Source organism: Bacillus rossius, chromosome 10 (assembly GCF_032445375.1).
Source record: "Bacillus rossius redtenbacheri isolate Brsri chromosome 10, Brsri_v3, whole genome shotgun sequence".
In the NCBI taxonomy this organism is placed as follows: domain Eukaryota; kingdom Metazoa; phylum Arthropoda; class Insecta; order Phasmatodea; family Bacillidae; genus Bacillus; species Bacillus rossius.
In genome coordinates, this window is record NC_086337.1 from 20,846,735 (window position 1) to 20,918,823 (window position 72,089).

A 72,089-nucleotide genomic window follows, 5' to 3' on the forward strand; every position below is an offset into this window, starting at 1 on the left:
GTACAGGGGTATGTGCAGTCTATCCTGAAGGCCATCGAAACCGCGAATTTTGCAGGTGTCTACCTATTATATACTACTTTATTCTCGCAAGTACAGCATAAAAAATAGAACACGATCTAGTACGGTTTCGGCTAAGACTGCGGGTATGAAAACTTTTATGCCCATCAGAGACATACCCCTTGGAATAGTGCTGGAATGTTACCTGCACGAGAGCAGGCGCGCTAACAGAACTTGGGTATGAAAACTGCTAAGGGAATGGGTATCGTGCGGAACTGGCTTTTAACAACCTATTGCCTGAATTCCCGAAGGACATCCGGGAGAACTGGTAAAAAAAAAAAAATCTTACAATAAACTTGTTCTTGCCCATGACAGAAAAAATACGTGTATGACAAACAACCTTTCAGGGTGCAAGGCAGATCTCCAGTATAACGTCATTCACAAATGTCTAGCAAACTTATATTTTTAATGAATTGGTCCCTAGCCGAATCTGTGTTTCTTAATACAAGCTAGCGTTGGACTAGCGAACCTAATTACAGATGAAAATGTGACCTCAGCGCACATCTCCCATTGAAATAAATCACACCATAACATATTTTGAGCTGTGTATCCTCCGCTCCTTCTTACAGGAGACGTTACCAACGAACATTTTCATTGGCATATCTGAGAATCTATCAGATGCTTTTAAAAATCCTAGATCGCAGTTAACGTCCCAAAAATTCAATATTATTAAGTTCTAAGTAGTGCCAACAATGTTCAAATGTATATTTATGGAGTGTTAAGTTTTTAACATATTATGTTGTTATTTTTTTAGTTAGTTTACGTACCTTTCCTGTAGTTTGAGGTACCGCGGGCAAGTTTTTCGATAACAAAGATTTAAAGACAGTTGTATGTAAACATTTATTTCGATAACACGATTTCGCCCGACGACAGCATCGCGGCAGTGACGGACTCGTGGCTGGTTGCTGGAGGGGGGGGGGGGGGGGGTTTGTCCTGAGGCTAGGCGCTCAGCCACTGCCTGAGGTACCCGCGGATCTGAGCGCGCGCCGCAGTCAGCTGAGGCAGGTCTGTGGAGGAGGTGCCTAACATGTCTGCGCAGTGCGACGTATCTGCAACAGAAGAAACAAGAATGGGTGCGCGTTACATGTTATACTTACTTTGCGTGATGAAAAAAACTAACTTTATTTTTGCATGGAAATAATTAATAGAAATAAAACGATAAAAGAATTTGAGTGATATAAATACGGCTTGAAAAGTATAAATTCAATAAAATTAAAAGTTTAAAAAATACTCAGCATTTTATATTGATATAAACATGTACATATTACTATTTAATTTAGTAAAATAATCAAGATGAATTTTAATTAATAATATAAATACATTAATATTATTATTATAAATTCTAATTTTTAAATTTAAATTTTAAATATTTATAATTTATAATGAAAATAAATTATAAATACGGGAAAATAACCTCACTTATATAAGCACACTTGAAAAGGTTTAAAAACACAATTTATATCATTATTCATAATAAATAAATGGTTTTAATTGTATGTAAGAGTTTTCAATGTCAATTACTAACGTATATGATTTAAAAGCACATATATAATTTTTTTATTTTTATGTAGATTTTTGTATGTAGCATTTTTTTTTTTCATGATGTAAAAATTTCGTTGAATGTTGCGCGCACATCGTGAAAATTCACTCCCATCATTGTCATAACGCGCCTTTTTCTGTTTCTAGTCTTATCTTCAAAATTAAGCTCTAAAAATGATTTGGCTCATACTTGTACCTCAGTCAGTGCTAGCGGTGGGTGCGCATGTTACCTTTTATGAATATGGCAGGACTTGAATTTGAATTGCTGTGAGTAATTCCTAGTGTGTGCCATGGATCGATGGATCCTTGAACAAACACGACATTGGAAACTTGGATGGACCGTCCCCCGTAGATCTTGTTGGTACGCTTCACTCCCGCGTTCAGTGAAGTGGCGTTGAACCTTCAAAACAAATAATGCCATTAACATGAGGACAACGAATAAATTAAATCTCTTGAACCAAAAATATTACAAAAAATTCGCTACTTTGAATTACTGATAACAATATACTATTGAAAACAAAATGCATGATAGTTTTTCATCATTATTTTACAATAAAAAGTGTATACTGAGTTATATCACGAAAGTACCTCAGATAATTTGGTTGTCATTAAGTTAAAGACAATACATATAGATCAATAGCTAGCTTTAGTAACCAAATTGCTGAAACTATATCACATGAAAATTTTCGTTAAAGGAAAAATTACATTATATTATACATTATAAAATTATATTTAAAACTACAGCATTAAGGGTATGTGGGTGCAAAAAATCATACTCTTGAATATAGTGCTAACTAAATATAATTACTTAACTTTGTGAACACATGAACATATTAATAAACACATTGTTAACAATGGAAAAAGAAAATAAATATAATTTTCAGGATAAGAAATCATAGCCATAGTATATATTAAATTTCCTGTTTAATTTATTTTAACAATTATGGACTAAATATGTGATTTAAAATAAAAATTAAGAAGAAAGAATCCCTCATGTGAGCTAAATTAAGCTTTCGATTTGTCATTTCTCAAAAAATGTTTTTTGTGAGCCAAAAAATAAATTAAGTTTAGGGTATGTGGCTAAATAAATATCGGCTAGAATAACTGATACAACAAATTGTTTTGGCTTTAAAAAAAAATATATATATTTTTTTGTTTTCAGTAAAATATACATTTGTGTTTAAGAAATCCATATTCGACTTAAAAGTTTATTTGCTTACGAATTAATTATCCCTTTATCAATAATTAAAAGGTTGTTTTTGCAGTTATTCCGTTATGCTTGGCTTTATGTATCGTCATCCAAGGTGTTGGCAATATCTATAAAGCACGCTTAACATCTGGCACCAAGTGTTTGGTAAGTGTGGCTTACCTGGAGCCGAACACGTCTGAGCACTGCTGGACGAAGTACTCCAAAGGAAATTTGTCGCCAAAAACATGTGGCGCCAGAGAAGACGTCCCGAAGAAGCCGAACTCGGTGCACGTCTGGTACATCCACTGGCGGTCTGCGCCAAAAACACACGAGACAAAACAGTCGCTGCAGTTCTGTCCATGTGTGGTATTTTTGTATTATCCGAACCCACCTACCCTGCAGTAGAACTTATTGGCACTATAGTCTGCTTAATATATTCTACCATTTTCCTAGTTCTTACCTTCCCAAAATTGATGAATAATCTAACTCTTGGTGATTTGTAATATATCAAACCAGGTTACAATTTTCTTTCGTCAAATATCAACGCAAAAAAAATCGCTTGCAATGGGCTAATATCAAACATTTATTCATGCAGTTCTTACTGTAAATTTTATGAGGAAATCTACGATAGCGAATGATGCATTTGAAATAAAACATTCGAGACATTTTGGCTGCATGGGATACGCGAAAATGTTCGATCGATCCTTTCAGAATATTCTAGAATCTAGAACATTGTTACGTTGTGGCAGTGTAGGTAAATAAGATTAAATACATAAATACTATCATTGACATTACACACTGCTGTAACAGTGGACCTTTTAGTTTCACAAGAACATTAGGAATGAACAGAAGCAAGGTGTGATTCCGCCTGAATATAATTACTCTATATTTATTTAAATGATGAAACTTATAACAGTCGAATGAGAGACAAATTAATAAGAGGTATTAAAATGCGTTAAAACATAATTTCAATTACATAATTAAAAAAGCTCTTGGATATGTTAAAAATATATGGGCCGGCCCTAATTATATTAAAGGTTTCATGTAATATAAATCAACAAAATCAATTTTAAAAAAATACAAAGAGGCAGAAACAATCCCAATGTAAGTTCTTAAAGTCCAGAACGAAAGTTTTATAAAGTTCTTATCTCTTCAAACATAATAATTTAAATGTTATTCCAAAGGTTCATAAATACTGTCGGGCCGGAGGTCTGATGCTCGCTGGCCGGAGTCCAGCAGTCAACATGGCGTCAGGGCGCCTGTTTGTTGGAGAGGGAGTGTGCGAAAATGCGGCTAGGTCCGCATCCGGCTCTTGGACCTGTCTGTGAACAGTCCGAATCAAACATGATCAGAACTGGTACACAGACAGTTAGCAAACTGGGCAGAAAATGCCTGCAAAAAGATAAGGGGAGGTCGGGGAATAAAACTAATAGGAGCTCACCAGACAGGGAAGGTAGCTTCTAGATCCCGAAGCGTAGCACGTCCGGATCTGAAGATCGCGGGATCGCGGGAGTCGTGGGAGTCGCAAGCGTTTCCATAATTAAAAAAAAAAAAAATATTTAAAAATATAAATACTATGTTGTGTACAGACGGACTAAACTACTAAAAATAATTTATAGGGATGGCATCCCTTGTATAACTGACTACATCTTCGGTTACGGCCGGACAGAAGTCTAGCTGTGCGTCTCGCCGATCCGCCGATAATCTAATGAAGTCCGTCTGGAATCGCGACGCGAAGTGTCCCCGGAGGGGCCGCGTCTCTTAATTAAAAGGAATAACTCAATAAAAAGGTTGGGGGGGGGGGGGGGAGACTTTGGCGTCCGGACCGAAAGGTTCCGAAGTTACACGAAGATCCTCGAAGGGCTAAGCAGACGGAAAAAGCGCTCGCCGCGCGCTCACCAGGGTCGCGGGTGAACTAAGGTCGCAATCGCACCGCGACTGCTTCCAAAGTCGATTATGACAAGCTGTCTCTTGAAACCCGCCTTCCGGTCAAATTGGAAGGAGGGGGGGGGGGGGTCCCGTCCCCGGCTCACCCTGGGTAACTATCAATACAAAAAAAAAGGCAAAATCTGAAATAGGTATTTCGCTCCAAAAGTTGCACCCGGGTGGTCGAGCTATGAAAGGGAGAATAATGACAAACGTACACAGCAAGACTTTGGCTCATTAAAAACACCAAGCAGATTAAGACTATCCAAAAATTTAATATCGGTAACATCTTTCGTAGCATTCATAAACAAAAAATATTAAACACTTTTGCATGGCGATTACCTCAACCTATTAAGATATATTACAATATATATAAGACTCTATGCTAAAAATCAGATAATACTTATACCATAAAAATACTATATAAATAAAAAAAATTAATTATGAAAGTTTCAAAAAAAGTCCTACTGGGAGCCGGATTTATACACGCGCACGTCCATCAATACTTGCACGTCTTGCTTCTTATAATGGAACAGCTGAAAATGCATTTATATAGCTCAGTCAAATGTGCCAAGGAAAATATCACTTAGTCTGGGCGAGGAGGCTTCAGTGAAAATGTTTTAGTTCCGAGGACAAAACACGCAGGTAAACAAAATTTAAATTATTAATCTCTTGAGGTAATGACGTGAATTCCTACAAAACTTATGATGCACTCCACATTGATCAAAGTCAAGCAAAGTAGCGTTGACTCATTTTAACAAATGGAGGGTTTAACCAGTAAGCTTCCACTGTAATACGTGGTTCGTAAATAAGTTCAACTTGCAAAGCTATGCTTCTTTTTAATAATATATTCTTCATCCAGAACCCGCTACAGCCAAAACTATGTGTCGCCTCTTTACCTTAGCGTAAATCTTGAATATCTCTCCGCTGAACACGCCTCCGGGTAAGGCAAGGCCCCATCTCAGCAGGCTCCGCCAAGGGCTGGCCGGTGCAGAGTCAAAAAGCCGTTCAGCTTGCCTCGCGACACACGTCCGGTCGCGGCGACTCCAAAAACCAACAGACCTCGGCGCTCAGTTCAGTCCGCCCCCGCCGGCACTCGGGCGCTCATCACGTCATTGGCGAATCGAATTCGCGCTCCCAGTAGCCGGCCATAGAAACACAATCGATATAAATATTGATTAGCAATAAAATTAGAACGAACTCAAACCAAAATATAACTATAAAAGAAAATAATCACAATCATTAAATAAACAACCAAAAATACAATAACTAAGATTTTATAAAATATTAAAAGAATTCTATAAAATGGGAATAAAGCGTAAAATCAATAACAGCAAAAAAAAAACGCATAAATGTGGCCCGGGGGCCACACTCTTATGGGAGGGATGAGTAGTGCGCTCTGGCGGCCAAGAGGAGAAACTGGCTGGAGGGTCACAGAAACGTCCGCGAGAGTGCACTGGGCGCACTCGCAACCAGCGGACAGAGCTAGGTTAGGGATTTTTGCAGTCGCTAGGGTTCGCTGAGGGCTCTGTAGGACAAGGGTGTATGTCCTTGGAGAGACCATGTACCCTGCGCGGGTTCACTGGAGGTCGATGCTCCGGGTTGAAGTTCCCAAGAAGCCACAGGGGGGAGAAGAGGGAAGGGGGGTCAAAACTTGCTATGTCGCCTGGGAAAAGCGTCGTGTCATACTGTTACAGGGAGAAAACGTGATGCAAACAGCGGCCGTGATGCTGCGATAACCAATCGTCAGCAAAAGTATTGAATTGGTCCTGCGAACAAGCGGTGATGCACTGGGTTGCACAAGATTACGTCGGAGAGTACATAAATGGAATCAAAATTAAATGAAATTCAAAATGCAACTTAATTTTTTTTAGTTTCCTTCTTTAAAAATGAAAAATTTAACTTAAAATTCAAAACTAGTGCCCGAAAATTATGATAAACGGCACAACATAAAAGGTGCTATGAACATGAAGATTCCAATAGTTTTCAAAAGCTTCTATAACAGTGGTTCCCAGACTTTTTCAGCTGGCGACCGACCTTTCCATATAGGAATACATCCACGGTCTATCGTTCCATGGTGGAGTAAAAAAAAAAAAACTTATTTGAATTGTATCCCTTCTTTATGTACATATAATTTACCATCAAATATATATATATATATATATATATATATATATATGCCTTTTTACGATACCGATCAACCATTTGTTTTCTGATTTCAAAATGGTGGACAAAACATAAGCACTTTGTTGCAAAACAGTTATTTATTTAACAATAGATATGTGTTTGCACACAATTCGTTTTGTTTTTTTTTTTTTAGATTTTTCTTATATTTTCTGAATGTTTATCCGATGGTTTCTGATAGTTTTAGGATCGAGTCGCGCCCCACCGTTCGGGAACCGCTGTTCTAGAATATTCCAGGGTACACTGCCGGCTGCCGGCCTCACCCCCGTCGCCGGCGCCCCCCCAGGCGGTGTCGAGGACGTAGTCCACCGTGCTCCTGTAGGAGTAGTCCGCGCAGTCGTCCTCGCCGGAGCCCGTGGTGAGCGCGGTGAGCGCGGAGTAGCGCTGCGCCGGCGAGCCCACGGAGGCGTTGGTCATGACGCGGCACATGGCGTCGACGTCGGTGCTGGACGAGTCCCAGGACGGCTTGTCGTTGTTGTTGTCCTGCACCACGTCTGCCACGCCGTCCGCCAGGACGCAGTACAGGCTGCCCGCGTCGAGCAGGCTGCCCGCGTCGAACCCGCTGCACATCCTGCCACACCGACAAGCTTTCCCCTCTGCCATAGAGGTTGTCATCAACAATAGAGTTTAAAAAAATTCCTTTTACTCGAAAAATACGACATTTTTCGAATTTTTTGTTTCTTAAATGCGATTAATTAGCCTAAAACATTCTCATGGCTTGACGCTGAGTTATGGGATGTGTGGATGTGTGTGTGTAACACTCTGATTCAGACTGTATCAAAAATACCTTTAAAACTGTTAGCATGTATGCAGGACATGTAGAGAAGGCAGAAATGGTAAAAGAGCGCAGGTCCGTAAATGCTCCTTTTTTTATTGCTACAGCCGTAACTGTGTACTGTGCCGCCAATTAGCATTTTTGGCACAATGTTGAATTTGAATTTTTTGAAAAACAATGTCGCCAGTCATTTTTTGCTGCAAGAACTAAAACTTTTTCCGCCTCCTGTACACTCCCATTTAATGTTTGTCAGACCTGTATCCCCAATCTTTCCCAGCATAAAATTAATTTTGCCGACCATCTAATGACCCAGCAAGTGCTATCGTCTTAATCCCCGCTTCGGCGCACGTCCGTAGCCTGCAATTCTCCCTTAAGCCGTGACAAGAACTGCTATGCCCTGCAAGCTATCAGAGCAGGCTGTTTCTAAGACCTCGCCTGACGTGAGCACTCCATGGCATGATCTCGAGTCATTTTCACCAACGTACAGTCACGCCTCCGGGCTCAGTAGAGCCTGGTTCCCACCGTCATCGAAGTTTCCTCCCCCCCTCCCCCTTCTCCAGGCTTTCCTGGGAGCACTGCCCAGAGCACTGACCGGTCAATAACCTCTGCCTGTCTCGAGGCCACGACTCCAGTCTCAGAATGTACTGCCTCTGACCTATAGTGGCAGCGTTGCGAATTATTTCTCCTGGGTGTTTGAACGCCCGCTAAACGCCTGCCTCTGGCGCCTCACGCAAAAAAACAGTGCCCCGTGGTTCATTTTTAAGCCACCAGAGCGCTGCACTAGTCCCCTCCATAAGCCCAATTCGTTAGAAGTCGTCTCGTGTGAGTCGATCTCTCCTTGTTTCGGACACCCCTCAGTAGGTTGCGCTGACATCGGCCAGTACAACCAACTTCGAGATATTGAAGTTAGTATTTCTCGACCTCTCCCTCTGAAATTTCGGAACATTTCGGTCCAGAAGCCGAAGCCTCCCCTCTTCCTTTGATTGACGTAGTCTTTTAATTACGAGTCGTTGCCGCCCCAAACTTACTTCGCGCTGCGACAGCAGACTGACCACACCATATCGCCGGTAAGCAACACATCAAGACTTCACTCCGGTCGTTGTTTAAAGTTGTAATCAGCTAGGCTAGGGATATTCTTCCTACAACTTTAGTATTTATTAATTAGTCAGTTTGCGTACTTCGTATAAGTAGTCATGCTTCGTTAATTATACTTAATCATTTTTTATTTTTTTAATCATGGAAACGTCCGCGACAACCGCGTGTTCGCGATCTCCGCACCCTGGCTGACGCTATACGCCATCTCCCTGTATGGTGAGTTTTTTTTTTCAAACTTTATTTCCCCGACCATCATGTTAGTAGGCATTTTCTGCCTATTTTGCTAACTGTCAGTTCTGAACATGTTTGTTACGGACTTTTTCACAGACAGGGTTCAAGGGCCGGATAAGGTTCCAAGGCCCGGATGCGGACTTGATTACTCTACCCTCGAGTCCTCCCTCCAGTAATCAGGACGACTGAGGCGCCCTGACGCCTCGTTAGCAGCTCAACTTCGGCCAGAAAATGTAAAACCTCCAGTCCTTCAGTTTTTTTATATCTTCAGCATAACATTAAATCACGACGTTGAAAAGATCGGAACAGTATACATTTTTCTTTTTGGGATTTTAATTGCTATAAGTGTGCTGGGATTTTGAAAGGAACTTAAACGGTTTATTGTGGCTGATTTTATTTTAATTCTGTCTAATTAATGGTAATTTTATAATTAGGGCTGGCCCATTATTTAGATAATTTAATTTTAAATCCATGTTAGTATATTTGTCAATCAATTTATCAAATATTATTTTAATATGAAAGTAATCAAAAGTTAAAAAAACACAGAGGTACTTACATTCAGACGTAATCATTATTTTGCCTTTTGAAACTAAAAGATCCACCAGTTACACAAGTCCTCAATCAAGAGAGAGTGAAGTGTGACAAAATGATAACAGAGCTTAGGTTTACTCTGTTATTACTGATGTGTAACAGTACATTGAGGAACTCTCAACCCCTGTTATTTAGAATGTTTTTTATCAGCAAGCATGCTTATAGTCACTGTTTGCATGTTAGAAATGTATGGTTAGCTGTGTGCCTTTTTTTATATGGCATTATATTTAAAAGGATTACAGTGTATTTCATTTTGCACTGTGACAGCTTTAGCGATTAACAATTAGCATTTCCGTGTGTATATTCTTAAAAATTTCTGCCTCCTCTTCATAAACTAATAAGTATCTGCAGTTTCTTTGCGAGTTCTATACACAGTCCGAAAATAGTTTTACAAGCCCATTCTTTGTATAGCATTAGAATAGTATGGTAAACAAAACATTAATTATATTAGTCTTACGTTATAGGTTGCTGGAAAATAAAACTGAGACATTCACATTTGAAGGGAAAAAAAATGTTCAATCAAGTTTTTCTCACAAGGAAGGCATGAGGGTTTTAATAATATTTATTTAGGCTTCAAACTCTTAGTCACATGGGTTATTTAGCTTTCCATGAAATCATGCTATAATTTTTCCTATACAAATAACAAATGCGTGGTGTTTTTGTTTTCGAGTGTAAGCGTATGATCGATCTAAGTTTATCAAATCAAACTCCTGACTTGTCAGATACTTGTCACACATGACGAGTTATCCAATGAGTGGAACGTGTTTCAATCCACCAAACAGATTGAGGGTGCGCGGGTTATTAACCATGTCGGGAGCACTCAGTCCATGACATGGAGTTTGTCTGCGTGAGATTAAAGAACGAAACTGTCACTGTTATTGGTCAGTAAATTTCTCGTTTCCGATGACACGTCAAATCAGTCAGTCTGCAGTTGTAATTAAAAGCGATTATTCTCTGAATGTTAACTGCTGGTAATCTATCTGAATAATTGAAATACTACAGTGCTGAAACCAATAAACAACTTAAAACTTGTCATAATTAATCAACATTCTGGAATCATCTTCATAGGAGTTGCTTCTACAATACTGGCAGCAAATTAACTTCTTAGTATTACAAAGTTTTTTTTTTCAACATATTTTACGCCTGCAGTAATTACGAAAATGGAAGTAAAAGAAATATTGCATGTTATAACTATTTTCAATTTCTATTGTGAATAAATTATAATCTATTTTCGCAGGTTGTATTCTTACAAAAAAATTATAGTTTATATTAATATATTAAAACATAGATATTTACTTCCCATTAAAACATTGAGTTCTTAGGATGGTATTCCAAGACGTTCGGATTAGGTTTACAGCATTGGTTATCTGACAAAGGAAAAAAAAAATTTAACAGCGCATCGTCACATATTTCCTTTGTGTTGTATACATCTTGCTATTCACAGCGAAATACTTAAATTTTCTGCCGAATTTTCAGACGAATCATATTCATGAAATCCAGGCATCACACGAAAATTGCGATATGGTAGTACCACATTAAAAGTAAAATATACATATAACCAAAAGATAAAAAAAAAAGTTGCGTGTACGAGCGTTATTAGTTTATACTTACGTGACTTAATACACTAGAATTGAAATTAAACAAAAAAAATATTAACTTCAAATATTTTTAAATATACCTCCCATCGTTCTTATTTAAATGTTAACAAAAAAAATGGTTGTCTGTAAAGTTGGTTTACGGACGATAGTTTAACGTGACAACGTCATAACAAAACATTGATGAAATGATTGAGTACTTTTATGAATAAAATTGTATAATTTTTATTGAATTATCACTATTTTGTATGGATACAAAGGAGTGAAATGAAATCTACAATTTAATTGATAAATTTACTTTTATTTGCACTCATTAATTCAAATATGTTTATTACTTTAACGAAGTGATTATTTTAACTATAAGTTTTATACATGTTTTCTATTTAACTTCTTCCAATCTGTGTTATTCTGTTAAGGATAGGACGATGATAGGAAAAGTAGGAAACGAATGGGAGTGTTTCAAGTTTAATATGCCTCGAAAAAGTCAAATCGATGGTGGTTCCAATAGAGTGGAAGAGAGATACGGCGCAAGCGTACAATGAGCGTAACGGGACACCGCGTAAATGTTTGTAACGGGACACTTTTTCTAGCGTGCAGCCGGCGTTCATCGATTTATTAGACGTTATAACGTAAAAAAAAAACATTGCAGAAGTACATCAAGTGACGTTCTCATTCCGCGATGTTCAACTGTTTCTAGCCTCGTGCAGGGCTCCGTTCAAAAATATGACCCGCAAGTCAGGGCCAATACGGCAATGCGTAATCGCTACCTTACCAGAACGTCTTGGAATGCACCTATTGGTGAGTTAAATTACTTCCCGCTCGGAGGTGATGAAGCATTTGTGGCGCTAAAGTCCAGTTGAGACAAATACACGCACGCTAATAGAATGTGATCATGTTTTGCATTTGACTAGTACTGATTTCTTTAGAACGAACTATGCTTCCGGAGACAGAGAAGTGAATACAAGGTCACGCTTGCCTAGAATAGGTCCTCGGTGGTCCTTATAGGGCGTGATGCATCACCAGTTCGATCCCCACACCCTGACAAGACTTGACCTTGATGGCACCAAGACGTCATAGATGTTGTTCGCGGTCCACTATTATCTTCGAGAATTACCTTGATTTGCGCCGCTAATAACTCTGTGACGTGTGGCCTTTGTCACGTGAAAATATATCTATTCGCTCTTCATAGTGACAGTCGGTCAAACTTTCTCGAGTGGAAAAATTCCTTCAGAGTTTCTATCGCTATTAACTACGTACTAATAATGCGTCAACAATGGTTGAGCCACACCGTGTCTTTACGTGTTCGCAGCGCAGTGTTTTTTCTTGGCTGTGACGTCCTCTTACCAGTGCAGGCGCATGCGTGTGGTTTATCACTTCTGTAACCATTATACTACTCTTCGTAACCAATGTATCATAGAGATTGAAAATATAATTACGTATTAATACGAAACACCTTTTATGATTTTATCTGGACGTTTTCACGAAAAATTACGGCACAGATCCAAACTGCGCCTCTCTCTTTTTTTTCTCTCGCCTGGAATGGAAGTTCTTTGATTCATCTCGAATGATACACCATGAGAAAAAAAATAACGGAATAAAATACAAGGATCCGTTGCCAAACCGGAGGTTCTTTTAGTTGTAAAAAAAATTAATGGTCAAGTAGATGAGGTGACATTTTCGTCCTCATCAGCCATGCAAAAAGCACGCGCCGTATCAGCACCATCCATCAGAGCTCTCTTCAGGCCCCGACGAGAGAATGGTGGACCTTCTGAGCTCGAGGTTTGCCGAAGTTGCGATAATCTCGACTGGTAAGGGGGAAAAAATAATCGGGCCGGAACTCATTGCCATTCAAATGTAACAAGATATGCATTCGCATTCATTTATGTTTTTATGTGTTGTCATGAACTTGAAGTTGTGTGCGGAGCGCGTGGCGTCATGTTCCGACACAGCAAGGTCACACCCGCACCTCACACAAGTCTCGAACCCCTCACCACTCACGTGGAACCCACGGCATGGACAAAGACACAAAGTTCACATAGATAACATAATCAAAAATTTTACCCGAATAACTTCTTCACCGACTCCTGTCCACCACTGCTACCCAGCAAGGAGCTCATTTCCGTTGTAGCACTTTGAATAGCTTCCACGCAGCCCTCGCCAGACGTCGACAGACTTGAAACTACCGTACCGTAGAAATCTAAAACAAAATAATTACGCACGAAACCATTAACTAGTGAAGTTGTACTTGCAAGTATTTTCGATCACTATACCAAATCATAAATATATTATCTATTGTGTTGAAGGTCAGTTAAAATAATTGATATGTATATAACAGTTTAATCTGCAAATGAAGTAACTCTCTGCTAACAATACATTATGGCATTACGAAACACTAGCAGTTTTCACGAGTTAATAGCTTTATCAATTAGGATACTAATTATTTTGCCTGAAAATAAATGCCCCTATAAGCGTATTTGTATTCTTAAGAGTCTAATGTATTGTTCTTCAATATGTATTATAGAATGGATTTCTTATTTAAACCCCTTCAGATAAAGCAGTGTCGGAGAAACTGTAGCTATTTAAGATTTTGCAATGAACATAAATTTTTAAACATTATCTTCAATTGAATTGAAGTTTTTATATGAATACAATAATTTAAAATGTTATAGTCCAATCGACAAAACGAAAATTAATAACAACATTTCTAAAAGAAAAATATAAATCTAAATATAAAAATTTAACCTCCGTATGTTTGTGCTCGCTTAACACGAAAAACAGTCGATCTATTGACTTGAAATTTTAATACGACGTTGCATTTCAATACCCAATTATTTTTATAGTAAAATTTTTAAAAACATTTCTGAATTTTTTTGGATCGGGATGGACATGATTTTCAAAGTAAGAAGCATGAATTTTGATATTATGGTGTTCGGTTAGAAATAAACAAGTACGGGTCTGAGCATTTTTAAAAAGCAAAAGAAATATGCTTTTTAAATATAATTCTTATACGTTTTATTAAAATTCTGCTAATATGTAGTTTAGAACCTAATTATCTCTGGAAGTTCTAGCGAGAAAGGAGATTGGACTCTTCATGGAATGAATATATTTTAACACGTGGGTTTCAAATTAAAAAATAAATAAAGTAATAATTTAAAACTAATAAGGAGCGCGTGTCAAACTTCTTAAACTAACTTGAGGAAACGTAAACTCGGTGTATAAAAATTCTTCTGGTAGAGCTAAACATTACGAGAGGTACCATCATCGAGATCTTTAATTTTCAAACATCCTCTACATGATGCTTCTAAAGTAAGTTTAACCACTCAAAATAAGGACTAACATTAATTTAAAATTAATTACTGCTTCAAAAATAGTCAATTTATTTACAAATAAAATTAAAATTTGTCTTCTATGGTTCCGAAATACTGAGCGATATCGATTACAGATTTTAGCAAACTAGAAAATTAGTCACAATCCATAACTAAAAACAATTATAGACAGAGTGAGAGAGTCACCAAACTTTATCCTTATTGGTACGACCGACCGGCTCTTAGACTAATCTTGCACTTTATTTAAAAGTTCCCCTAAAATATAACTGTCTCGTACTCAGGCTGTTTATACTAAGTTCCTTGTTCTCGATTTCAACATTTAACTTGGTCCATTTCTTGTCCTCGGTACCGCCTGAATTTCTACCTCGAAAACTCTAGTTAAGAAGGGGCATATAAATCGTCGAGTGTGCCTAATACGTCTACATCACAAACTCGTTTCCTCCGAGGGGCATCGCCACTACCGGAGTGAGCCACGATTAACCACTTGCGGTCGCTTGAAACCCATCCGCGCTCCGCCGCGCCTACCAGAACAATCCAGGGTTGTCGGAACCAATTTTACAAACAACCGGCCGGGACAGCTGAACATACTTCCCCCTCCACTCGCAGCCGGTTGCGCGAACCTGACCCAGTGACCGCGATGCGCGGCGACAGCAGCATGTGGCCGAGCAGATAAACTACACATGGATCTGTGTTATCTGCCAGCCAGCAGCGCGCCGCGCCAGCCCCGTGCCCCAATTACTCGGTTACCCCACAACCGCAGCGAGTGAACACTCAGAGTCCCATGAGTATAGTCTTAAAATTTGATTCCAAAGACCCTGGAAAGATTCTGAATATTGAAAATATTTCTAAGAGTGAGGAAAACAGGTTCGTAAGGATATTCCAATAAATTTTTATCAAGTTTTATTTACTACTAATATTTCCATTACTAATTATATTACCACACTTAATGTTTGTTCACAAATCACTCGCACTTAAAAATATATGTTCATAAATCACTAAACATCTATCCATTACACAGTTATCACTCCTCACTAGAGCTAGACTCAACATTGGTTAACTCCTTACCTCGCACCTGTCCGCACACATAGTCTCGCACGTTTCACTCGCACGGTTTTGTCGCTCCGCATCGCGCCGCTCGACGAACACGCTTTTCACTCAACTCGCCTGTTGGAACCCCCGCGGAGGCTGGCGTCGCCGCTTTTATACCCTTGGCTGTATTTCTGTAACCGACTGTAGTGGTTGTGTCGTGTCGCGTCATCCCGGGCCAACCCGACGCTCGAATCATCCGGAATAACGGCGCTTATTCACGACATTCCACGCGGTGGCCCGCGGAATTCCCAGGTCACTAGAGGATAGGTAACGGGGCCGGGCGCGAGTGCAAGATGCTATGATCCCTGAAGGTATGCATGTGACGTCAGTGACCGTGCGGGGCCGCCAGGCAGCTCAGGTAACTGGCGCACTTCGTGGCCTTGTCTCCCACGTCCGTAACAATATTCTCCTTGGAATGCGTGCGCGAAAAAAAAAAACTTACCACCGTCTTTTGTTTTCGCTTGCCATATTTCGCGTTCTACGAGTTGGTTCACATGAAGTCATTGCAAGCATTAGACGATACATTGAAAGATTTGAGAAATAATCATGTTCTATTTGGTGGAGAATTGGTGTTACTACCTGGTGACTTCAGACAAACGCTTCCAGTTATATCTCGCTCAACACCAGTTAATAAATTGAATGCCTGTTTGAAATATTCAGCATTATGGAGCTCGTTTAAAAGAAACGTTTTTAACGACCAACATACATGAGAGTTCAGCTTCAAACCCATCCAATAGCCGACATATTTTCAAGACAATTACTCGAGGTCGGTAACGGTACTGTACCTACAAATCCAGAAACAGGAGAAATCACGAACCCATTTAATTTTTGGAATTTCGTGAATGCAGAAGAAGAGTTTGAAGACAAGGTTTTCCAAAGCATCGAAACAAATGATCGAAGGCATGCATGGTTAACCGCAAGAGCCATTCTAGCGGCTAAAAATGTCGCCCTATACGATATGAATAACATCATTCTAAACAGAATTTTAGGTGAAACAGTGATATTCAACTCCTTGATAAACCAAAGTGAAGTAGTGAATTTTCCAACAGAATTTCGTAATTCACTCTATGTTACCGGATTACCATCATGCATTCTGAATTTGAAAATTGGAGTGGCAATTATATTACTCCAAAACATCAATCAGCCAAATTTATGCAATGGTACGCGATTAGTAGTTGAAAAAAGATGAAAAATCTAATTGAAGTAACAATTCCGACTGGACCTCATAAAGGTGAATACGTACTACTTCCTCGAATACTATTCATTCCGACCGACATAGCGTTCGAGTTCAAACAGCTTCAATTTCAAATACGCCTTGGGTTCGCTGTGATTATCAATAAAGTGCAAAAGTAATCTTTGTAAGTGTGCGGTTTGAATTGAGAAAATTAAACGTCACATCTCAAAAGAGTCGGTAAACATTTGATTTTTATGTTTATGCATAAAATGGACAAATAAAAAATGTAGTCAATCCACTAGCTTTAAAAAATTTAATTGATGTGAAAATAATTGTCTTCATTTCCTTTCATTCACAGCATATCCACAGCAACGTAAAGCAGGGTATTAAATTAAATTATGTGTTTCTTCGTTGAATCTATGTTCGCTAGTAGAATACTTTGATTAACTTTCCCATTATTTCAGTCCGAGCCACAACGAAGCGTGGCCGGGTTTAGCTAGTAAAATATAGAAAAGGAATAGCCGATTTCTTTAGAATATTCACTCTGTCAACAGTGAAGCTGTTTCATTGAATCTAAGATTGCCGTCATGTCTTGGATTTAACAAGAGAACTTTCAGACGTTGGTGGATGTGATCCCGGAAATCGACTACTGTAGGATAAAAAACCGCACAGCACAGGGGATTAATAGTTACTGATTGTTTCCACAATGACCATGCTGATAGTCATATAACCCTACCATAACATGTATGGTATAATTGATTACAGCCCAGTACATCATGGTAAACACTACGAAGTCACATTAAACTGATATTATGAAGTCATCATAATGTGTGATACTATTAAGCACATTACATACATAATGACCTAAATAATGCACCTTTGTAAAAAGTAATCAACTCTTAATTAACGTGACCCCCAGGTGGCTGGTGCGACAAATCTATTTTCATAGAAGAGCTCTACAGTACATTTTAAATGTAACTATCAGTTAACAATGAATCCTAGTGTTTCCAAATCTTGACAAACTAATTGAATCTGCTTTCAAATATAATTGAACTTGTTAATTTTGTTGGTATTCCCAATAAAACTATATTGATGTTCAAACATGGCGGTTGCCATGTACCATGGCTGTACCATCTTTCTTCAAGATCCAATCCAAAATGTCTTATCCAGAATAGAGGTATGTAAAGCTCTTCAAGATCCAAAGCAGTATGATTTAACCATAACAGAGGTAGTTAGAGCTCTCCAGGATCCAAAGCTATATGGATTAACCAGACCAGAGGTACATAGAGCTCTCAAAGATCCAAAGCATTATGACTTAACCAGAATAGAGGTAGGTACAGCTCTCCAAGATCCAAAGCAGTATGAGTTAACCATAACAGAGGTAGATAGAGCTATCCAAGATTCAGTGCTCTATTAGTTACCAGAACAGAGGTATGAAGAGCTCTCCAAGATACAAAGCATTATGAGTTAACCATAATAGAGGTGGGTAGAGCTCTCCAGGATCCAATGCAATATGACTTGGCCAGAATAGAGGTGCTCTGAGTTAACCAGAATAGAGGTGGTCACTTAGAGGGAGAGGGAGGAGGTCTGACCCTGGAAGTCGGCGACGGCGAGCAGGGTGCCGCTGGACGAGACGGCGGCGTGCACGCGGTCCGGGTACTTGAGGCGCAGCCAGGCGGCCAGCGCCCCGGCGTACGAGCCCCCGAAGGCCACCCACTTGGTGCTCGCCGGCAGGCTGTACTTGGTCTGCATGCCGCGCACGAAGGCCGCGAAGTCTGCGAGGGCCTGCTCGCTGCTCAGGTAGCGCAGGTGCTCCACGCTGAGGTCTCTGGAGCAGACAGGAACACCATAAAGGGGCTCGGATCAGTTGCTAGTGCGTACAGCACAGTCAGCGACTAGTGCGTCACGGAACTGACACTGTTGTCACTGCCCGGTCTGCATGCCTGTCTGTGGCTTCGATCCAGGGGCTCACAAAGAGTCCCAGGCAGCTTATTGCCGCCCATTATCTCTTGTTTTGTGTCTGTGCGTACGTTTTTGATGTGTTTGAGTGTAAATGATTCTGGAGTCTGTGGTAGAGGGTGGCTGTTTGGCCTCTCGGCTGTGGTGGGATGCTGGTGTGTGGTCGTGTGGATGAATGTGGCGGAGTGGGGGGGTGATGCGCTCTCGAGGTCCACCGGGACCCCCGCTGTGTGTCCATTAAAGTATTGCCCACTTTCAGTGGTATATTATAAGTTATTTTAGTATACTTACAATATGTCATACACCAAATTCAAGATAAACTAATCTAGTTTTTCTTTCAAATGTGCAATATGTGCACCTTTAGTTATACGCACACAACCAACCTAAAGTCCAATTCTTCTCACACTTTGGTTAACAAGTCCGGAGTAATGGAGGCAAAAGCCTCATCAATTCCGTGTCTCAACTCTGACAAATCATAGTGATAGAACGTAGACACGATCTTTTATAAAACTCCAAAGAAAAAAAACTCACGGTGTGATGTCAGGTGAACGTGGAGGCCAGCGAAAAAGAGCTCTGTCGTCTCAACCATTACGGCCAATCGAACAGTCAGGGACTTCGACGTTCAACCACTTTCGCACAAAGAGATTTCAATGGAGAGGGGATCATTCCTGTTGCCAAATAAAGTTTACAGATTCACCCTCTACTAATTGGGAAAATTACGCTCAGGTGTCGCCATTTTGCGTATGTAGGGCTGCATATGTATCTTTGAACCAACACTCTTCAACGCTTACAGTTAATACTATTAAAATATATAACTGGGACATTCTTGTATGTATATACTATATATTTGACATAACACCGCTGGGAGGTTTGTGTGATTTTCCATCGATACATAAACACCCAGATAGCAAGCATTACCTAGCTCATGTTTATGCTTAGAAATGACAGATAATTTTGGTGGGGGGAATTTAGTTCAAAAATTTAAAGCACATATGAACATAGAAGGCTAACTGGAAGAACCCATTGATAAAACAAAACATATAATATGGACGACAAAAAAAAGCGAGAGTTATTTTCTGTCTAGTTCGCGTGGTGTGGAGACAGAAAATCCTAGAGCTATGACATTTAGCAAGTGGATTCTCCAGGAGAAGTCCGTTTGCACTTCCAAGAGTTATTTTTCCTCAATTCTTCTTAGTTCTTCTTTAAGTAATTTTTTTTCCGATATTTAACCACCTTTGCCGATAATCTCTGTGGCAACGGCTGTTACATTGTTGATTATGCTTTCTTCGTCTCCTGGCAATTTGCTGATTCCCATTCCGTCGCTGATCTTAATCCGGTATTTCTTCATTATTATCTTTGCCAACATACCGACAGTAATAAAACAATTATTTTTTATGATTCCACCCCCGAGGGAAAAGTTTGGTTTTGAGAAGAAAAAAAATCTTTCTAATAAAGCGGCAAATAATAAATTTGCATGCATACACTAGTTATTGAAATTGGTTAATTTTTCAGTATTTAAAATAAAACTTTTTAATGGATGTTAATAAGGTAAGTTTTGTTTTATTACAAACAATCATATTTCCGAATGAAATGAAATGGGAGATTAAAAAAGCGATTCCGAATAATGTATACAATGAATGAGTTATCTCAAATGATTTTATGTTTTTTTTTAATTCGATTGCAAAGGAGGTAGAAAATGTCGTAAGTTTGGATTCATGATAAATAATATCAAATTTACGAAGCAAACCAAGGAGGCGGTAAAAAAACTGAGCACAAATAACTTCAACGATAAATTATGTAGAGCTCAACAGTTCGGCTCCGTCACCACGCCTCGATGAGATCAGGAAACACACCAAACACGAGCGCCATAGTTTCGGTACGCGTGACTACAGTCATTAAAAAAAGGCACAAAATAATGTACGGAACAGTCCTAAATTATGGTACAACAAACTTTTAACAGTATGCTAATTGGAAAATTATAGCAAAAAATGTACAACAAAAATTTCAATACTAGTTGAAGCGGTACTACACGCCTCAGCAGAAAGAACAAATGAAGGATTGCAGTTTGGTATTACGTTAGCCAGCTCATACTCTAGATTTACTCAGTCTCTAATATATTGTGTGGCAGTCGAAAATTACGGTGAGGTACAGGATAAATGGCGTGTTATTGTCATCCCAGATGTGGAGTAAAGAAGACATTTTATCTGCCAGACAAATGTGACATCCTATAAAATTTTGTTATGTGTATGCATTTGTTGCCTGAGAAATTCCAAGTATTGTTAATTTCAGGGAAATTTATGAATCAATTTCAAATGAGAAGTAAAAAAAAAGATAAATTTTCAAGAAAGTTATTTAATTTATCAGTACATGAAAACCATAAGCTATAATCAGTAACAGAGAACATTAATACTAGAGTAGTAGAAAATCTGCAAACCAGTAAGAGGAATATCCAGTAAGTACGTAGCTGATCAAGAAGAAGTTAGCATTTCCAGACTGGAATTCTGATCCCGTCCCAGTTCGAGCCCCGGATCTTGCAACTGGGAATAGTAACAACCTTCCCAGTTCTCCATCGTCAACTATGTTGCCTCCTGTTTCCTATAACCTGCGTCAATGACCTTAAAGATTAAATTTGTCTGTGCTGTTCTATGTTGTTTTTTTATTATTTTCAGTTCTGATATCCGTAGAAGTCATCAATATGGTTATTGAGTTCGACACATGTTTTAATTGTGATTTCATGTTAAATATACAGTTATTAAAACTATGCGCCCTAGCTTGGCACGACGGCGCATGTCTAAAGAGTCAGCACCCACTGTCAACGGACGTCCTTGTGTTTCTCGCGTGGCCTACGGTACCAGTCAGGGTGACTCACAGTCTTTCTTTCCTCCTGGCCAATAGGGAAGCTGTATTTCCAGACTAGTCGGATAGTCAATTTCAATTATTTTTCAAAATATACAAATAACAATTCTAATTTAAGAAATTCATCTACCAATGAATAAATGCCGCAGATATAAAAAGTCAAATAGATCACAATAAAACTCTGTTCATAAAATGGAAATTTGGCTGTGAGGGCGGGGCTTAGGTCTTTCGCGGGGTGCTGGTTGGTGGACCGGGAGAGCTCCGGGTTACTGAACTGGCTTCTCGACGGACAATGTGCGGAGAGGAAACGAGTTTCGCTGCTGCCTCGATGGCGTACTAACATTTCCGTCCTTCGAAAGTTCACGGCACCATTTATAATTTGACCCAGTTCTGGGGGTCTGAAGCGTAGACGCCGATCGCAGGGAATTGCATCGGCTTTTGGAGGGTGCGAGATAGTTTAATTATTGGATATTAGATCCGTCCGTGATTTGCGTTAGATTCCAGAGAGTAAATGATTAAATATCATGTTAATAATGTTCGTCGGCTTTCACGGCCATTGTCTGAAGTAGCTTGGCTTCTGGGTTGTAGCCGTGTCCTTGGCGAATAATTCACCGAAGTTTAGGTTGACATTGCAGTACAGTAGGTAACTGCTCTGCTACCTGATTATGGCGACTGCAATGTCGACTGAAACGTCGGTGAATTATTCGCCAAGGAGACGGCTACAACCCAGAAGTAAAGCTACTTAAATATCATGTTAAACTCGTCATAAATTGGACCTCCAGCAGCAAAGTTTTATGAGCAGCAATTTTTTTATTCTGTTGTCGTTTAAATTGCCTGATCTCGCAACTGGTCTTGTGATTTTACTGTCCTAGCTGGGGCAAAAAAGTAAAAACCAGATCTAATGACGTAACTGATGTCATTCCTTAGAAAATGACGAGTGACAGTATTTTTATGACACAATTCTTCGGAAACCTCACAACTTATGTGGTACGCAAGACTATACGTTTACAGTTATGGAGATGGTAATGTTTAAAGTATTAAATTTTTTATTTGAATTGTGAGGTTTGTTAAGTTGTACAATAGGTACTGGAATAAGGGGGAAAGACCAAATCAATTCCCCCCTCACCCCCGGGGGTCGTTAGTTTCTCTCGATCGCTCTGCTTGCGATTCTTACATAGGTATGAACCCGGCCTGACCTTCCCTCAGCCGCGAGGTGCGGTGCCATCATCGGCGATGCAGACTCACCTCGTCGGGCGACTGTCGCCGTAGAAGCGGTGCTCCACGATGAAGCACAGGGCGTGGAACTCCTCGGCGTACTCCATCCACGCCGCGTTCTCGAACCAGCCCGGGTCGGCCGCGTCCTCGCCGTTGATGTACAGGAAGACGGGCCCCCCGCTGCGGTGGTGCCGCTTGCTCACGTAGTACTTCTGCGAGATCGCCGGGGTGGTGGTGTTACGGACCAGAGATGGGGACGCACCACAACGCCGAAATGCCACAACGCCTAAATGCCACAACGCCGAAATGCCAAATTGATCACAACGCCGACAGCTAGAAAACTGCTGTGTACCACAACGCCGAATTACCACAACACCGAAATACACTAACGCCGAAAAATGTCATTGCAGGACTGCCACAAAGGTTAGGTTAGGTTAGGTTAGACTAGGTTAGGTTAGACTAGGCTAGGTTAGACTAGACTAGGTTAGGTTAGACTAGGTTAGGTTAGACTAGGTTTGGTTATATTACGCTAGGTTAGGTTAGGTTAGGTTAGGTAAGGTTAAGTTTTATTGTGGTATTTCGGCGTTAGGTACATTTAAGAAACATCAGTTTTCTAGCTGTCGGCGTTGTGGTCAATTTTGACATTCGGCGTTATGGTATTTCGGCGTTGTGGTAATTCGGCGTTGTGGAGCTGTCAGCGTTGTGGTCAATTTTGACATTCGGCATTACGGTATTTCGGCGTTGTGGTAACGACCCCCAGAGGTTAGGGAAATATACAAATGGAGCATGAGGTCCGATTCTGGGTGAGGGGTGTGAAGCCAAAAGGAGATGCAAATGTATCAGCTGTACCTGTATTGGAGGTCAAATTGGAGTAAAACGTCAACTCATATCATTACATTTTTATTATGATGATTCTTTCTGGACTTTTAATATATATTAACATATTAACCAGTAATATTTTGATCTATTTTCTTCTACAGTCCTTAATAGAAGGATAGAACAGCTGATACTAATATAAATGTCCGCCATTTTGGTACGTGAAAAACAGAAAAATATGGAGGGGAAAAAATGGCTTCACGTCTGACGGCTAATGCCCCATCTGTATCCTTCCCTAATCTCTGGGATTGAAACACGTATTCAAAATTAAATTCTTAAGAAGTGGAAGGGCCAGCATGATAAATGAACATAATCATCAGGGGCATGCATTATTTTCGCGAAAATTATTTCTAGTCTAGCTGTTAGTAAAAACAAAAAAAAAATACCTTGCAGCATCGTCTGTGTTTCGTGACTGGCTGAGCGACTTTCAGGAACAGAAGCGATTTTTGTGCGGATGCAAAAACTCGTCCTGATTGGCCAGGTCAAAAGTTTGGGAATGGTGTCTCTCGCATACGGCCGTTGGCACCGGAATACATTACAAGCGCTCTGGTTGTTTCGCGGAAATTGCATGCCTGTAATAGTCATCTATTGCCGAACTAGACGGAAGAGTGTTTAGGAATTTTACCGAGCGCACGTAAGGTGAATGCGCGGAGGAGGAAAGTGTGTACTTCGTTGAGAAATAGTGTAGAGGCTTGGGACCAAGGCCGTTTTAAACTATGCTGGGGCCCCTTGGGCACACAAGAATTTGGGGCCCTTTTGGAAAGTAAAGATAGCGAACTATACTAACACTGTTATATTATGGTCTTCTATTTATTATTGGTAATCAAATAAACAATGTAAAATGTCATTAATGATATTACTTAGTATGCTGCTGGTTTTTATGGTTACGATTAAGTTAATGGTTTCTTACGGGATTTCCGTTTAATACATCATCTTGGGATTCCCCCAACCATAGAAAATGTCAACATCTATTTTAGGTCTCGTTTAGACTGTACAGCTTGACTTTGGAATTGGAGTGGTTTACATGTTTGATCGCTAGACGGTGCACTTAGTAAATTAGGATGCGTTCTGAAATATTATTAGTTAGTGCAACCCGACAAACAAAAATTTTGACGGTGGCGCTGTTAGGTACTGTGCTCGACAAAAGTAGTTTTGAGGATAAATTTGAGAGAGATTGTCGGTCCTTCGGGGGGCCCCTGAGGATTGGGGGGAGGGGGGGAGGGCGTGTGCTCTTGAGGTGAAGACGGTATTGCTTGGGACGGTACCTGGTTCCAAGTGGCGGTGTTCGTCGCGTTGAAGTGGTCGAGTTCCTGCCTGAACCACTGTGCAGTCGGCGAAGTCTCTCTGCTCCAAGCAGGAGTCCTGTGACCTCTATGCACAAAGTGTCTGCCGCGTGTGGAGCGCCATCTTGCGGCCTCGCTGCACAGGGCGCTCGTCAAGAGCACGCAAACCATTCCGAACAAGTGCATCTCGTTCGCTTCGGCTCGGACGGAAGACAGCTAGCTCAGTGCGGATCAAAGGCTCGCGCGCAACGAATGTGGAAGCAAGTTCTTGCTAAGCTCTGGTGAAAAATGCCACAACGGCAACAAGAGCAGATCCAACTCTCAATCCTTATATCTACATCGCAAACAAAAAAAAAGAGATTCAAAGTTTAACAGCGCAGATAAAAATAAACACACAAGCACTCTACTCTTGAGAAGTCACGTGCAAGTCACGTGACACTTGACCGCGTTTGTAGTCGCTTGTGATTGGCTAGCACTTTCAAACCCCGTCACTGCTTTTATCTGTAATATATATTTTGTTATCTAATGTAATAAAGTATTTTTGTCGCAGCTCGTGGGAAAAAGCAAAATAACTTGTAAACTCGTCAACGTAGATGTCACTCCAAAGTTACGACTGATATCAAAATGACATGTCACTTGCAATATGATTTTGAGTGAAATACATCTAGTTAATAATTCTGTGCTGATTAGTAAACATAAGTCAGTTCCTCTTTTCAGTGGGCTGTAAATTCCGTAAACAATCACTAACAATCAAAATTCTACCAAACATAACATAACTTCTTAGCAATGAAGCCCTTTCTATCATCTTCCCTAGCAAAAAATGTGTTAAAACATCAGCAATTTAATCTACCTATAAATGAACTAATACAGGGGCACATTTAAAAATAGGAATTTAAATTAAATATCTTGTTCGACTATAAAAATTTTCTTTTTTTTTCGGAACATTCAAACAAAATTGTTCAATTATGTCAATTAGGAAATGTCAAAAGTTTTTTACTGAATGGATAATAATACAATAAATCATCTTAACATGGCAATATAAGTAAGCATTTCTTGTTTACCTATTAACTTTACAAGTATATATCTCAGTTTCTTAAAATACTTACATATATCATGTAAAAACTTTATATTTCAGTAGAAGAATGAGTTTCACGAACCCAAAAAAAAATTATCTTTTTCCGATGCACAAAGTGATGTTCTAATGAAACCCTCAGAACTAACACGAAGAGAAGATTTCTATATTATGACACATCACTTAATAAAGATAGCGCATATTACTCAAATTTCAATATATAATTAGTATATAATAGCAGGAGCTGGGACTGGGTCCCGGGTCAAGGATTGAGGATGGGGTCAGTGACTGACCGACCTCTGACGTCACGGCAGCTATCATGGATGGATTACCTTAACCTGGAAATTTGATCTTGAACTTGAACACTGACCTTGAACCTGAAATTTGACTATTGACCTTGACCTTAAACACTTATCATGGCTTTGACTTAAACTCTGATCTTTGACCTTGACTTCAGTAGTCATCTTTAATTCCACCATCCTGAAATCTAACTTCCCACTCCCCGAATGTTGCAACTTTCGTAACGTCGGCTATGTTGCACCTTTCGTTATGGTCACCTTTATAATTCTAGAACTTTGCAATTTCTGTTATAGATGGCTGCCATCTTGTTGCCGTCTGCTGGAGGCCGTCGTCTTGGATGATGCCACTATCGCCATCTTGTTTCTTTCTGTTCTGCTGGAGGTCACCATATTGGATATCGACATCTTTGATTCCGCTGTTTGTTCCTAGAGAGCGCCAGCATATCTTTCATTTTCCAGCACATAAGGTCGAAGTTAAATTACCTGCCAATGTTATTTTGGTTCTTACCGAAATATTTAATTTATTTTTTTATAAAAAATTCATTGGAACTGCGGTGATTCGAACCACGACAGCTCGGATCTTTGGGTTGGAAAACATTTGGCTTTGACCGAAAGGCCATCGAGTCATTTACCGCATTCTCAATCCTCGACCCAGGACCCAGTCCCAGATACGGCTGTTGTATACTACTCACATAATATCTCGAATTGTAAAAATACTTAAACCACTGAACATGGCGTCTGGCACAACCAAATGCCCCTGAGTTGCAGCGGTGCGACTCACGTTAGAATAACGTCAACTGTTTTTCCCGGGGAGCATTGTTTACATCTATGCTTTTCCTCTCCACACACACACACTACCTCCCATATCACTCGTTCCCTCTCGGTCATTAAGAATTGCATCGGATCTGCGCATGCGCGGCTTATAAGGGGTTCCCGCCCTCATTATAGTCAGTTCTTAACTTTGAGCCGCAGCGTGTGTATCAAGGTGAGTCATGACAAAAACCACAAAGCAAGGATATAGAGTGGCAACTTTATGCGCTAACTACCGCTCTTATTTTATTTGTAAATCCAATAAATATTTTGGGATTTAGAGGCAATCATGATTTTTTTTTGTGGTAGTTCTTTGCTGGGAATTATTAACCGTATTGCATTTAAGATGATTTATTTTTCCGTACAGAACAGCCATAACACTATCTTAAATGCTATTGTTTAAAATATTGAAAAATGCATAGGGGCAAAGTCAGGGCGTTTAAAATTATAGCTTCAGTTTATATTGCAAAATATACACACGAGCAAAGCAAACACAAGATTTTACTTCGGGTTCATACTTATTTCAATGCTACTAAAATAATATAAATTGACAAAAATTATTCCAAAAAAATAGTTTGACATTATGATCACTACACCACTCCGATAATACACCATTCCATACATTCTGGACCAAGAATGTTCAAAAATATTCTTTTTTATTTATTCTATTATGTTTAAGAAATTTATATTTTTTCCTCATATTGAAAAATCAATTTTTAAAGCTGTCATTTCTCAACTGCAAAGTTTTTTAGTGGCCATGGTTCGCCTTTACGTTTGCGCCTCCCTGAAAAAAACCTAATTTAGAGTTGGTTGTTATAGTAGCGCTCAAATCATAAAGCTTCATTTGTAATCATTTATACGTCTGTTAAAATTCATTTTCAGTCTACCACTTTCAAAATTATGGTTTTGGTTTACTGCTTTCTTGATTTTCTGATGTTGACATTTTGGTTCGTTTGTAATGTTCTACCATGATCAAACTCTGCATGTAACTTTGCATGACACCTTGTAATGTAATTTGGTTTCTCCCAGTATTTTTTAAGGATAACTTTAAAGTTTCGTCTATTCTTATTTCTAACAACAACTGAAAGTTGGATTGTTCGAATGTTTTTTTTTTTCTATATTCATTTGTAGCAGCTTGAACCCGTTCAAGCTACTGCCTATTGTATTTTACCCCCCCCCCTTCCCCCCCCCCCCCCGGACATCTCGCACGTATATTATATTGTTTAGGATTTTTTTATTTGAAATAAAATTATTTTTGTACTTTGTAATTCATATACCTTTTTTAACATGTACGTGATACAATTTATTTTCTTGTGTTCAGAAGAATGTAATGTTTTGAAAGTAAAGTTGCCCTGTATGCATATATTAATTTGTAATTTGCTTGTTGATTTAGAAACACGCGTCACATTAAAAAATTGTTGGCAGTTTTGAATCTTCATCTTTGACTTTTAACTTTTACACTGTTGTCACTTTATTACTTCATATTGTAGCATTGGTTACTCGCTCTTCTCGCCCTACTATTTTCCCTCCTCTGTGTTCTTGACGGGACTTGTCATTTCCAGTACGTTTCAGGGTAACGAAACAGGAAAACTAAACACAAAAATGAACTAAAACTGACGGGAGAGCTGGGAGTGGAACAACCATGCGTGTAGTGCACAAGGAAACGTGCAGATAAAAACGCGAGAAAGTTAATGTGCAATAGAACAGTACAAACCATGAGTTAATTTGTTTAGAGCTTTTATTACACATCCCCGATTTTAATTACAGCAGGTATACGGCTTGCTAACTAAATTACTCCCTTAAGCTAACCATTCCGGATGCATGTGATGAAAAATACAGTATCTTAAGACTGACTAAATGAGCTAGCTAACCTTCCGTGCCTGCAATGTCAGGTGTGTGGCCAAATGAAATGAATGCCATGTAAAATCGTTAGTTTTGCCTTGAACTGTTAAATGGAATGGACACACTCAAGGAAATTGAGCTAAATAATGTTCTCCCTCATGAACTATACGTATGCCTATTTTTTTTATAATTATTACGTGATTTTCTTGCGTTCTGTGCATCCATATTTCGTGGTTGTGCACCAATCATATTGCAACTCTTTAAGACAAATGGTACTGATCTTGTTGTGGCATATCTATTTTATTTAAAATAATAGAATTTACCTTTAAAAAATATTTTTTGGTATAAACCGGATGAGACGGAAATTGAGTGACAAAATTTGACGGTAGGTCCCTCGCGTAAAAATAATTTGAATACTCATATGTATGACTTACGGTCTAGAAAAATTATTTTTTTACAAGAAACTGGTTTGACTGTTACGTTATAGATAAGACAGCTGCAAATTTTTGAGTTTGTTGTTGTTAATATAAGAGATAAGATAAGTAACTGATTATAACGTTTAAATCATTTTCTCTCGCAATTGAAGTACAAAAGTGTGCACTTAAATTGGGTATTTTTTTCATTTAAAAAATATACTTTGGAATATGCTTTAAATTATCTACATATTAGCGAATAGACACTTTTCTTAAATTTTGAAATTGAAAATAGTAAAAGATCAGATCGTAGTGTGCAGCTTTCATTTACTTTATAAAGTCGTAATAAAAGGTTCAGATCACAAAAACGTAAACTAGCTTTTTTTGCCTCACTGTTGTAAGAATGCCTGTCATTACAAAACAACTATATTTCACGGAAACGAGCCTGCTGGTTGATAAACACTTGGTCAGGAATGTTTAATAGTTTGAATCTTGCAGTTTTGATGGTACAATAAATCTATGGAACAGAAAGATTAGTTACAGAAACATGAAGCCCCGAAAAATTTGCTGTGTTCGCGAGTTCCTGTAAAAACTAACCTGTTCTCATGACCGAAAACGTTTGCAAAATACAAGAAAGTAATTTTTTATTGTTTTGAAAAGTTGTGTCATGTTTATTAATAAGACTGATGTTTTTTAATGGTATGGGTCACTTAAATGTAACGAGAAAGATTAATTTGTAAAAAAACTACAGAAACAAAAAATATTATTTTTTGACAATCTGACAATCCCTAATAACCCAGTATGTTTGTATACGCGAGCCACGAAGGCGTAAATAATTAACTCAAAGAAACACTTTAGACTCGATCTCACACGCCAACTTGTTGATTTCGTGTTCAAATCATTTCTATCAGTTAAACGATATTCCTATGAAACTATCACGATGGTTGTCTTTTCTTTTATCTTTGGACGCATAATCTGTCAAATAATTACTAAATGTTATTTTCGATCTGTAAAATATCACGTAAGCGATCATAAATATCCAAATTTGCGTGAATTTGTAATATTCGGGGACAAAATTTACGACAAAACATAAATGCAAGATAGATATTGTGATAAAGCAATAGGACTTTCTCTTAAATAATAGTAATGACAATAAAACGAAAATAATAAAAATAAAATAATGTTCTGAGATAAAGATTTAAAACGGTAGTACCCTGAGTTTTTCAGGATATGAGGAAATCATATATATATATTAAATTAGTGAATGATATACTAAAAATAAATAGTTTCAAAACGAAGGCTGCATACAAATAGTTAATCTTTACTTGAACTACAATAACAATTTGTCTTATCGATCATAAAAAGAATTAAATAAGGACTTCTGTAGTAGAGAGTTACTGTCAAACAATTACATATGGTTCAATTATGATTTTATTTAAAATCATGCGCACAATCACTGATACTACGCCCTTTAACAGGTGATTCCGAGTAACGAATGTGCTCGCCAAGAGTAAAATAAATCTGGACGAAGTCCCGGAGGCTAGAAGCCTAAGTAAGATGTAGTACATCAAGTTCTGTCCCTGCCCGAACACGCCCGAATATTCACCTTCGGCCAACCTCGGGATTTGTTTTATTTTTGCGCAGGAAAAATGAATTCAACTATTAAAAGTGGTCGGTTAGGTTAGCTACATTAAAATAAACAGAGAAATATAAATATATAAAAATAAACCCGAGGTTGGCCGAAAGTGAATATTCGGACGTGTTCGGGCAGGGACAGAGCTTGATGTACATCTTAAGGCTTCCCTCCCGGAGGCAGGAGGCAGGAAGTTTCCCCATAGAGTCGTCGCTCCGTAGAACAGTCTTGCCCTACGGGGGCCGGGTTGCAGTGAAGGTGCTCTCGGGGGGGGGGGGGGGGGAGGGGCGCGGCAAATGACCTGCCACCGTGCGTTCCTCGTCGCCCAATCAGAGGGGCTTCCCTGCGACCTGCAGACGCGCGGGAGATGGAAGGGTGCGCGTCAGAGCCGCCTCCTGCGCGCGTCAGGCCGTGCTCCGCGAGGCACGTGCCTGGGACTCCGTGCTCCACGGACTCCTCCCGAGCCCCGTCAGAGGCAACTCCTCCCGGCAGCCGTCAGAGACCTCGCCAGAGCCGAGAGGCGGCCTCCAGTGATCTGCTTTTTTTTTTGTGAATGGAACAGATGAAATATCTACATTCACGTGAAAACAACTGTATCACTAGAAAATAAGTGTTTGGATTCTTACCCGAGCATTTATATTTTTTTTTTGTTGTCCCAGTACCGCCAATAGTTAGTTACGTGTAAACCGTTCCCTCTTATAACTTTCCAGTATTAACTGCTCACATTAATAAGCACGTCTCAATAAAATAAATTAAAATGGTTTAATATTCGAGTACCTTTTTCCGCGGTTTAAAAAACTATGCTAGAATGAAACACAATTTAAAATATAAAATTGTGAGGGAATTTTTGTAATAAATACTCAGTAATATCTTGAACGTATTTCGTGTATGCAAAAAATAGCCATAGCCATGTGCTGTACAAGGTTATAATATATTTCTTGCATTATTGCAAAGACATGGCGGCAGTTGATGCCATAAATAACTGCCCTTTCTTCAATCTAGACTACAACTAGCTAAGTAGGGCCCAGGTAAAACCCTGGACACAGTCATCCGGGGTTCATTATTGCAAGCATTAAGCAGGTACATTCGGTACAGGTCAAGAAGGATGGTCCAGGAAGAAGAGTTGGTCAGGGTCAAAAAAATTCTAACCATGCTGGGGTCGGGAGCTTGGACATTGCAGTCCGAATTGGTGTTTGTGCGTGTGTGGGTTGGTACCAGTGGCGTCCCTGATGGCAAGCTACCAGTCAGCTCGTGTGCTTGAATACATAGACAGTCATAGACTACCTTTTTCTTTCGTAATCCGGCGCTCTTAGCTCTAAGGCCTTGCCGCACGGGGTCCCACGTATACGCCGTATACGCAATCGGGAAAGGTGTCTACGGCTCCGGCTAAGACTAGAGGCTGAGGCTACCCATCCCAGCATAGTCACCACCTCATCCCCCCGCCTCACTCAGACAGTTGGCTGAGTCCTTAGCCCTTAGACCTTGTCAGCACTGCTGGCGCCTACATCACACTGGGACCCCTCAGTCACCCAGGGTAGTCCGGTGGAGGCCTATCCAACCTCTCCTAGCTGTCCAGGCTAGTACTCGAATGCATAGAGAGAACATAGTTTCCAACGCACTGGGTCTTACTCCAGAAGATACAGAGCGGCAGGTCGTCGTGCAGTAGACCGGGTGTCGTCTCGCTGATTTACCGTGGGGCACCCACTCCCGCGACCTCCCGGGGAAGTTTGTGACAGGGAAGAGAGGGGGTGAATATTCATGAGGCGATGCGTGCTGGTGCGCGAACCAAGGGCTGCCCACCGGAGGGGCACGTACACGAGAGAGAGAGAGAGAGAGAGAGAGAGAGAGAGAGAGAGAGAACATGCGTGGCAGAACTTGGCCGAAACTCCTGTCCCCTGGCCCTGGCTCCTACTTCAGAGGACAAATAAATTCATTAATTACAGAGACGGGTAAGTGAAGTTCGTCGGGGCGGTCTACCCCCTACCCCACCCCACCCGTACTCCATTCCTCCCCGAACTAACTCACCCTCTCCACCGCTTAAGAGGGGAGAAGTATGTTACCGAATGACGCCATATATTGGGTTCAACAGTTCTTATGCCATAACAAATTTTCGAAGACTGATATTGTAATGACATCACACTTTAATAGATTTTCAGAGGCAACACCTTGGTGTATATTGATAGTATCATTACAATTTATTGTCGCCGTTTCTAAATATTAATTCAATAAATACCAAATGTAAATGACTTTACAGGGTAAACTTTTTATAGCACGCACCCAGTAGCGATTATCTTAGGGAATTTCATTAAACTATAAACTATGCTTCAACGAAGACAAATTTGAAAAATTAAATCACGATGATTTTTTTTGTTGTATCCCCCCCCCCCCCCCCCCATTATAACCCCTTCCTCACTTAAAAGGTTAGTGTGGAAGCCGCAAATAAGGCAAAGTGCCAAACTATATACAAACAAGATAACTTCGTGAACTGTTTTAGCTAAAATAGTAAATATCTATTTTTTTTGCTTCGTCGACAACTCAATCTCACCTAAAGAGACCACTGAGCCCATGATCGTTTCCTGCCTCTGGATATCTATATTTCAACCAGTAGGCCAGCATCCAGTGTCCTTGCGCGCTTTCTGAAACCAGTGAGCTATTTAACTGTGATAAAGTCACTCCATGCTGCATCATCCACGGGACCCAGCAGCACAGGAATTTTGTTTTCCAATGACTCAGAATCATGAAACACGTGTCAAAACTACTGACAGATAAATCAAACACAATAATTAAACTAAAAACTACTTTAAGCATATCGTGGTGGTAAACTACAACAGGAAATTATATTGGTCCATGCAACTTAAATAGTGATGATGGGATAGTCAGTCCGAAGGCTATTGACTCGCAAAGATTTTTAAAAGTTGTAGATCTTTAATTTATGATATTTAAGAGCACATCAAATAAGAAATAAGCATTATATTTAAAATTAGTTTGAAAAAGTTTATTTTACACGGAACACGAAATGGGGTTGGTTTTTTATCGCAAGATTGTTGTCAACATCAAAATTCGTAATTATAAACAAAACGATCATACGCTAAAGGGTCCGCCTAGTAGGGGGGTGTATCTGTGTCAGTGAGACAGGATGAAAAGCGCGACGCTAGCTGGTGCTTCTAGCGCGGTATCGCCTCTAAGCGCAAGGCTATGAACTAAGGCGCAGTCTTCTCGTCGTGCATAGGACAACTGTGAAATTCGAGCGGTAGCTACAGCATAAGATAGCAGGGAAATAAAGATAAAGGTGCAATGCAAATCCCTTGAGTGCATTCAAGAATCTGTATCGGATGTTCATGTCTAAATATTGTCTGAAAACATGCGTTTTAGCCCTTTTAAATTTCCTAAAATGATTTTTTTTCTTTCCGTAAACAGACACCACTCTGATATCTTGACCAATTTTCAGATCACGTGGTTTCTTGTGAAGCTCTGAACAACATACATATGTGTGCCTCAGGTAGGCGGGGTCCTCAACACTTATTATTAGAAACCCAGAAATTTTAAAAAAATAAGCGATTATTTTAATTATATTTGTATTTTTTTTGTGATGTGTTCAACTGGGCCACAGTTGTTTCAACGCATCTGAGATAGTCTCAGCCAAAGACAACCTGAATGGTTGCATCATATTATCGCCATACAATACCAGAATTTCTTCAACAAAAGGCTAGTACTCGAGGAAAGCCAACACCACCGCGTCTAGCCTGGAGGTCTTCAAACCAGCTGAACTTCCGGGAACCTACTCATGACTCGTTAAGAGTGTCGGGGTCGAAGCATCGCACTGTCGACATATGCCTAGTCACATCGATAGATCGCGGCCATCGGAGATCACAGTTCACCGTGGTCAAATACCAATTTCTAATGTTAACATAGTTAGTGGTAGAAAGAATTAGGGCAGTCAACTTACAACTTCAGAAAAGTTAATTCCTGTTCAAAATCGAACTTGGGAGTATTTTTAATGCCGTCGTGTGTAATTTTTATATGTAACTTCATAGCTCTCGGTTTAAGGCATTTTGTAGAAGTAATTTCGTGAATGGAACGGAAGTCGTATGGAACGGTAATGTGTAAGTATGGTGCTGCCATCTGTGGCTATGGTGCAAACCAAAGTTCACTAAAGCCAAAGCAAAAATTAAAGTATTAACTTTTTAATTTATTTTAACAAGATGGGCGGTAGTTTAGTAAAATTCTTAGTCGAAGATCAAGTCCAAAGTCAGGGTTAAGTATTTTTTTCAAGACTGTTTCGGTTTTATCGGTGTCGTTTTATTATATGGTTTAAAATTTCGGTCTGCAATTGGAATGATTTGATAGTAGACGTGGCTGCTCAGGCAGCGCATTCTAGCGGCGTTTGCGGAAACTGCGTGTGATTCGCGTCCAGAAATGTAGTTAAAAAAACAATTTGCGTATATTTATTTTAAATAATTCTACGTTAAATTTACTGTTCGTATTTGCAACATGAGAACACATGTATTTGCTCGTTACCAAGGTTATATATAAATTACACATCTCTGGCGAGAAATTGAAAGACTAGCTTAATTTTTTTTCTCTCAATTTTCCTGAGTTTTGCAGCCACGACTTCAAAACGCAAGTTCCTCAGCACCGACACAGTTTCACGCCATCATTAACCAACTGGAATGTACGTCCCACTCCCCCCCCCCCCTCCCCAAGCGACTGAATAACTGCGGGTGCATTCAAATCGGCGCGCTCTCCGTCGGCGCATTCCTCTCGAACCCCGCTAAATACCTCGTTATCCAATTTCTCCCGTTATTTAGTGGCCAATTAGATTTTTTCACCCTCTCCGACCCTCGCTGGATAGGCGATGATCAATACCGGCGATTCTCGCGGCGCCGAATGGTCCCGGTCGGCCGCCAGTGCGGGAAACCTACCGCCGCGCGCATTGCCAACCTTCCGGAGCGGAAACTACCTCCGAGCATGCCGCGCACTGCAGCGGTGTCGTGGTGTCGCGCACTCTGCCGTTCGGCGCCAATCCAGGCGCGTGGATCCTAGCTGTTGAATCCGGCCGCCATTACTGCGGTGCCGGTGTTTCCAGTTAAATCATTGTTCATGCTCAACTGTCGTTCTAATTGAACTTCATTGCAGTGTTTCTTGCTTGCTAGCGAGTTACCTGCATTTCACGCTTCACGGGTACATATTCATGATTTTTGACGTGACAACGTCTAATAAATCGATGAACTCCGGCTGCACGCACGAAAAAGTGTCCCGTTACGCACATTGTTCCGTTACGCTGTGTCCCGTTACGCTCATTGTACGCTTGCGCCCCATCTATCTCTATTCCACTCGACTTTTTATAAAGTGAAGTGAAAAGTTAATGTGGTTTTCATTGCTTATTACAACAACAATTTCTGCAATAAAGGTTAATTATTCTTGCATTTTAAAAATCTGAATACTAGTATAATTTCAAGTATTTATTATTTTATTATTTAAAAAAATTAATTCAATTTTATTCATAAAGTATGCAATCATTTCATCAATGTTTTGTTATGACGTTGTCACGTTAAACTATCGTCCGTAAACCGACTTTACAGGCAACAAACATTTTTTTGAGAAGAACAACGCTCATCTGTTTTTGAAGTTAAATAAAGCTATAATTTTCGAGCGTTACGGAAATTCCAATCACATGAGGGGAACAGTTAGGCACGTGGTGGGGGAACCGGTAGAGGAGGAGAGTGCGTCAGCGGCGACGCCACTCCAACGCATGCACTAGCGGTCGAAAGGGGTGACATTTGTAGGGGGGATAGGTGCGTGGCGTATCACGATATATGCTAGTTGTAATGACCGAAAGGTGAGACGGCAGGGGAGATGAATAAATGACGCAGCAGTGGTGCTTCGGAATTCTCGTAACGCTACTTGTGTTTGTCTACTCCTCAGTTTTCGTAACGGCTCACGGTTGACTTTATCACAATCCTTTTATTTTATTTAAATTCTCTACGATATTTATACGTGTGGGAAAGAGTTATTAATTTGTGCAATTAACTGTATAATTATCATTCATTTAATGTGAATGGTATGATTGAAGATGTAAAGAAGACTTATAGACTTAAAGAGGTTAGCTTAATATGTGTAATTTATTTTTGGTATGTGAACACTGTGATTTTAAATGCCAAAAGGACTTGTAGACTTGTGAGATAGATTTTATAAATTTAGTTTGTGTTCGATTTGAGTGTTTATTTGTTCTTTGATTTTATTCAGCTGGATATCATGATTTAAAATCATGCCTAAATATGATAAAAAGGCAGAAGCAGATAATAGGTATTTTCATTGTGGAATGAACCGCCAAAAGTGGCATCAAAAAGTGCCAGAGAACTGTATACGAGGCTACAAGGCTACTCCATGAGATAAGTTAAATCTATCAACTGAACGGATGTTTTTAAAACTTTAGCCCGTTTCTTCCCATGTATTGTTGTTCCGGCCCAATATAATCTATAATCATCACTTGCGCGTCTTTATACACCCATTACAGTATACTACGCTAAGTGAATATATGTTGTAAATATTTGTGGCAGAACAAAATGCGAGGGAGGTATCGAGTTAAAATTAAAAACAAAACAAAAAATTAACCATATTCCTTGGATTAAAAACGAAAAACAGATCAACATGGCGTGTAAGTCAAGAGCCTTAAGGGGCCCGCCTCGTCAGGGGTGTATGTGTGTTTGTGAGGCGGGATGTTAAGTGCGACGCTCGCTGGTGCTTCTAGCGCGGTATCGCCTCTAAGCGCAAGGCTCTGAGCTGGCGCGCAGTCTTCTCGTCGTACACAGTACAACTATGAAATTTGAGCGGCGACCGCAAAATTATATGGCGGATGAATGAAGATAAAGTTGTAATGCAAGTCCCTTAGGTGCTTTCAAGAATCTGTACCTGTTTTGTGCCAAACATTTACTCTGAAAACACGCCTTTTAGCCATTTTAACACTTCTGGATATACAGTTTTAAAACTTAATCCGGGAACCAATATACTTATCCGCCCTCAGCGAATTCTTGAATGCTTTCCGTGAACAGACTCCACTCGGAGAGTGTGAGCAGTTTCCAGGACGCGTGGTTTTCCCTGAAGCTCTGCGCACCGTGTGTGCGCAGGTAGGCGGGGCCCTGAGTGCAGTGTTTGCGCGCCCCTCAAGGTCACCCGTAACGGACACGAAACTGCTGCCGGACGCATGCCTGTAATTACGAGAAGACCGGGTGAATGCGAGATAAACAGAACAATTCTGCAGGAACGTGGGGGAGTGAGGGTTCGCCTCTAGTGGCTGAGCGGGTGTGGGAGGAGGTTGGATAAAGACGAGGGCGGAGCGCGGAGAAAGGATGGTAGACACAGCCTCCCCCCCCCCTGCCCAGATTAAAGAACAGTTGCGCAGGCAGTAGGCTGGAGGGAGAGATAAAAGGAGAATTTAAGGTACCGAGGGCCAGAAGCCAGCGAAAGGGGTGGATGAGAGGGTGGGACTGGTAAAGGGAGGGGATGTTGACTGGTCTTACTGTTCTCACCGAGGGCTGGAGTTGGGGTTCGAGTTTTTTTTTATCGGTGCGATGGCCTTCATCACTTAGGGCCCCCTTTTTTTTTGCAGCCTTCCGCCATTTTTATCTGGAGCTGGAAGACGCTCCAGCGCCGGAGCGTGTAATTTAACGCACTCTACAAACCTCCCCCTTTTTTCCTTCCAGAAACATGCTCTGTCCGTGCACTGCTTTCTGTCTCAGAGGTAACGTAATCGTTACATCTGTTACTACTGTTTATTGTATCTGAACTATTTATTTTCCTTCCTTGCGGATAAAAAATGAAGCAATTACCTAAATAGCACTACCCAACCCAAAAACCCTTTTCTCTTCTCTCCATAATCTCACTGTCAGTGTTTTACGAGAGGTTTAAATGGCGAAGGCCAAATTTTAGGGGGAAAGCACATACGGGATTTTGTATGTTTAGTCCAATATCAAACAAAGAAATGACTCTTATCTTATTTCTTTTCATCTATTTAATAATTTCTACAAGGTTTCGTAACATTGTTGTAAGAATTACCGAGAAATAGAGGCAAGACATGTGTGTTTATATGAATGTATTATTTACCCCGTACAACCTTTACAGCTACACGTCCAAGATTTTAAGCAGGAATAAAAAAAGGTAATTTTAGCCCCAATTAACTCCATATGGGACCAAAGGTACCGTTGTATGCATGATTGACACCTTATTGACAACGGTTTGCGAGGAGAGGAGTATGTGATTGGTAAGAAGTTGGTAGAGAATATAATTTGAAACTAAACATTTAAACCAACGAACTTGACTTAAGTCCTGGGAAAGTGCATGAGGGAAAGTGAAAAGCCACCAGGTAAACACAGTGCGAAATACCTGTCAAGTGGCAGAAGAATGTAATAAACACTTTAAAGAAAAGAAAGCCGCAGTGAGAAGTGAGTGAAGATTCGACAAACTCCAGTGTGCAGAAAGTGAATTGTTTATATTCTAATAACATTTTAATATATTTATTGTTATTTGTTTATTTTCATGTTAAATGCTCTATATTTGTAGTTGGACGTATCTACGAGTGCTACACTCTATGACGTAGCCCGAGCTGACATTCAAGCAACAATTGGCAAGACCCCTCTAGGGCACTATTGACTTTAACGGCAAATGAAACTTTTTCCACGTATTTTATATAAAAGGATGTTCATTGTTGGAAATTAACATTTTAAATTTGTGACATTTTAATGTTTTCTGATGTATTGTTGGAAGTCAGTATTTTGTTTTGAAGTTAAATTACGTTAACTGTCTATGCACTCCGGCCAATGAGAGGCCGAGTTACTTAAGTTAAGCGTTTTTAGAAGGAGAGTTAAGAATAAGTAATGGAATGGTGACGGCGTTGGCGATATAGCCCGGGTTGAAATCCCTTATAAATCTGACACTCTGAAAAGCTAAATTAGATCATTCAGGTGTAAAGATGTTTAAATCGTCGTGTATTTAAATGTATGTGATTAATATTGGGCAGATCCGCACAGATGTGTAATTAGGAGTGTATTCTGACGTGAGTAAAACAGACTCATAATTCTCCATCGTAAAAGACCGTTTTCCTGCACCGAATGTAATTTAATCCTGCTAACCACGAATAAAAACATTGATTATTTAGTCAAAACTAAGTAAAGCCTTTAGAGACAAACATTTTAAACCAATTAATATTCTAGTTACATATCCCAGTTCAGACCCAGAGGTGAAATGAGACTGGAATCTAATGTTGTTCTACCCACCCTACATACTGAATTAAGCCGAGGTATATTGTTTTAAATTAAACGTTAACGGTAATAAACTATATTTTACATACTTTCTTCGATCTAAGAGTGAGAGCAACGGACATAATAAACTGAATTAATGAACTTTTGTTGGAGTTTCATGTGTGCAACATCTTTCCTGCTTGTTATAGAAACATAATTATATACCACTTACCAAGCCAAAAATTATATATATTTATTTTATTAAAGACTATCTGTTCAATCATATTTTATTTTATTATTATTTAATATTGGCGTATGTTCAGCAACCCTAATTTCTCCACTCTACTTAAACATTAGATCTGAAGTGTTGTTTTTCTCCTATGTATTCTATTTCACTTGTGTTCCTTTGATAACAAAGTTAAAGTCTACGTAGGAGTGGCGCCCAGTAACGACTACAAATTCAAAGAGTCTCCACACAATAACACTAGAGTGACTCCACCCAACAGAGGGGCCATAATAAGAAGTAGACCTAAATATACATAAAACTACTCACCAGATATACCAAAATTGTGTCTTCTGATCATTGGATTCAACACGATCTTAGCGCAAATCACAAGCATAAAAATAAATAAAGTTGGCATTCAGTTAATTTTTACAATACATGTTAGCTATTTTGTTCGACTAAATACAAATTGTTTTAATAAAACCTTTTTCAAATTGTAGTAGGTAAATAAAATTTGGCTCGAGTATTTCCTGGTATCCGCTAAACTATACGTGGCAGCATTGCAGATAAAGAGAAATCAAAGTTTTGTCCGCGTCTTGACGTCTTATATTTAAAACCGTTTGGCCTTTGAAACTTTTTTTTTTCTTCTGTTCATTGGTCGCAGGATACGTTTCAGTTAAAGTTAGCGAAATAGGTTTGGATTAGTTGGCTTGAAATAGGGTGAGTCGGAAGAGGAGGAAAGAGATTTTAGCAATTTCACAGTTGTTTTGGACGTGTCTCGAATGTTGGTTTCGCGGCTGCAAGTTGCAAGTTAGATGACACTGCGGCGGAGTGATACGTGAGGGGTGAATAAGACAACCGGGGGTGGGGGGCAAGGGGGCTGGCGCCGACCCCGGCTGCTCCGTCGCGTCGCTGTTAATTTGGCTAAGAGCCGCGGCCGGGGCAAAGATCCCGGCCCGGGTAATGAATCACTTCACGTCTAATCACTGATCACGGCATTCTCTCGCCGGCCTCGTTAGCCGGCATTCAGGGGCCGCTCCAGACGCCGGTCTTCGGGAAGCGCGCGACGGCCCCTACCCCCCCTACACCCCCTTCCCCCCCAAACCGTGACCCGCGGAGGGGGGGAGCAAAAAGGCCGTGTGACTCGATTACGAGGCTGCAGCGTCAAACGGGCCGGGCGTGCGCCTCTCTCTCCCCCCCCCCCTCCCCCCCCCCCCCCCCCCCCACGTGTCACGCTACGCAGAGACAGCGAACTCCGCGTCGGTCCTCGAGCCAGAGGTGGCCGATCCCTCGAACTCTAATCCGATCCTAATGGACATTTCAACGGTTGGTTGAATCGCGCTGATTCAGAGAGGGGCGTGGCGACCTAAATTATTTCGCTCTTAAATGTTGCGATTCATGCTCAGCATTTCAGACAAAATTACACATTGCGAGTATCGTTTGTCATTATAGAAAATTGTATCATTTAAATGAGTGCACATTTAATTGTTTTCAGAAACTTTAAGGCTAATTAATATTTAATTTCAACCCTAGAATGAACAAACAACATGCAACAGTACGTTAAACAATGTTGAATTAACTGTTTACATGTAGAATTTATAGTAAAACTTCACATATTAGTATATCCTTTATAATGAAATAAATATTTGGTTTCCCCAAAAACAGGGTTTTGTAACAAAACTTTTTATTTTATTTTATTTTACTAAACATAATATACTAAAATAATAGTTTTACCACAAAAACTACATTCAAATAAACATTTAGTTCAAAACGCATATCCCAAAATGACATAACCTTAGTTCATGATAATATTGAAATATAAATTTCCCTTTCGGATCTTACTTTTAATTGATATTGTTGCGATATGGGGTTCGTAAAGGATAGCCCAATTAAAGATTTTTTATCACACAACAGTTTTATTGATGGCCACTACTTATGTCACTTACAAATAATCTTCTAAAACGGTAAATAATCAATTGCACTTAAAAATAATGTTGCTTTCCCAGTCACACGTTTCTTAAAATCCACACACCTCGCTGGGCTGCACCTCTGGCGCAACTCTCGCCGCAGCACCCCTCGTGGATCTCCGTCGCAGGACTCCGCCGCCGCACTCCGCCGCCGCCGACGCACTTGCCTTCGCCGAGATCGCACTCGACGCCTCGCTCGGAACTTCGCTCGGGACTCCGCCGCGCCCGCGACACTATAACCCGGAACTGAACTCTCTGCCCTGGAACCCCGTCCAGGAACTTCGCCGCTCTATCGCCCAGAAAATCCGCCGCGGGAAAATTTCCGACTCCACTGAACTCTCTGCCCTGGAAACTTCGTCCAAGGACTTCGCCACTCCGCCGCACCCGCGGCACTATCGCCCCGGAAACTCCGCCGCGGGAAAACTCCCAGCTACCAGCTGAACTCATTTACTCGGAGGCTGGCGTCCTCGTCTTATATATCTGAGACGCCATTTCTAGAATGCACGAGCGCGGCTGGGGACTGATCCGACGGCAGAAATCTCTCGAAACACATGTCGGCAGCTGCCAGGTGGCACGCGAGACTCCGCAGCTGTGAGGTGTAAGGTGTCTTGTCAGTGCCGGCGGGAGCGGTGGGCTGGAGGGAGGGGAAGCGGCGCTCCTTGTAATCTACCGCGCGTCTCATGTTGCGGCGGCCACATGTGATGTCAGCCAGCTGTGCACCTGCACATGTCGTGGCCTTGCTCACGTTCGGAACAATATATTCTTTTATACAAAAAATTGGGTGCGCGTACTTATGTACGATCTCTGACGTCACGGCGGCCATCTTGGATGGCTTTGAACTTTAGCTTGACCTTTGACATTGCCCTTGACCTTTGAACTTGCTCTCTGACCTTGAAGTTTGACTTTGAACTTGACCATTGAACTTGAGTTTGACCTTGACATTTTACCGTGGCATCTGAAATTGACCTTTGACCTTAACATTGACCTTTAACTTTGACCTTGAATTTGACCTTTGACCTCAGTCACCATCCTGGATTCCACCATTTTGGATTCCGCCCTCTTGAATTCTAATAACATGACTGCCATCTTGTATCTGATGACACAGCAACTTTATTTAGATTTTGACGACACAGCTGCCATCTTGCAATCGATAATCCCACTACCTAACATTGCAAATTTCGTTATCAATGTCAACTTTAAAATCTGGTATTTTTATACTAGCGAATTGGGGAAATTTTCAATTTAGTAAAAAATTTAATTATTAAAGTTTTAATACAGACTTTCCGCCAAAGTGGAGCCATTGACTTTTGGAGCCATTGACTTTTGGAGCCATTAACTTTTGGAGCCAATGACGTTTGGAGCCAATGACGTTTGGAGCCAATGACGTTTGGAGCCAATGACGTTTGGAGCCAATGACGTTTGGAGCCAATGATTTTTGGAGCCAATGATTTTTGGAGCCAATGATTTTTGGAGCCAATGATTTTTGGAGCCAATGATTTTTGGAGCCAATGATTTTTGGAGCCAATGATTTTTGGAGCCAGTGATTTTTGGAGCCAATGACTTTTGGAGCCAAAGTCAGTTGGAGGCATTATAGCCTACTTTAAATTGACGATCGCATCCTACAGAGTGAGATGTACGTAGTAGTTGTATAGGAATGACGGTCCGAGATCAGGCCTCAGGCGGTGGAGCCGAGAGCCGGCTCCGCCATATTGGATTGTGACGTCACGGCGGCCATCTTGGATGGTTGTGACCTTGACCTTTGACCTTGACCTTGAATTTGATCCTCAAAAATCGCCAAAATCCGCCAAAATTGGGCAAAATTTGCCCAAAATTCCTCAAAAATCGCCAAAATTACCATTTCTGTGGAAAAAAGTTCCGCCAAAAAATCTCAAAAAATTCCACAAATTAAAAATTTCTCATTTCGAGGGAAAAATTTCCCGTTTCGAGGGAAAAATTCCCGTTTTTAGTCCTTAAAAATCCCAGCGGCTGAAAATTCCTAAAACTGGCTTAAGCATCCTTAACTCAAGCCTCAGTTAAGCCATTTCTAGGAATAAGGATACCATGACCGCCATCTTGGATTATGTCGTCACCGTTGCAATTTTCGTTACGGTCGCCATCTTTAACTTTTTTATTATCCGATTTTAATGAGAAAAAAATAAAATTTATTAAAAAATCCAAATAATAAAAATTTAATAAAAATATTTAAAAAGCATACTTTTTCGACACGGAGCTCGGAGTCCTCGGTTCGAACCCGACGAATGCAAAAAAATAAAAATGACGACCGATCCTTCCCTCGTGGTGGGTGCTGGCAGACTGACTCCCACCACTTTTTATCATCATCTAGTATGACGTCTTGGCCGCCATCTTGTCTTCGATGCTGGAAGCCATCATCATTGTATCGTCGGCTAGAGTGCGCCGATGACATGTTAGTTTAATTCGTATCCGCTAGAGTGCAGTAATAATTTATTACTGTGACACCCGCCATCTTGTCATTTGGCCGCCATCTTGAAAATCCGTAATTATTTAGCTAGAAATTCGGGAAAAGTTCCAAAATTCATTAAATAAATCACTCATTAATTTACATATTGATTCGATCGATTCCCGTCCTCGGTTCGATACCCGATCGTTGCAATAATGTTTAATCTTATGTAAAAAAAATTTTAAATAAACCATGTTCAACATTCGTAAAGAGACTCTAAATCCTCTACGACCACCATCCTATCAGACATCAAGACCACCATATTGGAAATGTGTAATTTTAATGCTAGAGATCCGGGAAATAGTTCAGAAATCATTAAATAAATTTGTAATCCATATAATGATTGATTGGATCGACTAAGGTCCTTGGTTCGATCTCTGGCCGATACAAAACAACTTTAATATTCTTAAAAAATACTAAAAAAGTGTTAGGTTTGAGAAAATAAAAACACCACAAGTTCTTTTAAAAAAAATTTATTACATACTACACTACTACAAGTACAAAAAAATACACAGACAAATTACTAAAGTTTTGTGGATTTCTCGACATCTGCATCTGCCACCCACGAATTAAAGCGAGGTGGAAAGCCCCACCACTTGACGTAGGACCGTCCATTTCTTCGTTTTATAATCTTCTCCACCAAGTACGTATCGGGATACAACGTAGGCTGAATCTCTTCGGCATAGAAGCCTCCATGGATAGGTTTGTGGTCCAAATCTTCGAGGTAGTAGGTCCTAGGCTCTGATTCACGAACATGTGTCACACGGAAAAGTTCGGGACTCCAGTTTGCAGTGAAACCTTTCTCGAAGATACCTTTCTGCTTGGAGATTCGCACAATGTCACCGACGTTAGCTTTACGCTTTCGTGGATCTTTCTTCTTCGTGTTGGAAAACACTGTTTGAAGCAGGCGATTGTCCGTTACGTCCTTTGGCTTCATTTTCGTGGTAGAATGCACCGTGGAATTATACTCGCTTATTAGTTTCGACAAGATGTCAAGCCACTTGTAATTTCCGTTAGCCGTGAACAGTCGCCACATCTTGGAACGCAAAGTTCTGTTAAACCTTTCGATAACGGAGGCCTTGACGTTACTAAATGTAGAGTAGTGTTTGATGCCATACTTCTTCATCAAAGCCTTGAAGGTTGCATTGTAGAATTCTTTCCCGAGGTCCGTTTGCAGGTGCGATGGTACACGTCCATCACGCAAAATATTGTTCATGGCCTTGGTTACGTCAGTTGCAGTCTTTGATTTTACAGGTCTAGCCCAAGCGAACTTGCTATAAACATCGATGACTGTCAACATGTACTTGAAACCTTTATTCAATCGGGAATACGGTATCATCTCAACAAGGTCCGCCTGGAATAAATCATCAATTCCACGAACTATGACTTTGCGACGAAGGTATTTTCGTCTAGCAGGAGCATGAAGTTCGCGAGCGATTCCGGTTCGACTCATTGTATGTAGCCGGCTTCCTTCAGTTCTTCAAGTATGGAGACTATTTCGTTGATGTATGAATAGTTTTCTACACTAAGCGAAGCATGTAGAATTCTAAGGCGATCAACTAATTCATTAGGGTCGTCCCAATATACATAGTCAAATGTCTGACCACTTTCTAGCTTTTTTAAACCTTCTCCGTGTATAGTTAGTTCACTGAAGAGATTAGCGAGAATGTCCATTTTTTCATGATCTACATCTTTATATACACCACTATCTGGATCGTTATCGCGAAAATGTGCATTGGTTAGCTCTAGCAGTTTTTTGTACTCTTGTAAGTCGTTGTGAGAATATCCTTTAGGTTCCCTGCGAAACAGCAATTCGTACAGACCCGGAGTCCCGCGCGTTTTGAACTCTGCTACGCGCACGATGTTTCCTGGTAGAAAGTCTATTTCTTTAGCACCGAGGAACCACTTATTATGTTTTCTGTACACTCCGTAGGTCGTGTCATTATTCCGGCTCGTAAACGATATCAGGTATGGTCGGACCATTGCATTAACTTGATGTCCCTTTTTCGGTATTTTTTTCTTGTGCATGGACTCTGTACTTGTTAAGTCCTCTTCTCGATCTGGTTCATACTTTCTCTTCTTTACAGTCGGCATTTCATCTTCAACTTCTGTCTTCACAATGAAGGCTGGTTCTTCCTTGTTTTTAAGTTCGTCGAGGCGACTAGTGATTGGTTTAAATATCTCCTCATTTTCCATCTCACGTGCAAGTCTGGTTCGTCTAGCAAGTAAATATTTTTCGCGAACAGACTGTATAGCTTGATGAAGGTCACTGGCCAGGTCCGACATTGTACTGGCTGAAAACTTATTGCAAGACCTCCTTATATACTTTTTTATTCGTTCGCAGAAACTTCTTTCTTGTGTTTGGCCAAATCTGAATTTGTTGACGATTGAGATAGTGATGTTTTCAGACTACTTTGAAAAGTCCTCAGATCGTCACGTCTTTGTGCATTCGATACTTCGATCATGTCGCGAATGCGAGAATCCGAAGCTTCCACGCGCTGGTCTATGGCTACGAGGTACTCAAGTAATTCCTTTTTCACACTGTCTACTTTTTGAGCCAGTAGCGAAATGTATTTGCGGATAACGTCGTCATGAGACTTGAGAGCAGTACCTAAGTCTCGACTGCTACGGCCGAATTTCGAAATGCTATGACTCATGTTTGGCGATAAACTGATCGAAACCTCGTCTGTACCTGCCCTTATATAGAGGCCTGTCTTTGACTATAACTAGGAATCCGTGTTCTTCTTTCCAACACAAGGAGCACATGTCTTTGAATTCCTGGAATGTCATGTCGGTGTTTACGTGATCGTCATAAGCGTGGCGTAAATTAAGTTCGTCCATGCGAAACAAAACTATGACATTCGCGTTGTCTCGTAGGAGATGTTTTGGAATACGACCGTACGTCTGACACAGGTAAACGCAGTCTACCTTGGCGTGTCTGCCCATGGAAAAGTACTCTTGTATTATGCCTTGTTTCTCGCACATTACATCGTCGAACACAAACACGGAATTAGGCTTAGCTTCGTTTGGAGGTACAACATCGGTATTATCGCTAAACGGAAAATACTCCAGACCATCCACAGATTGTAGAACAGTTGCTAGGCGCTGGTACTTTGGCTGTTGCAACGACTTGGAATACAAGTAAACGTTCTCGAACCGAAGACCGTTTGGCTCCTCCAGTAAACTCAGTAAAACACACGTCTTGCCACAGTTGGACGGACCCGCCATTATGCATCGTACAGCAGAAGGCAACAGTAAGCCATGTCGTGATTCACGCGCACTAAATACATCGTCTTGCGTAATGCGCACGGGCAAACACACGTCTTGCTTGACGACCTGCATTGTACTAAAGTAATTGTATAAAATAAGCGTATTTATACTTTCTGGTCAGTTGCATGTAATGACTCGAAGAGGTAAGAACAAAAAACACATCGGCGCGGGACTCGTAAACTCGCTGATAAACAATCTTCCATTCGAGCTACACATTCCCGGCTACAGATTTTGCGGCCCCGGAACTAAACTAGCGAAAAGGTTAGCGCGAGGTGACGTGGGCATTAATTCTCTGGACGAACAGTGCAAGCAGCACGATATCGCATATTCATTAAGCAAGGATCTGGAATCCAGGCACCGGGCCGACGAGACATTGGCACAGGAAGCCGAAGATATAAGTAAATCGTCGAACGCGGGACTTGGAAAGAAAATCGCAGCGTGGGGCGTTTCCAAAATCATGAAGGTAAAGACGAAATTAGGACTGGGCGCTCGTCGAGCCGGCTCCATCAAGTCAAAGACTAACTCGCCCAAGACCAAACGCAAGACTGGTGCAGGCGTGCAAAAAGCCAAGCAAAAATTACAGACTCTCGACAAGAAGATTATAGGAGGATTTCTTCCTTTGCTTTTGCCTGGATTGGGTGTTCTCGGCGGCCTCATCGGTGCAACGAGCGGTATAGTGCGGGCAGTCAACACTTCGAAGAATGAACGCAAGCAGTTAAAAGAAGCACAGCGACATAATGCCAGCATGGAAGCCATTGCCATCGGTAAAAAAAACGGCGCAGGACTGTACTTACGGCCGCACAAATCAGGCTGAGGCATGAAAAAGAAACGAGTAAAGAGAAAATTCTAAGTTCCCTACCGAAACGACCGCTCACCAATATAGATTTAATAAAGTACGCACGCAAACTTCAAATACCAAATTTCCGCGGTGTGTTTATGCGAGACACTTTGCCCAGCAAGCCAAAGACACGTGAGCGCGCCATAATTAATTTAGACACGTCGGCGGGTCGCGGCACGCACTGGGTGGCCTATGTAAAGACTGGAAACATGGCCGAGTACTACGATAGTTTTGGAAACTTACGGCCTCCGCCCGAACTGCGACAGTACCTGGGTCGGACCACTACGTTGTTTTACAATTACGAAACGGAACAGAGGCCTAATCAAACAAACTGCGGACACTTGTGTCTTCGCTTTTTAACAAACAAAAATTAGCTGACCAATAAAAATTGCTACTTAAAGGTTGTGCAGTGACGATAATTTATTAGTCATGTCGATAACACTTACCTTGACAGGTCATGCATCTGAGCTGCGGGCGGTTCATTTCCCGCCTCTGGATTTAGACGGAGAATGGTGTATCGGACTCGTAGATTTTCAAACGTATAATGCCATACCGAACATCGACGAGGAAAACTGCAAGATATGCTTCCTGAAAAGCGATGGGACCGCTCATGAAATACGGTTACCTGTTGGCTCTTACGAAATAGATGACATTGCAAATTACATCAGGGATATGTTACCACAGGATGTAGACTTTCAACTGCGTGGAAATCCAAACACTCAAAAAAGCATTCTAACATGCAGTGAAAATGTCGACTTTACGAAACCTGGGACCATAGGTACGATGCTCGGATTCGAATCAAAGGTGTATGATACGGGAAGAACGTACGAATCTACGCGCGCAGTAAACATTTTGCCTGTGAATGTCATAAGAATAAACTGTAATTTGGCAAGTGGAACGTATCTCAACGGAAGACTAAGCAACATGCTGCACGAGTTGTCGCCGATGGTCCCGCCAGGATATAAACTGGTCGAAGTACCGCAAAGTATCATTTACGTTCCAATCGTCAACAAATTCAGATTTGGCCAAACACAAGAAAGAAGTTTCTGCGAACGAATAAAAAAGTATATAAGGAGGTCTTGCAATAAGTTTTCAGCCAGTACAATGTCGGACCTGGCCAGTGACCTTCATCAAGCTATACAGTCTGTTCGCGAAAAATATTTACTTGCTAGACGAACCAGACTTGCACGTGAGATGGAAAATGAGGAGATATTTAAACCAATCACTAGTCGCCTCGACGAACTTAAAAACAAGGAAGAACCAGCCTTCATTGTGAAGACAGAAGTTGAAGATGAAATGCCGACTGTAAAGAAGAGAAAGTATGAACCAGATCGAGAAGAGGACTTAACAAGTACAGAGTCCATGCACAAGAAAAAAATACCGAAAAAGGGACATCAAGTTAATGCAATGGTCCGACCATACCTGATATCGTTTACGAGCCGGAATAATGACACGACCTACGGAGTGTACAGAAAACATAATAAGTGGTTCCTCGGTGCTAAAGAAATAGACTTTCTACCAGGAAACATCGTGCGCGTAGCAGAGTTCAAAACGCGCGGGACTCCGGGTCTGTACGAATTGCTGTTTCGCAGGGAACCTAAAGGATATTCTCACAACGACTTACAAGAGTACAAAAAACTGCTAGAGCTAACCAATGCACATTTTCGCGATAACGATCCTGATAGTGGTGTATATAAAGATGTAGATCATGAAAAAATGGACATTCTCGCTAATCTCTTCAGTGAACTAACTATACACGGAGAAGGTTTAAAAAAGCTAGAAAGTGGTCAGACATTTGACTATGTATATTGGGACGACCCTAATGAATTAGTTGATCGCCTTAGAATTCTACATGCTTCGCTTAGTGTAGGAAACTATTCATACATCAACGAAATAGTCTTCATACTTGAAGAACTGAAGGAAGCCGGCTACATACAATGAGTCGAACCGGAATCGCTCGCGAACTTCATGCTCCTGCTAGACGAAAATACCTTCGTCGCAAAGTCATAGTTCGTGGAATTGATGATTTATTCCAGGCGGACCTTGTTGAGATGATACCGTATTCCCGATTGAATAAAGGTTTCAAGTACATGTTGACAGTCATCGATGTTTATAGCAAGTTCGCTTGGGCTAGACCTGTAAAATCAAAGACTGCAACTGACGTAACCAAGGCCATGAACAATATTTTGCGTGATGGACGTGTACCGTCGCACCTGCAAACGGACCTCGGGAAAGAATTCTACAATGCAACCTTCAAGGCTTTGATGAAGAAGTATGGCATCAAACACTACTCTACATTTAGTAACGTCAAGGCCTCCGTTATCGAAAGGTTTAACAGAACTTTGCGTTCCAAGATGTGGCGATAGTTCACGGCTAACGGAAATTACAAGTGGCTTGACATCTTGTCGAAACTAATAAGCGAGTATAATTCCACGGTGCATTCTACCACGAAAATGAAGCCAAAGGACGTAACGGACAATCGCCTGCTTCAAACAGTGTTTTCCAACACGAAGAAGAAAGATCCACGAAAGCGTAAAGCTAACGTCGGTGACATTGTGCGAATATCCAAGCAGAAAGGTATCTTCGAGAAAGGTTTCACTGCAAACTGGAGTCCCGAACTTTTCCGTGTGACACATGTTCGTGAATCAGAGCCTAGGACCTACTACCTCGAAGATTTGGACCACAAACCTATCCATGGAGGCTTCTATGCCGAAGAGATTCAGCCTACGTTGTATCCCGATACGTACTTGGTGGAGAAGATTATAAAACGAAGAAATGGACGGTCCTACGTCAAGTGGTGGGGCTTTCCACCTCGCTTTAATTCGTGGGTGGCAGATGCAGATGTCGAGAAATCCACAAAACTTTAGTAATTTGTCTGTGTATTTTTTTGTACTTGTAGTAGTGTAGTATGTAATAAATTTTTTTTAAAAGAACTTGTGGTGTTTTTATTTTCTCAAACCTACCACTTTTTTAGTATTTTTTAAGAATATTAAAGTTGTTTTGTATCGGCCAGGGATCGAACCAAGGACCTTAGTCGATCCAATCAATCATTATATGGATTACAAATTTATTTAATGATTTCTGAACTATTTCCCGGATCTCTAGCATTAAAATTACACATTTCCAATATGGTGGTCTTGATGTCTGATAGGATGGTGGTCGTAGAGGATTTAGAGTCTCTTTACGAATGTTGAACATGGTTTATTTAAATTTTTTTTTACATAAGATTAAACATTATTGCAACGATCGGGTATCGAACCGAGGACGGGAATCGATCGAATCAATATGTAAATTAATGAGTGATTTATTTAATGAATTTTGGAACTTTTCCCGATTTTCTAGCTAAATAATTACGGATTTTCAAGATGGCGGCCAAATGACAAGATGGCGGGTGTCATAGTAATAAATTATTACTGCACTCTAGCGGATACGAATTAAACTAACATGTCATCGGCGCACTCTAGCCGACGATACAATGATGATGGCTTCCAGCATCGAAGACAAGATGGCGGCCAAGACGTCATACTAGATGATGATAAAAAGTGGTGGGAGTCAGTCTGCCAGCACCCACCACGAGGGAAGGATCGGTCGTCATTTTTATTTTTTTGCATTCGTCGGGTTCGAACCGAGGACTCCGAGCTCCGTGTCGAAAAAGTATGCTTTTTAAATATTTTTATTAAATTTTTATTATTTGGATTTTTTAATAAATTTTATTTTTTTCTCATTAAAATCGGATAATAAAAAAGTTAAAGATGGCGACCGTAACGAAAATTGCAACGGTGACGACATAATCCAAGATGGCGGTCATGGTATCCTTATTCCTAGAAATGGCTTAACTGAGGCTTGAGTTAAGGATGCTTAAGCCAGTTTTAGGAATTTTCAGCCGCTGGGATTTTTAAGGACTAAAAACGGGAATTTTTCCCTCGAAACGGGAAATTTTTCCCTCGAAATGAGAAATTTTTAATTTGTGGAATTTTTTGAGATTTTTTGGCGGAACTTTTTTCCACAGAAATGGTAATTTTGGCGATTTTTGAGGAATTTTGGGCAAATTTTGCCCAATTTTGGCGGATTTTGGCGATTTTTGAGGATCAAATTCAAGGTCAAGGTCAAAGGTCAAGGTCACAACCATCCAAGATGGCCGCCGTGACGTCACAATCCAATATGGCGGAGCCGGCTCTCGGCTCCACCGCCTGAGGCCTGATCTCGGACCGTCATTCCTATACTACTCGTAGTCAATCCTGTAATGTCGTATCCTGCAAATGGCATCGTATCCCTGTGGCGAGATTGTATCCCTGTGATGATATCGTTTCGGCTGATGAGTTCGTATCCCTGTGCCATATCCCTACGACGATATCGTATAATTGTGACCGGATCGTATCCCTGATGCGAGATCTTATCCCTGTTCCGTAGCCCTGCGACGTGATCGTATCTTTGTGACCCGATTATATCCTTGTAACCCGATTATATCCCTGTGCCCTATCCCTCCGATAAGATCGTATTCCTGCGACGAGATAGTATCTCTGCGATGAAATAGTATCCTTGCGATCATATCCCTGCGATGAGATCGTATCCCTGCGATTAGATCGAATCCTGCTGAGTTGAAAATTAATCCTTACTGCGTCCTTTTCGTTAAATATGCTTCCTTTTATTTCGAATGTGCTTCCTTTTTTTAATGTGCTTCATTTTTGACGGATGGGCTTTCTTTTTTGAATGTGCATCTATAAGTCTTTACTCAGGACATGATTGCCCTCGTGGTTTGGTGATGACTATTCTATACGCCTGACATATAACATGACCTGATTAAAATGTTGGTCGCCAATCGACGAATAATACCTCTTTGTTCGGAGACGCTTGTCTTATACATCTAACATAGTACATGAACTGGTTGGAAGGTATTTCATGCATGGAAAAATTAGACTTCCTTGGTACAGAGACATAGTTTTTTCATCGGACATGTAGGTATCTTGTATCAATCGTTTTTCGTAGAGAAAATGATTAATAAACTCCACGAAATGCAATAGTAAACACAATTTTATTTTAATTTAAGCTTAAGTTACTCTTATCACTGGCCGGTAATATAACCAAAGACAGTAATCAATCGAATCAATCGTTATTTTAACAACGATTTATTTGATGATTTTTGAATTTTTTTTCCAAATTACCAGCTTAAAATTTATAAATTTGCAATACGGCCACCAAGATAGGCGACAATATGGCGAACGTCCAGGTAATAAATAATTACTGCATTCTAGTGAGTAAAAATTTAACTAACATGGTGGCAGTGCCCTCTAGCAGACGAACACAATATGTCGGATCCAATATGCCAGCCTCCAGCAGATAAAACTAGATGACTGCTGTGACGTCATTCTGGCTGATGTAATATATTCCTTGGCATTAGTGATGGGAGGTCAGTATGCCGGTGGCTTCCGCGCAGGTAGGATCCATCCCCATTTTTAATCGAATGGCCTCGCCGGGTTTGAATCGAGGACTCCATAATGTTTTTATTTATTATTATTTTATTATTTTATATTTTTTATAAATTTTAAATTTCTTTCTTTTAAAATCGGATAGCATTTACGGATCGTCAATATGGTGGTCAATACAGCTGACGTGATGGTGGATGGTTCTAGAATTCAAGATAGCGAGTGTGTTTGATGTAAGAAAGACTGTTACAAAAATTTTATTTAAATCGTAATTTAATTTTTTTAATTTTTTATTAATAAATATCATGTTTTCTCTCACCAGGAATCGAATCGAGGACCGGGAGGCTTTAATAACTAAACATTTGAAGTAAACAATTTTTTTTTGGGGGGGGGGGGATTTTTTCAGACTTGTTTAGTCAAAAATTAAAGAATTTCAAGTTTACGGTCAAATTCAAGGTCATGACCTCGGCGGCTAAGAGTGGCTTGCTTTAAGAGGTCTTAAGCCGCTTTTAGTAATTTTCTTTTCTTCTTGGGCAAAAGTCATTTGAGGCATTCCGAATTTCGAATTTTTCTATTTTTGAGGGATAAAACGAGAAATTATCCTTTAAAATGGGAATTTCCCCCTAAAAATAGGGACATTTCTAGGAATTTTGAATCATTTTCGAGGAATTTTGATGAAATTTCACACCAATTCTTTAAAATGATGCCTGTACATAAACTGATAAATCAAATATTCGCTTTTCGATTACTTTAATTTTTTGGATGCGAATCTCACACATACTTTCTGCGCATTCCACTATAATACGCGGCCTAAATCTAAAACGTTGCTTTCCACCATCAAACGCAGATATCAGAGCAGCGCCAAACACTGGGAAATTGTAAACTATTAGAAACGGCTACAGCAAACCCCGGCTTTGGAGCTGATTTTCGACTGGGAATGTTATTGAAATACTGACAATGTTATTAAAATTCACTTAATAGTTAATATTATAAAATTTCCGCACAAGTTACAAGTTATACTTCTATCGAATTTCTAAAATATTTACCTGAAACATTTTAAAGCAAATATTATAACACTAAGTAAAGGTTTGTACAATTTTTTTTGTGTTTAAACGACTGAAATCCTACATCAAACGTTAGCCTTACTGAGCTGATTCAACATTTTTATATAATATAATATAATGTTATCTAAAAAAGTAAAAATAACATTTTTCCAGTGACTTGCGCTTTACCACTTTCCTGCCAAGCTTGGTAGGAACTAAGGAGAATTTGTATTATTACATGTTATGCCAGTTTTCTTTAGGTTTTATAAAACTTGGGATTACTTTTTACTATGACTATTTTAGTTTACCAATTATATTCCAGGGTAGTTTCACTATAATAAAGTTTAATTTGGTACTCCAATACGTTTGATATCTACCCTTATGTTTACAAAAGTGAATTTTTTACGGGTTTATGTTGCTACATGTGGGTCCGCCATTTTCGTGTCACATTTTTGTCCATCGACTTCCGTTTAATTTTCACGAAATTATTTTGAACAAATGCCGAATACCAATGCTTTAGATATTTAAAAATAAAGTTTTTTTTTTTTTTTTGCGTATACAAGACTGGAAAGTTTAGATACAAATATTTTCCGTATTTATAGGATGTAAATCGTACATATGTAATTGGTGAAATAGTCAGCTCAAAATTATGTTGTGCTCTTTTTATAGTAATTTATGTAGTCTAGTTTTATTTAATTTTATTAGTAGCATAATTTTTTATGAAACATTTCACAAATATGGATGATTGTAATCGAAAATTCCGAAAGCAATTAACATTGAGACTGTTTGCTTAAAATAATCAAGTGTTTTGTTTACATAATGAAAACTGTATTACTTTAAAAATAAGTTATACGAAATTTTGAGACTCAGAATAAATGTGTCAGCTATCGTCGGACAAATGGATGCCTACACGCATGCTGGGATTATAAATTTAAAACGGCAGATTATTTTTTTCCGTAAATGGCCCGGATTAAAACCAATTTTTTTTTACATATATTGTATGCATAATGTTGGCATTTCTGCTAACGCGACGCCCACGAAATCCCGCTCTAGCGCCACTGGTTGTGGCAGCGCGGGCGCCCAGTTGTCGGGTATTTACAGCGGCTTACGCAACCCGCCTCGCACGCGCGTGCTGCGGGCTGCAGCGGTCCCGCGGCAGGGGCAGGATCTTCCTCCCCTTAGATCCCTCGTTCGGTTCCCCCTCCTCCTCGACAACGACCCCATCACGATCCTATAAGAGGCTTAGCTATCGATATTCGCGCCGCGCAAAGCCCCGCCGTGGGACGGGGAGCTACTGTCGCCACCTGCACTGACTCTCACGGCCACGTGGAGGTACTCGGTTCGACTCCGAATCAGGACGAGACACGACACCACACTCAGGACTCCTCGCTCGTCTTGTGAGGACTTTCCGTGTAAAACCTTCCTTCATCATAAAGTCCAGGAAGATGCTTCATACTTTTTTTTTAACTTGGTGCTGTGATCTGGATAGTTCTGCTTTTAATACGTTGGCTGTGAAAATCAAACCAATGCTAACGAGTGAGCTGTGTTTAAAAAAAAAAACCTGTACAATCAGAGAAGCTTCGCCGCGAATCCTAGAACAAGCACGAGAGGAAAAGGAACATGGAAAATTGGTCAACTTTAGGGACACGGACATTGGCAACGTAAGAAATGAATAGTAAGCAATTCAGTATGTGAAAAACTATATTATAAAATGTAATTCACATCTCAGTAGCTGATGAAACAGTAAATTTAAATAAAATGACTTAATATCCGAAAAATCATCATCTAAGTGTTATCTCAGGAAGTGTGTGGAATAACATTATATACAGACACGAATTAGTTTAGCAACATTTCCACAGAAGTGAGAGTGATTGCATCACTTCGGCGATCACAAAAAAAAAAATCAAAACAAGAGCTAGACCATTGATGAGTGCATATTGTGATGGTTTATAGTAACATGCATAAATGATCTGAGTAATTTTACATTAATTGTAAGCAAAATAAATCAACCGGTATAATAATGATTATAATTAAAATTAAAATGTTCTGCATTCATAAGCATAATGACTATACCCAATGGCATGAACACTAGAATTATAACATTGTCAAGATAAAACTTAAAAAAGAATAAGCTTTTTAAGGAAAGTTTCGTAGACTGAATGTATTAAATTGTGAGAGGCTTAGATAGTGTGCAAAGATAGGTACTAACATACTTAAGCATAAGAAAATTATCTAGCTTAGGTTATTTTAAGTGGCAACACAAACTTTAATTTTTTTAAATTTTTTTATCTCCACTTTTAACCTTAATGCAGGTAAGAACTAATAGCACAGATTACAATGCGAATCAAGAGTAAGTGGTAAATGCGAAAGCATACGTGCTTGTTTACAAACACAAATCAAATGTTCAGACCACGTGGGTGGAGCCGATAGGGGAGGGAGGCCCCGCTATGTTGGCGGCCCTTCAGGGAGCGTAAAATGGCAGCGCGCATGCCCTGACTCTCCCAGTTGACTGCCGGGAAGAAAGGATAAGGGGATCAAAAACACGTTGGCGGTGCTCACGTGTTCTATTTTAAAGTTCCCACATTATAAAAATGTATTTGTTTTTAAAATTGTATTCCATTAAAGAATATAGGACTGCTGGTAGCAAAAAGTGCGTTAGCTCTAAGAACCTGTTGGAGAAACACGTGTGTCTAAAAAAAAAACGGAGGCAGTGCGGGGACAAAATTGGTCCCAGCAAAAGAGGGATGTGTTATCTGACAAGAAATCAACTTACTTTTATATTTAGTAGCTGGCTTTTAGCTTAGACACGTTAATAATGTAGGGCCATTTGGTAAGAATAAAAAGAATTCAGGGTGTGTACTTAGCACATGCTGAGGTATGTGTAACCGATGCAGTGTGTGTGCTCTGTGTGGTGACTGGGATGGCCTCGCCGGGCGCGATATGGCTTATCGCAATGTCTGCGGGCCTGGACAAGGGGAATGTTGGAGGGAAGGGGGATCTGACATCCTCGAGATAAGGCAGGCTCGCCCTCGGCTGCTGCGAGAAGGGTGGCGCCCCGGGAATGGGTGCAGTGAGTGACTGCGCGGACAGACCGTATGTTTGGGGGGTGACGAAGGGTGGAAGCACTGAGAAAATGGTGGTGCCCTAATGACTGGATAGGTACACAAAACACTGGTGGTAGGAACAACACCTTTACAGAATGAAAAGACAGGCAGGGCTGCTTAAAATGTCGCAGAAAGAATATTAAAGTCAAAACAAATATTACTATAATGGCAAATGGTACTCTTTCCATAACATACAATTATTGATATCGTGGCACTGAAATTACTCGAGCGAGCCAGCATATAGATAACAATTTTTGTTTTTTTTATTTAAAAAAAATATACAGATTTTTTACTGTGACTACCAACAATCGGTTACTGCGATTAGTACGGGTTAAACCACGCTCTGCTACCATATGTACCCTTCCTTCATGTTCTCTCAGGTAAACTAGAATGGTACGGGAAACTGGAAATGGGCTAGGCAAGAAACGACTAAGTAAAACTACTAATACAGTGGCGAACATGAGGGTGTGCACATAAAATTTTATTATAAACACACACAAAGCAGGGAAGGTGTGTTAATGTAGATATTAATAAGTATAACCTACAAATAAAAAAACTAAGTTCGTTGGTTACTAAATTATTTATTCTAGATATAAATTGTTTTGGGTTTTTTTGTAGTCACGGGCAGAAAATAATCAGTTACATGATAAATTATACATATTCAATTGAGATAATAATAAAGAAATAATTAATATAGGATTTAATAATAATGGTAAAACACAACTACATTTCAGATTAAGTTAAAACAATAAACAATAAGTTTAAATTCACAGCCACGATTATTATATAAATTATACTACTATTACATTATCAAACAAGTGTACATTTTGGTTTTCAAACAAAAATTACAATATAGGTGCCCACTGCATAGAGCTCTATTGTGGCTGAGTGTTCGATGTGGAGAGAGTCCAGAACTGCTGACTGAATAACTTACGCACTATGAATAAAATTTCCATTTTTATAGTAGTGTAATCTGGCTTCTGGCTGCTGGCGCTCTGGGGACGTAGTTTGGGGCAATCCCACCGAAATGACTGCATCCACGCGGCAACAGGGTAATTTAAACGAGTAAGAAGAGGTAGTCGGTAGCTGAGGGCTTAATCTACACTTGATTGAATAAAGGAAAGACTTGAACTCAGCATGGCCCCCAACAAGTGTGGGGCTGGGTGGACCCCTGGGTCCAGGGCCCGGGCCCAGCCCTGATTATTTTTATCTCCGTGTGTGAAATTAAATATACATACTCGCTGTGGTTATTTTTTAATAAAATAATTGTATAAATAAAGCTTAATTTCGACGTATAAAATAGTAACCATAATTTTACCCTGTATTTTCAGGTTAAATAACATTCTAACAAGAGTGTAGGTAAGAAATAACCATGCAATTATAATTTAGCACATGACTGTAAAATTGTTTGATGGGGGGGGGGGGGGGAGCCGTCTCCGATCCTGGGTCCAGGGCCCGTAATCGAATGTGGAAGCCAAGGACCTCAGTAAAGTGGAACCACACACTGCAAACGCAAAGGTTACACAATGAAGGCAGATTTATTGAGATCCACGGAAGAAGTAAAATGAACAAAGTGATATCGAGAAATAGTAAAGAAGAGAAAAGAAGGACGGCGCTGGAGTTCCACTTACCATGGTGGGGAGGGCACGTGAAGTTGGAGCAACCGCGGTCGCGGAAGAAACACATGTCCAGCAACCCGTACTAAAGTTTCTACAACACTACATGATTTCTGATAGCACTCCTCGTATAGAGGAGAACTTTTCTGAATCCGGGGCGACTGCATCCTAGTATCACATGTAGATAGTTCGCTAATTCGGCGCCGGACCGACAGACAAAAGTCGTGAGAGCTCTGATGTTCGGACGATGGTCATTGGTCAGTCATGGACTCCCCCCGGACAGGGTGGGAGGGGCAGAAGGACCTTCAGAGCTGTAAAAAAAAGAGGGCGTAGCTCTAACGGAGTTTGGGAGGAGAAAAACTCATCCGATTGACCAGTAGGCCAGGGTGGGAAAAGGAAATAAATGAAATTTAAAAAAAAACATGGTAATGTCCATTTTTAGTAGACGACGGCGCCGACAGATAGCGCGTCGAGGTGTTCTGGTGAGGCATACTGTCTAGGCCGAAAAGTCCGGAAGGTGCTGAGCTCTGGCGGGTGGTAAAGAAGTTCGCTGCATTTTTTGGCGCCAGGCGTCTGAGAGATGGCATCCATGTGGTCGCCTGAGAGATGGCATGGAGGCGTGGCTTGAGCTCACCGGAGGGGAAATGGAGTTAGGCTCGGACAATTAAGGTCAGTGCTTATGTGCATCTGGTTCTGGGAAGCACAGCGAAAAACACAGTCGGCAAAGATTGCGGGAGGAAAGCTGGCGTAGTGTGGCGAAATTGACCTCTCTGGCGTGTCCTGGCGACCTTTTAGTTTCAATGATTTTACAATGTTGATGCCTTATTCCACTTCTAAAAACAGCTGTAATTTCTCTCGCCCACCTTGCCTCGGTCGAGACTCGTTCTCGGAATGTTCTAAGATGTTGGCAGGAGTCGGTGACTTTCAGTCCGGCGTGAAGATCTCGTTTGTTTAAGAATAATATACAAATGTCATTAGCTGGCTTCTGTTTGGAACCAAGTTATTCTCTGTGCATTTACTTAAAAAATAATCAACAATTTAAACTTCATAAAACTTTAATTTCTTTTAGTCTTAGGCGTTTGGTAGATTGTGTCATTTCAGGGTCAGGTAAAAAGTAAATTTGATGTGCTTGTCGGCAACTTTTTATGGCAATCTAATACTTTTATATCTGAGCACAGCATCCACTTACTTCAACAATTAAAAATAATGTCAGATTTAATTTATAGCGAAATTTTAAAAACGTTGAAAGAAAGCATATTGCAGTGATAATTACGCGGATGCTACTGATTTTCACGTTAGGCTGTTTTTAAAATCAGAACAATTTTTTTTCAAAACTGTTAAAACATCCTGATTATAATTTTTGTTCGTATCTGCAGATTTAACGGCGGAAGCAGATGTCATGAGAAATTCACCCGAGTCCAACTTGTATAAAGAACTGTGAATTTTAATTCAGAGGCCGCCGGCGTTTGACTTTTTTTCACCGCGGCAGACGACATATTAAATAAAACTGTCTCGAAGGACTTTTTTTTTTGTCTCTCCCGGACTCTCGCCGCAGCGACGGCGAGTGTATGCAAAACGATGTTTGATGTTGTTCTCAATTAGCACGAGGGCGCCGCTCCGCGGCCGTCGCGGGAACTCCAGCCGCCAGTTTTCATGCAAATCTCATTACGTGGCGCACAATTCCTTACTCCTCCCTCCGCGCACGGGCCAGCCAGTCTGCGTCCTGTGGCGAACAAGTCTGGGCCGCGCGGAGTCTCACTGTTTACAGGTGCTAAACCGCAGCGCATCAACCTTTGCGGCGCGGAGAAAGTTTTTACTGCCCTTTTCTTCTCTCTCTCTCTCTTCCCTCCCCCCCCCCCTTCACTCTTCGCAAACTCTAGACTCCTGTAGAGGAGACTGGAGGAAAGGTGAGGAAGGTAGTTATGTTTTACAGCTCTCCCTCATCACTCTTCACCGCAGTTGCTGGGGAAAAAAACAAACAGAGGAAACTCAATCGAGGCGGATGGATCCCTTTCATCTGTGGATATTTTTGTTACCTTTCGTAACCCTTTTTTTTTTTAATTTAAAATTAAAAATTGAATATTTTTTTTACGGCTTGCGGAAATCCAGTAAATGGTTTTTCTGTAATTACTACATGTCGAGTGAAGTCGATTTTTTTATCGTTTGAGATTAAAAAATAAAATCAAATATGTTAATCACCTAAAAAAATATGATTTGTTTGGTTCACTAATGTGACAAAATTAACTGCATCTGGAATATAAATGACATGAGGTTAAATTACACCAGAGCAAGCTCCCGAAGATGCATCTGAAGGCAGTGACTTGCTTGACAGTGATGACGATTACGTTCCAAAAAAAAAAAAATGGTGACTCAACTGTAAGCAAAGACATCGATGAACCATACAACCTTGTCTTTGAGAAAAATTCAGAAGTCACACAGTATCTGTACATGGATGTGTCACTGGTAAGAAATGAGTCTATAGAATAAAATAAGTAATTAGTTAGGCAGCAATATACGTCTCAGAAATATTTTTTCTTCTCACACCTATTCCCATTACAAATAAATATTTATGCTTGGAAACTGCTATCTCGATGGTTTTATATTTAAGCCTGCATTGCAAGGCAATTAATTTAATTACAAATATGTCCATGTTATGTAAAAAAAAACTGAAAAGTAATTAGATTAAGACAGTCTGTTTTATTACAGTGTTTGCCGGGTGTACAACGGCAACAGTCCTAAAGCGCTATCCCTGTAGTTCTGTAAGCCCCAAGTGTGCCAGTGCAGGTGATCTCGCGGTTAGTTTGCCTAGTGTAACCGCCGCGCCGCCTAGTGTAAGTGACCCCGCTGTGCACACACTGGAGCGGGGTGCGGCTCCTAGCAGCGACGTGCTTGTGACGTCACGCGGTATACACTAGCCTCAGATCAGACCTTTGAATATATATACTGTATAGAAGTCGCCAGCCCAGGTTAAAAATTCTAATACGGTTTTGAGGTAGTTGGTTAATTCACCGCCGCAATCGCCACAATCTCTAAGGCATCGACTTGTGGTGGTCCCTAGCGGACAAGTGTCCAACTCTTCAGACACCCCTTCCCCCTCCCGTTGAACGACGTTGAGCTGCAGTGAATGATAGGTGGTTGGTGCGGGGAATGACAGCGGACGATAGTGCTGCGCTCTAACGTATAAATAACAACTAAGACGATACAGGACGTTACGGCAGCGCACTGCAGCGGTGAAGTTCCCAAGCTGCTCATTATACGCTTCTGAAAAACGTAGAGTAAATCCTATCCACTCGCGACTTCTATACAGTATATATATTCAAAGGATCAGACTGAGACACCAGCGACTGGGCAGCTCCGGGCTGGAGCCTGCAGGGGGGACCTTTGCCCGCCGATGACGAGTCACCCACCTGTTCCAGGGCGAGTCTGGCAACTCGGGGCGCGAGTGCGGGAGGTCTCGGGCGAGTCCGGGCCAACTCGCCGCCGGAGAGGAGGCCGAGCGAGTCGGGACAGTCGCGACACCAGCTCCGCGTGCTCGCGATCCCGTCCGAGGTGCCGGACCGAGTGGGTGTGCCCGCCGCGTCCTCCCAGGGTCTCGCCTGCGCCCGTGGACCCCAGGTCACCAGGCGGGTATCGATCAGTTCACGGAGAACATTCGGAACTGACTCGCCCATCGGGCGTAATACGTAGTTCCTCGAGACAGAATGTTCTAAGGAACACGTTTAAATATCGTATCCCTGTGAATGAGATCGTATCCCGGCGATGATATCGTATCCCTGCAATTATTGCATCCCTGTGCCGTATCTCTGTGATGAAATCGTATCCATGCAATGATATCGTATCCTTATGACCATATCGTATCCCTGTGACATATCCCTGCGATGAGATCAACTCCCTGAGGCCTTCCCTTCCGATGATATATCCCTGCGACGAGATCGTATCCCTGCGCTGTATCACTGTGACGAGATAGTATCCCTGCGATGATATCGTATCATACCAAGTTGAATTTTCGTACAAATGTGTCTCCTTTTCGTGAAATGCGCTTCCTTTTTAAATGTGCTTCTTTTTTGAACGAGCTTCTTTTTTCAAAGTGTTTCCATTTTTTATTTTACATCGACAAGACTAGTCAGACCATGACTGAACTCATGGTTCGGAGATGCCTGGTCTCAACGTCTGACATTGAACATGACCTATTTAAAATGTTCGTTGAGTATCGTTGAAAAATAACTTTGGTTCGGGGATGCTTGGCCTATACGCCTAACATTGTACAAGTCCTGTTTGGAAGGTATTCCAAGTTTCGAAAAATTAGACTTTAATTTTAGGCACAGCAACAATGTATTTATTTCGTCGGAGAGGTATCATGTATATAGTATTTTTTTTTCCTTTTTCGTAGATAGAATGATTAATAAACTTCACGAAATATACTAGGAAAGAGAATTTAATTTTATTTTAACCTTTAGTTACTCTTATCACTGGTCGAGAATCGAAACAAGGACGGATATAAATCGAATCTATCATTTATTAATAAGTTTTTTAATGTAATTTGTAATATTTCCGAAATTATAGTTCAGTACATACGAATTTTCAAGATGGTAGCCATATCGGCTTACTGGAGTCTGGTAGATGATGAACTTAAGTTACTTTTAGTATTTTTAACATAATTTATTATAGTGATTTTTACCTAAAATTATATTTTTCACGTCATCTAGGTATCAAACTGAGGACAAGAATCGATCGAATCAATAATTATTTTAATGAGTGGTATTTTTTGATGAATTTGGAATTTTTTCAGAATTACGAATTTCAAGATGGTGGACGTCACAGTAATAAATTATTCCTGCACTTAGCGGGCAAAAATTAAACTAATATGGTGGCAACGCACTCAATCAGAGGAAAACTATATGTCGGATCCAATATGGCGACCTCCAGCAGGCGAAAACAATACAGCTGTCATGACAACATACTGACTGATGTAATATCTACGTTGACATTAGTGGTAGGAGGTGAGTCTCTCGTTGGATTCCGTGGAGAAAGGATCAATCGCCATTTTTATTTGAATAACCTCGTCGGGTTCTAACCGAGGACTCCATGACGTGTGTTTTATAATTGAAATTTTATTAAGTTATTTTTTTATGAATTTAAAGATTTTTCTCAATCTTCTAGCATAAAAATTACTGTTTTGCAAAATGGCGGGCGTAACGAAAAGTTTAACGTTTCTAGAATTCAAGATGGCAGGTGTGACAATTTTTTTATTAAAATTGTATTTAAATTGAAATTAAGAATTTTTTATTACATGTTTACTCTCGCCGGAAATCTAACCGAGGACTGAGATGGATTCGATAACAAATCATTAGAAGTAAACAATTCTTTTTTAATATTTTTCAGAATTTTGGTTGAAATTTAAAGATTTAAAGTTTACAATCAAGGTTGAAGGTCAGGTTCAAGGTCAAGGTCAAGGGTCAAGGTCAAAGTTTCTCTCCAGAGGCTTATTTGAGGCTTGCCCTTGGGGAATTTAAGTTACAATGGGGAAATGTCGAATTTAAAAAAAAATTTTTGGAATAAATATGGGGAGTTTTCCTTAAAAACAGGAATTTATCCCTCGTAAAAAGGGTAAATTTTCGGAATTTTGGGGCATTTTGAGAAATTTTTGAGGAATTTTTATGAAATTTGACACCATAAATAACCGCCGTGACGTCAAGAGGTCGGTCGGTCATTGACCCCACAACACACCACTCTCATGCTCCAGTGCCAGTACCGGCTAATATACACTACTAGTGTACCTACTTCTTTATCATGTAAAAAATATACGTTTCTTAGGTTTGGTTTTATATATTCTTTTATTTATCGGAAGAAGATTACATATGGCATAAGCCAAGAAATAAGTAACATTATTAGTAGGTAAATAGATAAACACTATAACTACATACACAGTGTATGTATAAGTTTGTTAAGGCACTCCATTTACATAGAAAGCACGCGGGACACATTTCTTAGCAGTGATAACAATGGGGTGTAGCTTACTTCCAATCTTTAAAGTTTCAAGAAACATTTCATTTGAATTATTGTTTTGTTCGAATTTTATAAGAAAAAGCGCACATCTAAAATATTTTATTTTTCCTGCCACTGATGAAACTGCGGTATCGGTTATTTTGGAGGTGATTATAGTTGAACACGAACCCGAATGCAAATAACGTTTTGCGGCGAAGTGTAAATCGAACTATAGTGTTGTGGATAGATAACCGAGGTTTGTTTCAGGGGAAGGAAACAATGTTATAGGTTATAAAATGATTCGTTCATAAGGTCGGTCGTTGTGAAGCCAGTAGGTCGGCAAACAAGAGTGTGCCAAGGGGAGCTGCTGTCTAGCTAATGCGCTCAAATGATACCTGCCCGTCGCTAGTCTCTGCCGCTGTGCGCCGGCCCTCTTGGAAGTTGCAAGTCGCGCCGCGCGGCGCGCCACTGCTCCATATGGATGAGGCCCGGGTTCCGCCGCAAATTGCCACCTTGGCACTTTACCGTGGGGTGTCTGGCCTCTGGGGTGGTGGAGTGGAGGGGGGGGGGCAATATCGCAAGTGCAGAGCGCAGAGGACTTGGTGGCTCCTTCCCCCCCCCCCCCCCCCACTACCCTTTCCAACACCCACGACCCAAGACAAACAAGCGCCGCCCCTCAGAGCAACTTCCTGTTTCGTGGACGCCTCCCCGAAGTTGCGAGAGACCAGGACCGTAGCCAGATATTTATGAAGGAGGGAAGGGGGGGTTGGAGGGGGGGAGGGCAGTATCAGGGGCGCAACAACTAAATTTCCAAAGGGAGGGCAATATACGTTTTTATAAAGAATCATCGATCCCCCCTATTGAAGCGGGGGGTCCGGGGGTCCTCCCCCGGGAAAATTTGTATTTCAAGGTGGAAAATGGTGCTATTTAAGCAGTTTTATTATCTAAAAATTGATTACACAGCACTTTCTTTGCCCCCGTTTGCCCCCACTTCAAGGTTTCTGAGGAGGGGGGGAGGGGGGGGCAAAATACCCTTGCCCCCCCTGTTGTTGCGCCCCTGGGCAGTATAACCATTATATTTATAATGTTGAAACTGAATGTCACGCTAAAATATCAGGAAACTATTTCACATAGAAATGTTACTGATTTTGCTCGAGAGAAGAAAACTGTAAGTAGTACATGTAAGAAGTTTGTCCGGGGACTGGGTTCTGAGTGTGGTGGTGGCGGCGATGTCTGCTGTCTTGGAACCTGCATCTCTGATGACAGTACGGCGGCCATTTTGGATGACCTTGACCTCGACCTTAACCTCTACCTTAACCTTTAAAATTTACCAAAATTTGCCAAAAATTCGCCAAAATCCGCTAAAATATTCAGGTTTTTTTTTTAATATTTCGTTAAAAAAATCTAACAGTTTTCAAGATAAAAAAAAGTCCCTATTTCAAAGGAAAAATTCCCGTAGGTATTAAAGAAAATTTTCCGATTTATACCTCAAAAATGCAAACGGCATGATAATTCACCTAAGTGGCTTAAATACTCCGGCGACGAGCCGCTCTAATCCGCTGAGGTCATGACCTCGACCATTATAATGTCACTGCCACCATATTTAATTATGACGTAACCATTGCAAAATTCGCGGATTCATTGCGCGATAGACTAGCATCAAAACAACTATACCTTCGTACCACTTCTGCGATTGGCCCACATTTTATCCGGGGAACTGTGAGCACTAAACCAAGTGCCGAATTACGGACAGCCTAGTTGAGACGTCTCACGCGTCAGTAGCCAATGATCAGGTGTCATTTCCGCGAGTATTTGAAGGACTATGGAGTCTATCCTAGAGGTCAATGAATCCGCGAATTTTGCAGGTCTCTAATTATGACGTAACCATTGCAAAACTCGTTACGGCCGTCATCTTAAAAATCCATATATTTTATGCTAGAAAATCAGGAAAATTTTTAAATTTTATAAAGAAATTAATACAATTTTAAATAAAAAAACATTTTGGTTGATCTTGACCTTGAACTTCAAAATTTGCCTTAAAATCGCTAAAAAAAAACCGCCAAAATTTCCAGTTTTTAGGGAAACAAATCTACAAATTATCAACAAATTTGAAAATTAAAAATATATACCTATTTCGAGGGAATAAATTGCCGTTTTCAGATAAAATTTATTGTTTTAGCCATCGAAATTTCATGGCATGAAAATTCCTTAAACCAGTAAGAGTCCTCAAAGCAAGCTGCAATAACCCGCTGAGGTCCTGACCTTAACAATCAGGGTGCCATGGCTGCCAAAGTTGAAATGTTATGTAACCATTTCAATTTTCGTTACGGCCGCCATCTTAAAAATCCGTATTTTATATGCTAAGATATCGGGAAAGTTTTTTTAATTAATAAAAAATTAACAAAAACATTAAAATACAAAACATTCCGCATTATTTAATTATGAAGAAACCGTTATAACAGCAATTGTGAAAATTCGTATTTGTCATGCTATTAATCAGGAAAAATTTAAAAATAAATAAATAAATTAATTAAAATTTTAATAATAAACATTCTGCCATTGTGGTTTATCTCACGTTCGCCATCTTGGAAATTCGTAATTATTTAGATAGACAACTAGGAAAAAATTTAAAAAAAATAATTAATCAAATTTAAAAAAAATTAAAAAAACGAACTTAAGTCATGGAGCACGCACGGAGTCCTCTGTTCGAACCCGGAGAGAACAAAATAAAAAAAATTACAGATTCTTCCTCCGCCTGAAGCCACCGACAAACTGACTACCCTGACTACCCACCACAAATGCCAAAGTATATATATCACCAGCTAGTATGAAATCACGTCCACCATTTTGTTTTCGTTGGCTAAAGGCCGCCATCATGTTTTCGTCTGTTAGTGTGTGCTCCCGCCATGTTAGTTTAATTTTTACCTGTTTAGAGTGCAGTAATCATTTTTTACTGTGACGCCTGCCATATTGACATTTGGGAGCCATCTTAGAAATTTTTAGTTATTTTGCTAGAAATTCGGGACAAATGCCAAATTAATATAAAAACACTCATTAATATACTTCTGTGGAGGAAGGATCTGTCATTTTATTTTATTTTTCCCTCACCGGGTTCGAACCGAGGACTCAGAGCTACATAACATAAGTAATGTTTTAATTAAAATTTTATTACAATATAATTAGTCAAATTTTTTATACATTTTCTCGATTTTCTAGCTAAACAATTACGAATTTCCAAGATGGCGTACGTGACATCATAGTCCACGATGGCGGAATGTTTTGTATTAAAATTTTAATTAATTACTTTATATTATTAAATTTTTTCCCTTTTTCCTAGTATAAAATATACAAATCGTCAAGACAGTGGTCATAACAATTGCAACAGTAACTTCATAATTCAGTATAGCCTAATCTTTTGTATTAAAATGTTTATTAATTTAATTATTTTCCCGATTTCTTAGCATAAAAATATGGATTTTCTGATGGCCGTAACGAAAATTGCAACGGTTATGTAAATTCAAAATGGCGGTCATGGCATCCTAATTGTCAAGGTTATGACCTCAGCGGCTTATGGCGGCTTGCTTTTAGGACTCTTAAGCCACTTTTAAGAATTTTCATGCAGTTTTCATTTTCGAAGACTTAAACGGGAAGTTTTCCTTCAAAACGGGAATTTTCCCCTCAAAATAGGGAAATTTTTATTTTTTAAATTTATTTTGGCGGAATTTATTTTTAAAAACTGGAAATTTTGGTGGATTAGGGCAAATGTTTTGGCAAATTTGAAGTTCAAGGTCAAAGGTAATCCATGATAGCCGCCGTGATGTCAGAATCCAAGATCCGGCTGCAACGAAATGTGCAGTGATGACGTCATAAACTACCAAGATTTCTGGCATAATGAAAAGTGCAACCGTTTTAGAATCCAGGATGGTGACCGTAACGAAATGTGCAACAGTAATGTCGTAATGCAAGATGGCAAATTTTTTATATAAAATTTTCCTTAGTAAATGTTTTTATGAATATTAAATTTTTTCCCGATTATATAGAATAAAAATTACGAATTTTCAATATGGCGCCCAAGATGGCCAACAAGATGCCAGCGATATATATACTTTGGCATTAATTGGTGGGAGTTCAGTCTGTCGGTGGCTTCTGTGGAGGAAGGATCGTTTGCCATTTTTATTTTGCCCTTACCGGCTTAGAACCTAGAACTCCGAACTCCATGACGTAACTTAACACTTGTGTTTCGTGTATTAAGTCACATTAATGCATATGCGTTTATTGGTTTTAACAAAATCAACAAGCAATTTATTTAAAAGAAGCATTAAAAAACTAAATAAAAACCGAGATATAAAATGTTTATTTCTCTTTCCTCAAGCAAAATAATTACTAGTAGGTAAATATAGTAGGCCCCGGGGCAGGGGAGGGGGTAGGGGGATCCGGGGATCCGGCGGCAATCTTTGATTACTTCATTTCCGGCGGCCATCTTGGATTACGTCACTTCCGGCGGCCATCTTGGATGACGTCACTTCCGGCAACCATTTTGTTTTTATCCGCCATTTTGTTTTCTAGAACATTCCGCTATTTTGAGTTTCGTCCACCATCTTGAAAATCTTTATTTATTATCCGATTTTAATGGAAAAAATATTTAAAATTTATATAAAAATTAATAAAAATTTTAAAATAAAATTAAAAAAATGTTATTTAATAAAATTTTAATTAAAAACCTACGCATCGAACACCCCACTCCTCTAAATTACAAATACATCATCTAGCACCCCCACCCCTCTGTTACAATAACATCGTCATCGAACACCCCACTCATTCCTGTTACAATTTTTCGTTACATCCACCATCTTGGAAAATCATAATTATTAACTTGGAAAATCAGGAAAAAATATATACACCATCGTCTGCTGGAGGCAGCCATCTTATTTAGTGGAAACTGCCATCTTGATTTCATATGATGGGTGTCATCATCGGTTGTAGGTTTATAAAGTATGTTAGTGTATGTAAGGTCGAGTTACAATTCTCTACCAACATTGTTATGAACCTTATAGACCAAAATCCACAGAATCCACAAAATCCACAGTCATTTTGCTGTTTTAACCGACATTTTTTCTTAAAGTCTTATCACTTATAGGTTTTAACTAAAATATATGTTATCAATACTATCGTTGTGGATGCGTTAGTTAAAGTAATGATAATTTAAAAAAACCTTTATTACTCCATCTTAGGGGACGAGAAATTTTTCAGAGTCCTAACTCACAAGTAATAATCTCTTCTCATGTTTGCGTACACGTGTTTTAAAAGCTGCACGGAAGCAGATATCTTAATGTTTGTGTATAATTACATTTCACTTTTATAAACAAGTCCGTGTTTGCGTACTCGTGTTTAAAAGCTGCATGGAAGCAGATATTTTAATGTTTGTGTATAATTACATTTCACCATTCTGTAAGACATTTATAAGTATCAGTACCTCGTCGGATAAAGATTCTATATTAAAAATAATAAACAATATGTAGGTAAAATTGTATTTATTAAATTAAGAACATATTTTACACAGCAAAAATGGGGCAAAAACAGAAACAACACATAAAAAAAGGAAACTTTACAACAAAAATGAAAACTATACATCAAAAATAATCTATATAACAAAAATGAAAACTGTACAGCAAAAACATAAACTGTACAACAAAATGAAAACTATAAAACGAAAAAAAAGCAACAGAAAAACTATAAAATTAATGGAAACAACAACCAAACTATTTACAGAAAAAAAATTATTCATCGCATCCAACATATCCGTGGGGGACCGTGCGGATACCATCTTCGCAGATCAACCGTTTGTCGTCCTCCCACGTTATGGCCAGCTTATTGCT

The 72,089-nt window shown here is 40.0% G+C and overlaps 1 protein-coding gene across 1 annotated transcript; it reads right to left on the reverse strand.

The window, feature by feature from the left end:
• Positions 1-878: 878 nt before the first annotated feature.
• On the reverse strand, positions 879-25,287 carry LOC134535635 (putative serine protease K12H4.7). Its single transcript, XM_063374813.1, has 8 exons — positions 24,943-25,287; positions 22,832-23,013; positions 18,364-18,599; positions 13,244-13,379; positions 7,159-7,466; positions 2,966-3,098; positions 1,827-1,996; positions 879-1,106 (listed from the first exon to the last, which is right to left on the reverse strand). The coding sequence occupies exons 1-8, from the start codon at positions 25,144-25,146 to the stop codon at positions 997-999; spliced, it is 1,479 nt and encodes a 492-aa protein (XP_063230883.1). The 5' UTR covers positions 25,147-25,287; the 3' UTR covers positions 879-996.
• Between the last annotated feature and the right edge of the window lie 46,802 nt (positions 25,288-72,089).

Bases quoted from the DNA above. Each gene is read 5' to 3' on its own strand.
- LOC134535635 (XM_063374813.1), bottom strand. From the start codon at position 25,146: ATGCACTTGTTCGGAATGGTTTGCGTGCTCTTGACGAGCGCCCTGTGC. The intron at 7,467-13,243 runs GTAAAATTTTTG...TCGGTGTGGCAG, and splicing joins TCGGTGAAGAAGTTATTCGG to GATGTGCAGCGGGTTCGACG. The intron at 1,997-2,965 runs GTAAGCCACACT...TTTGTTTTGAAG, and splicing joins TCAGACGTGTTCGGCTCCAG to GTTCAACGCCACTTCACTGA.